General features: G+C 42.5%; 1 protein-coding gene across 3 annotated transcripts; it reads right to left on the bottom strand.

Annotated features, from left to right (window-relative positions):
* Positions 1–22,438: 22,438 nt before the first annotated feature.
* TCAIM (T cell activation inhibitor, mitochondrial) lies at positions 22,439–71,865 on the bottom strand. 3 transcript variants are annotated; one of them, XR_012638259.1, is made up of 12 exons: positions 71,107–71,307; positions 67,976–68,049; positions 58,979–59,114; positions 56,722–56,875; positions 55,106–55,346; positions 45,674–45,796; positions 39,043–39,140; positions 33,685–33,776; positions 30,548–30,780; positions 29,314–29,445; positions 27,660–27,769; positions 27,112–27,216 (listed from the first exon to the last, which is right to left on the bottom strand). XR_012638259.1 is itself a non-coding variant. In XM_074945607.1 (11 exons), the coding sequence occupies exons 2-11, from the start codon at positions 68,002–68,004 to the stop codon at positions 26,991–26,993; spliced, it is 1,464 nt and encodes a 487-aa protein (XP_074801708.1). In that variant the 5' UTR covers positions 68,005–68,049; positions 71,722–71,865; the 3' UTR covers positions 22,439–26,990. The 3 variants fall into 3 exon arrangements, 2 of the variants coding, with proteins under 2 accessions (XP_074801708.1, XP_074801707.1); XM_074945607.1 differs by lacking the exons at positions 27,660–27,769; positions 71,107–71,307 and adding an exon at positions 71,722–71,865 and having other exon boundaries at positions 22,439–27,216; XM_074945606.1 differs by lacking the exon at positions 27,660–27,769 and having other exon boundaries at positions 22,439–27,216; positions 71,107–71,308.
* Between the last annotated feature and the right edge of the window lie 224 nt (positions 71,866–72,089).

Below are 72,089 nucleotides of genomic sequence, written 5' to 3'. Positions count from 1 at the left end.
AAAAGCAGCTTCAAAAATATGTCTAAGGTCATGACACTTGACCTTTTCATTTCTTTTTCTCTTTGAAACCTGATTATCTCTATTTTTAGGCACATGGCTGGGGGAGGAGTGGTAAGAGAGGGTAACTGAACCTGGCACACTAGTGCTGCTCTCTGATTTTCTGTACCACTGTACCCCATGTTTGTGTGCAAATCTGAGCAATATTCCATGTATCTCTTTAGCGATACCAATTTGCTTTACCAAAAGTAAAATTCGGTATTGAAGCAACAGCCATTTTGTTGTTGCAATTATTTTTTTAGGAGTAGATGTATTATTGAGTGAGGTGGGGGTGACAGTTTTGGGACTCTGCAAAAATAAATGTCAGAACACTGATGGACTGATATAACCACTTGTTCTCTGTGATTATATGACGTGTTGGTGAGTGAAGTGTTGGTCAACTTTCTGATGAGGTACATATGTAAGATCATTTTGGGCTCAAAGTGGGGTGTTTCTTCAAGCCCAGAACTTTTATAGAAATATCTGAATACATTAACTTGGTGAGTAATATCCATAGCATCTGCAGCATCCACCACACACAGATGTAAAAAATATTTTGGGTACCAGAATTGTAGTAATCAAGAAATGTGTTCATATATGCTGATTCAGACTAGACAGAATGACAGATTGTGTCTGTGCTGACTGTATGCTTCTGTGTGAGTAGGGGTTTGTAGTGGGATAGTTTGATCTTCCCAAATTACGCCCATATTACAATCCTTCCCTCTCTCTCTCTTTTTTGTGAATGAGGAGTCAATGTATTGTAGCTGGTTCTTGCTTGGGATTGCTTATCAGTTACATTTATACAGGGCTAGCTTCTAAATTGAAGAAGCTTACAGAGCAATTCGGACTAAGGGAGGAATAATGGGTGTGTTTGGAAACTACTCTAGCTTATGGAAAATGACTCTGTACTTAGATCATTCAGTATAAATATAATAAGTGATGATACAAATAAGCTGCCAAAAGGAGGTGTGTGGATTCTAGACCAAGATGTCCATGGTGGAATACAGAGACTGACCAATTTAACAGTTTGATTGTTTCAAAACATTGATGTCCAAGTCCCTTATTTCCGTGTAAAATGGCAAACATATGAACTAAAACAACAAAAAGAGGTTTAGCACCCAGACAACATTCTCCATTAGATAATTCCATGATATCAATCTACATCCAAAATGTGACCTGATAAGGACCTTTGAAATACACACAAGCCATTCTATTTTACAATTTTAGTTTAACCTCACAATAACCTCTCCTCTCCCTGCCCAGAGATTTTGGCTGAATGCAAAGTGATTATTTAGAAAACAAACAAATATCAAATCCACCAGTTTTTTTTATACTGTAACTATCCGACTGGGGGGTGGGGAGGTAGGGGTAATACGGGGCGGCGTTAACCACATCGATTCCTTAGTCATTTTGGCTATTTACCAGTTTACTACAAATCAAAACTATACTGCAGTAATACTCCGAATGTAAGCACCTGAATCTGCCAACTCCTATTAGAATAATCCCATTGACTTCAGTTATTCTGTCAGCCTAGGTACTTGCCACGACCCCCATCACTAATAACGAGCACCTCACATCATTAACAGATTTATCTTCAGTCACCCCTGTGAGGCACTCAGCATGATAATGTAATGTGTACACATTATCGCATACCCTCCGAACACACACCACGGTATTTTTTTATTTAAAATGAGACTAGACTATGGACAACCAATTTCGCTGGCTGCTTAGCAACAGGCAATTGAGAATGCCTATCAATTCTCAGTTTATAATAACCCGAGGCAGACCTAGATTTTTGTTTTCCCTGGAGCTTATGTCTTCCCCTGCCTCGATAATAAATACCAGAAATCTATGGGCAGTGTGTGTCAGAAATCCCCTAGTGGAATATCTTTCATCACACTTGCTGGGTCTGCCTGCCCACTAGGACGAAACTCCTGCTCTAAAATGTGTTTTTATTTGTTAAAAGGATTTTGAGATTAATTCGGAACTGGCCCCCACAGCTAAGATAGGAGATATTTGAAACAAAAAACATTGGCATTTTGTATTTTTAAAAATGTAAAGAGAGCAGCTGGACAGCTAGACTAAATACAACATTGTTATCATCAATATCCAAAAGTAACAAAAATAATCCACACTTCCAATGTCCCATAAAAATTACAGAATATGGATCATTTTACAGGCGAATGGAGCCGTTTGTGTCTCCATAGCACTAATACCATAATCCCTAGGCTACAGTCTTGCACATTGAAGACCATGGCATGATCCTACGTGGTACTGAGTGCCCTCAAGTCCTATTAAGATCAATGGGAGTTGAGGGCACTCAGCACCTAGCAGGATCAGGCCTTAAAGCGGTAGGACAAACATCTTCAAGGATCAGAAAATGAGCCCTTCACTTCCCTGTTTCATTCAGGTCATCTTTACTACCAAGTGTCAGATTTTGTTAGAGCTGAAACATAGAAATTTACCACAAAGGGAGAGGCCAATGATCCATCTGGTTTAAGAGAGAGAATTGGTATAGTCCAGCAAATAAGGTACCGCAATAGGAATCAGGAGACCAGGGGCCTATTCTTGAGCCTACCACTGACCTGCTGTGTCACTTCACCTCCCTGTGTTTGTTTCCCACCCATACTTGGTCCTGTCTGTTTAGATTGTGAGTTCTTCAAGACAAGTCTCTTCAAGGTCGCTTATATTTTTATACAGCACCTAGCACAATGGGGCCCCAATGTTACTTGGGGTATCTAGGTGCCATTGTAATAAAAATAATAACAGTCTACCTCTACTAGTGTCTGCTGCTAGATGCTAATATCTTATTTGCTGTTCTCACTGTCACTAGATACCAGGCAGATGTCCTTGGTAATTTATATATGATGTATGTGAAGTCACAGTCAGTCAGTCGCAGAGATGAGCATAGAATGCAGTTCTCCTGACTCCCAGCCAGGTGCTTTATCCATTAGACACACAGCTTCCCCAGCAAGCATTCAGTTTTCCTATTTGCCTCAGTCTGATGCATTCCTAGCTTGCTGCCAGCAGCCTGCTGGTCTACAAACAAAGCCCTGTTAAGCCTTAGTCTAACCACCACTTCAGCGGCTGCAGTAGATTGACACAGGAGGGGGAGCTGTGGGAGGGAATGCTGTCTAACATGCCTAGGAGAGAGGGGGAGCTGCTAGCCTTGCTTAGTTTGTTTGCCGGCCTCTGTCTCACTGCGATCCTGTGGTTCTGCAGCGGTGTAAAGAACAGACATCAAAATATATATTTCTCCTCCCTCTGTGGCACCAACAGAAGCACACTGTTACCAAGCCCCCTATCTCAAGTTGTCACTGCAATTGCTGTGGTAGCCCTCCGTCCCCTGCAGCATCTAGCAGCGTGCACAACGTACCATGAGCTCAGAGGCAAGCGCCGTAGGCTCTAGGCTGTACCTTTCAGTAGGCTCCCCTTAACACTCACACGTTGTGAATAAGTAACCAAGGATTACCCTCCACTTGGGCTGCCAGAAAATAAAGGTGCAAAGACTTCAGCACAAATTGCTTTGAACACTTACTTTAAAAAAATCAACTCTGCAATTCCCAGCCCAGCCTCTAGGAGTCATCCAGAGCAGGATTATAAAGGTAACTCTGTGTCACTTTACCCCTTCACAACATCCTCCTGCCAGCAGCAGGCTGCCTACTGCCTGGCCTTCTCTGCACGCCGGGGCTGCCTCTGGTCTCATGCAGCTTTTAGCTCTTTTGAGCCTCATCCCCTCTGACCTCAGAACATTGCTGCCTTTTCCTGTATGAGGGGGATTATGGAGCCCTCCACTGGCTGGCTGGATGTTAAACTGGGAAACACAGTGCCCTCCACTGGCTAGACGTTCACCTGAGCGGAGGAGCTGGTAGCCACCAGGTTCATTCTAATCATAGAATATCAGGGTTGGAAGGGACCTCAGGAGGTCATCTAGTCCAACCCCCTGCTCAAAGCAGGACCAATCCCCAATTTTTTGCCCCACATCCCTAAATGGCCCCCTGAAGGGTTGAACTCACAACCCTAGTTTAGCAGGCCAATGCTCAAACCACTGTCATTACAGATTCACCAGAGTCTGGGGTTTCACACTCCCTGTGCAGGTTGTTCAATGCCTTGATGATCCTCAGGAGCAATAAAGTGCAACACATGCTTTATGACTGCACATATCCTGCTGTTAAGCCTAATAGTAGAATCTAAAGTACAGGACTGTTAAGCACGTTGGCCATAAGCAGAAACTCTTCTGAAACATCAAAGGGCTTTGTTATGAATTCATTTCCTTGGGCAAGCTTAGCCAAACGATCTTGAAAGATGGAATCAGAGCCCATGGTTAAAGGAGCCCCCAAAGGAGAGAATTTCCCTTCTGTCAGAACAGGCTTCAACTGAAAAGTTTTTTAGTAAGTTGGAATCTGTTGCTCCCCCTTTGGCATGATGATAGTGGGCCAAATTCAGTACTGTTGTACAGAACAGCTCCAGGGACTTCAGTGGGGCTGCAGCCACTTCTGTCAGAGCTGAATTTGGGCCAGAATCCTTATTAAGAATATATTCAAGTCTATAAAAGGGCTCAAATGAATAAACTAGAATAGACATACAGCTCAAACCTTGAGGAAGAGGCGCTGCTGAGGAAGAAGGGTCGGAATGAAACCCATTAATCTTAACACTTCCAAACTTCCTTAGGGGATATTGCAGAATTAAAATGTTCATTGGCATCTGAATATTGCATTTGGTCCCTGAACCAAAAACCCCAGAGCTCTTTATCCCCAGACTTCGGGGTGTTCAAAATGGATCCATAACCACATTGCTGCTGTGACAGCTGGAACGTTATCCTCCTTTCCTTCTGGTATCTCCAGAGGCTGCTGGTCCCCAATAACATACGGTTGCTACTGAGCATTGAGGGACCAGCCAGCTGGAGCTCACTGTACTCACTGCCTAACTCCTGGCTCAGAAACAGCTGGCAAAACCCCTCCTTTTCTTGATCATCCTGTGTGGGCCAGTGGCCGCTTTGATACAGAGGAAGGCAGAGATCCATGAATGAGACCCTGACAGATAAGTGTGGGGACTTCCACATCACCTGAGCACGGAAAGAACCTGAAGGAACTGAACACCAGCAACACAAGGCCCAGTCCCCTGTAATGGAACAGAGGAAACCTAAACCACATAAGGAAACAAATTATACAGAGGAGGCATGCAGTGTGCAAATGGCATATAACATGCAAGCAACAGACTAGAGAAAGTTCCCGTCAAATTGATGCACGTATGTGACAACTGTTCCTTCTCTCAAACACACATGTGCTCATGGTTGCTGTGCCAGAACAACTGCCATAGTGGAAGTCACAGGAGGAAACGCTGCCTGGGGATTAGCGCAGGGGATTAGGAATCAAGAGATTTGGGTTCTAGTCTTGTTTCCGTTGCTGACTGTCTGTGTCACTTTAAACAAGCCACTTAGCTTTTCGATGCCTCAGCTTCCTCATCTATGCAATGGGAATATTAAGTTTTGCAAACCATGTTGAGCTTCTTGGATCAAAGGTGCTCTGGCAAATATAGTTATTTACTGTGTACATGATCCTCAGAGTTTTCCCTGTGTTTTAATGCCCCTTCCATGCAGTTTTGCATGTCCACGGACACATAATAGTCAGTTTGATATGCCATAGACACATAACATCATAGCTTTGTTTCACTTTGCGAGGAACCTACTCACTTTGAGATGAGGATCAATATGCCAAGCTCTGAAGGTCAGGAACCCAGTTATCTGAGAAATCATCAGTGGTCCTTCAGGAGGGTTACAATTTGGTGGGTTGTTCTTAGCTCTCAGGATTTAAAAGTTCTCAGGACAGCTGCAGGGCATATGCCTTAGGGATCTGCTACCTCCAGCACTCTTCCAGAGCCTGGGTTTTGTGAGCTTTGGGCCAAAGACACAATTTAGTTGTTTGATGCTGCTGTTGATGGACCTTTAAGATTAGTGTAATAAGAAGAGGGATTTTTTTGTGCGTTACTGAGCAAGAGGTTCTGATTTTGTTCCCTTAGGTTGAAAGGCTCATATTTTGTTACCTCATTAATGTTTATTCATCCCAGGTGCTTAGGCAATGGACACTGATCAAAATCTCTATATAGATAAATAAAATGTTAAACATGTCCCCTCCATACTACCCTCTAGTGGCTTGATAGGTCCCAGATGCTTGAGGCTCTAGAGTAAATTGTGTACATTCCTATTGATTCTTTGGATCTGTTTTCTGTCTAATGAAGACAGCAGTTGATCTACTCCCCTCAGGCCTGTCATAAAATGTCACTAGTCGATCACCTTTCAAGTCGTGCATATGCTACTGGGAATGAAGCAGGCATTGACAAGCATCAGTAGGGCTTTAGTTAATCTGGTTTTGTACATATTATCTATCCACTAATCAGCAAACAAATGTCCAGGATGGACATAAAAGGCAGATTGCTACATTTCTAATGCACTAAATAGAACATGCTGAGTTTCTTTCACAAGTGCATAATCTTACCGGTAATATGAATGGAAAGTGCTTTCTTGTTTTATTTCTAATGGTAATACTGCAGGGGAAACCATATTTTTGTGGAATTTCTAGTGACGAAAGGGCAGGGTTAAATGACAGCAAATGTTTCTAGAGACAAGAGCACTTTTAGTGGGAATGCACACCATTAACGTGAAGCTTTTGGTAGGAGACGCTCTATCAAAACTTGTTGCATTAAAAACAATGTTCACATTCAGTGCAGTAAGAAAATCACTAATAATTTGAAAGGCTCCAATTAAAATAGCCCAGACCCATCTGGCTGTGAGAAGCAGAGCGAGAGATGAGGATCTGAGAAGCAGATTTCTGCTATGGAGAAGCAATTTACATCCAAATGGTAGATCCTAGATTTGGGGTTTTTTAAAATCTGTTTAAAAGCTCAAGAAAATTTTTGAACCGCCACCAAAATAAATAATTCTGTTGCCCTGACTGCCTATAATATCCTCTTACACTTCAGCCCAAAGGATCACAGAGCATCACCAAAATGGGGCCATTTCTAGGGAGAAGGGCAGCCATGAATATATAGTGTCCAAGGCTCACTAGCTCATTACCCATCCACACTGGGAAGGCACGTAGAGCACTCTGACTCTGCGGCTACAGCGCTGCTGGTACTCCACCTTGGCAAGTGGAATAATGTTTGCTGCGCCCCCTGCTGGAGCGCCGCAGCACCAGTGTGGACGAGGTGTTGCATTACTGCGCTCTGATCAGCCTCCGGAAATGTCCCATAATCCCTTTAAGTCAAGTGGCCACTCTTGTCATTGTTTTTGAATCACTGTAGGAATACGGATATACCCTTTGAAAGCTCCGTTTCTGACAGCTGGCTGCTTATCTGCTCCGAGACAAAGCAACCATTAGTGTGGAATGCTGTGTGAGAGAGAGAGAGGCGGGTGGTGAGGGGAGTCTGCTGCTGTCTGAACTTACAAGACAGCATGTTGACAGGCTGTCAGTCCCCCACAAACCCACTCTCTCTCCCACCACATACACACAACACACTCCCTGTCACACCCCACTCCCCACATTTGAAAAGCACGTTGCAACCACTTGCATGCTGGGATAGCTGCCCATAATGCACCCCTCCCAATGCCGCTGCAAGGGCCACAAATGTGGCCACGCCAGGGCACTTGAAGCTGTCAGTGTGGACAGACTGCAGCGCTTTCCCTACTGCACTCTCCGAAGGCTGGTTTAACTCAAAGCGCTCTACATCTGCAAGTGTAGCCATGCCCTCATTCTGTAAGTGCAACTTTTTTCAGATTAGTTTGGGAAGAGATTTAAGCTAAAAAAAAAAAAAAGTCAATCTTATTCCAGAATAAGAATATCCAGATGGGTAGTTATACTGGTATAACTGGTGACACGTTTTCATGCAGACAAGCCCTGAGTTATACTAGTGTAAATATGGTACAAGTGAGAGCAGAATGAGACATTTTTTCTAAAACAAAATCCATGAAGGAGCAGTAGTGAGCCCGTAGTTAAACTTAAACAGATTCTTTGAGAAAGTGGCTCTGATTTTTAAACAAAACGTATCAGAGGATACCAGTAGCTTGTTTGAGTTTGCAGAGAGCCAGAGACATAGGTCTGACAGGAGCAAAATTATTCACAGCATTTACTTGCAAGCAATTTGTGTTTAAAACCATTTTGATTACATCACACACACACAGTGCACAAGATAATGCATATGAATTCCTGCTGGCAAGAAGGCCATTTACAATTAATGTATGCCTCCTCTCTCCCTCCACCTCGCTTCCCTCCCAAGTAACATTTGTAGGAAACATTTATATGCTTATTACCATGAGTTTAGTTAGGAAGTACTAACGGGTTCACAAATCCTTGCCATGTGAATATCAGAAATGAAACAATCATTACAACAGTGAGCTTTTGTTTAAGGGCACATTGTACAGGAATAGATTAATCAGCTCTATCGAATGTTAATCTTAAAAATATTGTGCAGGTCTGGGTTTTTTCCCCCCATGGTGAACGCACTTTTCGTGAGGATTGAATAAAAGCGAGATATTTAGGTATTTGGGTATTTGTCCTCTGTCTATTTTGCAGAGTATGTAATTGCTGTGTGTATTTTTCCAGAAATACAACCTCTTTTTCTTTTTTGGAACCATTCCTCTATGGTTGGACTATTTTTCTTCTTCCAACCAGGGGTTCTCTGTAGCTGAGCAGCTACTAACAGATGAGAGACAAATCCTTCATTTCCTTGTGTGTCTAGGAAGCCCCAGGAGGATTACCAAAGAATCATTCTGTAATAAATATCCAACAATTTGTGATATTTGGTTATGGATTGCATTGCAACACTCTCTAATGACTGGCCATGTCCACAATATATGCATACAATTGCAGCAAACTTTATTAAATGCAATAAAATATTACAAACAGAAAACTTGAAGAGGGTAATCATGTCCTTTTCTGTTAAACTAAATAGCATAGCCCTGTTGCTAGCATGAGTATAATGGCTTTGAGCTTAGCTAGAAATACATTTCACAAATCCCCACAGTCCAGAATGAATAATTGAAGACAATATATACCAAGATGCTTGTTTGCTACCTGCAGAGTCCGCTCCTAGAGGACCACTAAATTCATTTTTAATAATGCAGGCTATGGTTAAAGCGATAGGACACAAAATTTGACTCTAAATAAGATCATAACTAAAGAGCCAATCCTAGGGTTATGACCTGGGCACTAGGTTTACAATAACAAATACATCAAAAAGGAAACAAGATGATCTTGCATTTATTCCAGTTTGCCTTTCACATTTCAAGTGTTCAGGCTTCCAGATTTAAAGCCACATACCAGATCCCTATACAGTGCTATTGAAGTTAATACTCAAAGGTTGCAGAAAATGCCCAAGTGTTTTTTGGTTTGTACTCTCATTTGTATTTTTGAATCTGCCATAGGAAAGTGGCAATTTCTTTTGACTGAACAGTGTATATGCAACTTTTCTTCAGTATTAGTTACTTGTGACTCTGTCACTGGGGGTACAACCTATATAAATGCCCAATAAATTGACATAAAACAAAAGTGGGAGTCCTAGCCCATTTATGATTATTGATAAGCAAACCTAACATTCCATTAGTTGGGCTGAATGCAAGTATTTGACCTAGGCAGCGTTAGCATAATACTCTATCATCAAGAGACTGCAGAGAGTAATCTTTCCAGTATACCTCCATCTGCTCCTCAGTTAAACTCTTTAATCTTCTTTGCAGTAAAGGGGCTCAACCTTCATCCCATAACTCAGAACGCTCTTCGACTTGTTCTGCCAGGTATTGAGGCAGAGAGGGTAAGTGACTTGCCCATGGCCATAAAGAGCACCAGTTATCAGAGCTAAGGTTAGAACTCAGGGATTCCTAGCTCCCTCATGAATACATGTATGCACGTGGAGGTTAAAAGGACAGCGTGGCCAGGATTTGTAAGGAGTCCTAACCTGTCCTCCTTCTGCAGAAAAGGTGTTGGCTGCAGCTTGAAACTCTGTGGGAATCCTTTGGCTCTCCTTGGGCACATGGAGCTCCTCCATGATGTGTCTTTGCAAGAGGAGCATCGTGTAGACTTGGACACAGGATTGGGAGCTAGGAACTCCTGAGTTCTAGTACCACCTCCGTTACCCACTTTCACTGTGACCTTAGACAAGTCACTTGTCTTCTCTGCTCAGGCTCCTCTTTCGTAAGTCAGGAATACTACCTCACTGAAGTGAGGCAAAAATTAGGGTTTGTAAAACTCTTTGAAAATCAAGTGTTAAATAGTTTTATTCAAGGATGAATGCAGCCGATGAAGTGAACTGTAGCTCACGAAAGCTTATGCTCAGATAAATTGGTTAGTCTCTAAGGTGCCACAAGTCCTCCTTTTCTTTTTGCGTACACAGACTAACATGGCTGCTACTCTGAAACCTAGTTTTATTCAGAAACCCTTTCTTGCTGAGTAGTTCCCGTAGCTGTGGAAATATATACAGCAGACCATTACAAACCACTCTTTACTAGTCCTGGGAACATATTAGAGAAGGCCCTGTGATAGTGTACAATATTGATTTGTTTTATTACAATATACTGCCTTTCTAGCAAGCATGTCCAGATGATCTTTTGCTTTATGGAGTTTGCTACATCTAGATTTTTTTTAAAAAAATCATGAAAAAAAAATTCAGAGATTACTCTAGAATATTTGCTACTGAGCAATTCACTATCTAGAATGGAGTTTCACTTCTCCATAAAACGGTAAAAGGCAGTAAAGGAAGTCTCATAAAAAGGTGCAGTTATTAATTTAAAAGTCTTCTCATCACCTTGTTCCTCTATAGCGGAGGATGGAAGGAGTGATTTAACAATACTCTGAACTAGGAGTAGGTATACTGTGATGCCAGGTTTCTAACTGATTACATGAGGATCCTTCTCCTGCAGGAGGCTTATATGTTTGGAGTGAAGGTGCTTGGATTAACATTTTGTAATGGTCCTTTTAGAATTAGGCAACTATAATGAAGACACAAGATGAATTCCTCGTAGTGAAACCTCTCATTAACAGATCTTATTGCTCGGATTTTTGAAAGGTGATCTTCAGTGGTTCCTTAATAAGGCTTGCTAATACTGAAAAATACGATTACTAACCTTTCCGTATCTGTTGCTCTTTGAGATCCGTTGCTCATGTCCATTCCATGATATGAGCATGCTGCGTGCACAGTTGCCAGAGAATTTTTTTCCTCGGGGGGGGGGGGGGGGGAGAGGAGACGCCCGTGAGGGGGGGATGGGGCAAAGAGGTGCAAGCAGCAGGAGTTCTTGGGAAGGGGGTCAAGCTGGGGGTGGAGCATGGGCAGGGCCTTGTGGGGGGAGGCTGAGCAGAGGCAGGAATGGACATGAGCAAGCATTCAAAGAAGAACATACATTCCAGTGATAACCTCTCTTTTATAAACTTTAACATTTAAATTAAAGGACATTTGAGGCTCACAAAAACCAGAAAGGTTCATCTTTGCATCAGGAAAGAGCAGAGAGGTGGATCTATTTAGTAAAGATGCCTCCTCTAACCTTAGCTCACCCAGCTTGATTATGAAAGTATCAGAATTTTCATAAAGCACAGCTATGTTGAAAAACTGCTAGGCCACATTTAAATGCACATCTATTGTGCATTAGGTCCAAGGGCAAGCGAGGTGTAAAGATATTGTAATGAAACAGATGGAGTTTTATTATACTGGGAGGATGGAATTTTAAAAAATGCTCAATATTGGCCTAACTCAGCTCCCACAGAAGTTTTGACTTCAGTGGGAGCAGAGTAAACGGGATTCTCAGCACTTCTGAAAATCCACTCTCAGAGTTGCTGAGTGCACACCCATCTTTGTTACTGTCGTATTTATCAGTTTGGGAGAGCGGGGATCTTTCCATGGCCATTTCAGATCAAGGAGCCTGTGACAACCCCAGGTGGCGCCCCCTCCTTGCCGTTCTAGGAATTAGCTCTCCATGGCCAACACCCCTTCCTGCGGTTGCACTCTGTCTCTTTCTGCCTCTGTGGCCTCTCCCTCCTCCCATGAACTACAGTCTTCTCTTCGTGATTCAGCCCTCTGGCCAGGTCACCCTGGGGATTTGTATCAGTCTCTGCTCACCAGCTGCCTCAGGCAGCCCTCCCATTCACTGCCTCAGGGGAACCCAGGCCAATCCTCTATTCCAGGTTTCAGCTCAGGGACCCTCTAAACAGTAGCCAAGGTCTGTTCCCTCCTACACCTTGCTGCTTTTTCTTCAGCCTCTTCCTTACCTTTTGGCCCTCCCTACTTCTTTGGATTTGCCAGCCTCTCAGCTCCCTCCTCCTAGGGAATAACAATGGGCTACTTGTCTTTATAGCACCCCTTCTTCCCAGAGAGTAACTGCAGATTGCTGCCTCTGCTTCTAATTTCCTTTCTTTCTATAAGCCCCGCCTGTTCCCACAGGTGAGCCTCCCCTAATTAGGGCTTTCCTCAGAGGTTTCATTCTCCCAGATTGCAGCCTATTTGGCTCAATTCAGCTCTTGCAGGGCTGTGGGAGTACACCCCATCACAGAGCCAAAGAGAACTAGCACCTGAGACAGCAAAGGGATGAGAGAAAAGGAGGATGATGAGCGGAGAGAGTTGCTTAGCGTATGATCTTTCCCTTTTCTTCTCAAGGGACTCCTCCTCTTTTCTCTTCCTTTATCCAACACAGAGAGACATTTAGACTAAGTTATGTCAGTAGCAAATTCCAAACCATGCTCTACTCTAGGAGTGTAGGCTAACGTACCATTTTGGAACTTGCTCATAAAATTCATCCCCATCCATACTAGCCATGCCAAATGGCACAGAATACAGTTGGGTAAAAAACCAAAACACAGCACCCCCAAATTCTGTTTTTATTTTTTTAGACGAGAGCAAAGCCCATAGTTTAAAGATGGTTCTTGCCAGAAGAATGCTAACATGGTTTCCATGGCCACTGTAGATGGCATGCACCATAAAATAAAACAGTTTTAAAACCTGCTATCCAGAAAAGTGGAGAGACAGCGGCTGTAACATGGTACTGCTGAGACCCGGGCTAAATAAATAAAGAACAGGAAAAACTTCACACATGGGTTAACATTGTTTACATTTTTTCTTTTTATTTATGCAAAACTGATACAATTTTAGAAGCAAAGCTCACTAGTGGACAGAACAGGAAAACTATTACAATACTGACAGGTATAAAATTAGATGGGAAAAAAATGCGTAAGAATGCAAACATTAATGTGAAAGAGGACTGCACCATTTTAATTGTAAGCACAGAAATCTATGATTTATTAGCTCTTTTTGATAATAAAAAGGCAGAGCACCTGTTAGCTGACAACTTAAATGGCAATATTTGCTCCTAGACATGCAATAGATTTATGGTATCCTAAATATAAATGAAAGCACCTGGATAACACATTGATTGGATTATGACTACACAAAGGTGCACCACGGGGCACATTCATCTTCACCAATTTATGACCCTGTTGATGTTCTGCATTACTGCTCCAGATCTCATTTATTTTCACCGGAGGTCCCTCAATTTTTCTATGTGGTTGCATCTTTAACTCAGAGGGCAGAGTACCGCTTAGTATTAAATCTTACAGCACCTAGGTTTTCCTTGAATGTTCCTTCCGTATATTTATTACGCCTAAACTTGCTTAGTTTATGAGATGAAGAGAAAGCAGGCCAAGTTGGTATAGTTTGCAGGGTATTGATCAGATATCATTCAGGGAGAAAATACAGAAATAAGTGATTCAGATCTCAGGCCTCAAAGAGAACACATCTTACTCTGTACATAAGTAACCTTTATCCTAGGGGTGGGCAAACTTTTTCACCACATTTGGCTGGGGAAATTGTATGCAGGGCCATGAATGTAGGGCTGGAGTTGCGGTGCAGGACGGGGTGCGGTGTGCAGGAAGGGACTCAGGGCAAGGGGTTGGGGTGCAGGAAGGGTGAGGCAGGGGGCTCAAGGCAGGGGGTTATGGGGCTCAGGGCAGGGGGTTGGGGTGCGGGGGGTGCAGGTTCTGGCCTGGCGCCGCTTACCTTGAGGTGGCAGCAGCACTTACCTCCGGGGTGGCAGTAGCACGCACGGGGCTAAGGCAGACTCCTTGCCTGCCCTGACCCCACACCGCTCCCAGAAGTGGCCAGCATGTCCGGCAGTGGCTCCTGGAGGTGGGGTGGGATGGGGAGGGGCAGGTGGCTCTGCTGTATGCTCCTTTTGCCTATGGGTACCACCCCCAAAGCTCCCATTGGCCACAGTTCCCCATTCCCGGCCAATGGGAACTGCAGGGGTGGTGCCTGCAGGTGAGGGCCATGCACTGAGCCCTCTGCCCCCTCTCCCCCAAGGGCTGCAGGGATGTGGTGCCGGCCGCTTCCAGGAGTGGTGTGGGGCCAGGGCACTGTAGTTTGTCTCCCCAGCTTTATCCTAATCTTAGATTACTGCAGCTATTACCCCGAATTTCTGAAATAATGTCCCCCAACCCTCTTGAAGATATAGAATTTTTGTAGTAGAAGAATCCCAGAGACGGGAAAGTGTTGACAGAGAAGCACCATAAAAGAAAACTGGAGAGAGTACCAACAACTTCAGTTTTTATTCCTGAAGATTAATAGGTGCCAAAGCCATGGTAACTGAGAGGAGCTGAAGTTTTTGATAGTGAATGTGTCCGTGGCAATAGCATATTAACCAGCACACAAAGTGATAGTCAGGGAAAAAGAACTACAACCAAGCTAAACATCTGCTTGAGAGGCAAAGTGGGATCACAAGGCATCTTTTAAGTTGTGTGACAGACACTGTTGACTCATCTTCAGGTCTTTTAAGGACACTGAGTGCCTACACTGAATGCAATTTAAACCCATTTTGTTTGGGTTGCTCCAAGTTTGACTAGTTAAATTAATTATCAATACATTGAATAGTTAAATTACAGTTCTTCATGACATTGCCACCACAGAGCCACACATATAGAGGTTACATGCCTATTCATACTGTCACAAACTTTTTGAACTATAGTTTGCATGGCTGGGCACATGGATACGTCTCTTGACGTTTCCCGGTCCACCAGCTGGAGGGTCCATGAAGCTATCCTCATCCCTCTTTCTGTCACATACAAAGATACAGCTATGTTCAAACTAACAGATTTATAGTTAGCTTCCATTTCCTCTCTCCCCACCCCTCCAAATACTGAGGAAGATTCAACAGGACTGACCCAGTAGACCAAATTCTCAGAATTTCTGTCCTATAGTCATACTGGGGAGGCAAGGTTACGCACCCTGAATGGCAAAGGGCCACTAACTACTACTTAGGCTTTCTAATTATTTATTATTTGAATTACCACAGAGCCTAGGAGCACTAGCCTGGACCAGGATTCCATTATGATAGGCAGTCCCTACCCCAAAGAGCTTTTTAAACTACTTAGTCATGCTTGGTCTAAGACTTTGTGACCTTTGGAGAAAGTTCTAGAGTTCAAAGACTAAGTGGGTAGTACTATGCATTCAGTCATATTATGAACTGATGTCCCTGTGCATGAACATCTAAGGGCCTGCTCAATTAGGAAGATGGCAATTTTAATGACATGTATCCACAATGCACCCTTATTTGAAATCTGTAGGGCTGCAATGCAGAGTTGGTGCATAACTTCATGAATCATTATGGTCTCAATTCTTCTGGTTTCAGGAAGGGAATTCTTCAGTTACTGCTTAATTAGCAAGGTTCCTCAGCCCACCTCTTCAGGGAGGTCACTGGTATCTCATCTCAGTGGGGCTCTATAATCAGTCATCATGAAGAACGAACATTAACTTACCAGTAGTAAGTCTGGTTCACTGTACGTATGTTGCTTTCACAGATACAAATTGACCGAAATGGGCCCTGAATACACAGCGTATCCTGAAGGATTTACAATCCAACACAGGAACAGACTTAAAAGTCATTGTTTTAGAAGAGATGTGGTGTTTATACCTTCAGTCTACAGAATGCTGGGACTTAGGGGGTATGCATATGTACACCCCTTAACGGCCAACTACTGCTCAAAGAATCTGTGACTGTGGCTAGAAACGTAACTCCTACAGTTGAGCTCTTGAATGTCAATATATTCAGAGAAAAAAAGTAAACCATATTCTTGGTACATATCATTAATTGGGCTCAAACATTCAATATGCACCTGTTTATAAAAACACACAATTAGAAAAATGTATCCCTGGAGCATGGAATTTGATGGGGAGAATAACGTGTAGCAGGTAGATGCGGTATCAAGGAAGTGTCTTGATAATGAACTATATTTATGTTTAGCTAGTAAATGGGTGCCAGATCACAGAACATGGGTCTACAATAGCAGACTTGAAGGAGGATACCAGGTAACCATTACTGGTTCTAGTAATGAATCCCAGAATGTTTCATTATGTGCTGAAGATACACATGCCTCTAATGTTCACTAGCCTGCTGTTGCATGCTGCAAGAAAAACGAATATGTATAAAAATGAGTCGGACAGAACAGATGTTTAAAAACAAAACATTACCCAGAAATAATTAAAAAGAAATCAAAATGTGGCCAAGTTAAATCTAACTGCCTTTTGATCTCCAAATCAGCTGTAAATACAGGAGAGGGTGAAGACAAGGTGGTACTAAATCTAAAAAAGAGGGATTATTTTCTTATCAAACCTTGTGTCAACTTAAATTTGAGGTTGTGGTTGAAACCACTCACTTTTGCTCAAGCTATAAAAGGAAATACCTACCACTACTGTTGATCATCAATGCCATTCACTCCACCTGTTTAAACCCAAGGTCCGTGTCCTTGGTAGTAGTCTGATAGAAACAGGGTTGTGGCAACCCAAGCCACTTGTAACCTACAGTGTATTAGAGGCCTGGAGTCAGGCAGGTGGTCAGTACAGTTCACAGCATGGGCTGAGCTATCCCAGGAGGAGGCAGGGCCAGATGTATATAATTTAAAATGGCTCTCTCATGGCAAAACATTCTGGGAAGGGCTAGGGTAGTACAATCATGCTTTGGGAATGAATCTCCCTTACAACACAGCTGTTTCAGCCAACTTAAAAAGTTAGAACAAGAATCTTGTTCTAATAGGTCACTGGAGTTTAGCTTAATGAAATGTAGGCCTTCCTCTAGCCTATAAACTCTGTTGAAGTTTTATAAATATAGAAAAAATAAACCTACCATTAACGATTTGCTATCCTTTTTAAGACACGTCATCAGTAAGAACTCAAACTCTTATACAAACTCTTGATTAACTCAGAGAACTATTATATAGATTTTTAAATGTCTGATATTGTGAATTTTTAAAACTATGTATGAGTCCAAAGCATCAGATAGGCACTTATTTCTAATCTTACAAATCAAAATACATGGATAAACTCTTTAACTCTACCTTAAAAATGCACATGCTTGAGATCTGAATATAGTGTAGATTATATAGTTCTAATTTCATAAAAAGGTGGAAAGAGTCCAGAGAATAGTCAAATGAACTCAGGGAAATGAAAGAACATTACAAGAAAATTTGTGGAACGTGAAAGAGAAAGATGAAAAAACCCCAGAAATCAATCAAAACATTTAAGTTCCACTAAATAAAACAATTTAAAAAGATTATTTTATTGAAGTAAGGAGCTGGTAATGCAACCAAACCTGACTATTCAGCAATTTAGTACCCCATTAGAGTCTTTGCTAAAATTGAGCACTAAATTATTTGTTATTTAAACAATCACATCAGGAATAAACATCTGTAAAAACAAACTGCATGACAAGAGCATTTCTCTGTTAGTCCAGGAAAGGATATATTCTTTACAACTGTCTTTTTAGTGAAAAAAACACAAAAAAAGCTTTCAGTAGAAAACTTTTGAGTGCCATAGGGATCAGTTCTTGGCCCTATGCTATTTAACATTTTTATTAAGAAGAAAACAAAATAATCACTGACAAAGCTTGCGGAGGACACAAAAATTGGGGGGAAATGGTAAATAATGAAGACGACAGGTCACTGATACAGAGCGCGGTAAGGTAGGCACAAAGAAACAGAATGCATATAATATGGCTAAATGCAAATGTATACATTTAGGAACAAAGAATATAGGCCATACTTCTAGGATGGGGACTTCGTCCTGGGAAACAATGACTCAAAAAGATTTTGGGGTTGTCATAAAGGGAAGGGTAACCACCTTTCTGTATACAGTGCTATAAAATCCCTCCTGGCCAGAGGCAAAATCCTTTCACCTGTAAAGGGTTAAGAAGCTAAGGTAGCCTCACTGGCACCTGACCCAAAATGACCAATGAGGGGACAAGATACTTTCAAATCTGGAGGGAGGGAAAGGCTTTTGTCTGTCTGTGTGATACCTTTGCCGGGAACAGATCAAGGATACAAGCCCTCCAACTCCTATAAAGTTAGTAAGTAATCTAGCTAGAAAATGCATTAGGTTTTCTTTAAAAAGAAAAGGAGTACTTGTGGCACCTTAGAGACTAACAAATTTATTTGAGCATAAGCTGAGCTGTAGCTCATGAAAGCTTATGCTCAAATAAATTTGTTAGTCTCCAAGCGGTCCTTTCCCTGTTCTTTGTCTAAATCACTTGGTGGTGGCAGCATACTGTTCAAGGACAAGGCAAAGTTTGTGCCTTGGGAAATTTTTTAACCTAAGCTGGTAAAAATAAGCTTAGGGGGTCTTTCATGGGGGTCCCCATATCTGTACCCCAGAGTTCAGAGTGGGGAAGGAACCCTGATAGGGGTTTTGGTGGATTCAGCTGAATAGGACTTCTCAGTGTGATGGTATGGCGAAGAGGGCTAATGCAATACTTAGATGCATAAACATGGGAATCTTGAGTAGCAGTAGAGAGATTATTTTACCTTTGTATTTGGCATTTGTGCAACTGCTGCTGGAATACTGTGACCAGTTCTGGTGTCCATTAATAAATTGGAGGGAGTTCAGAGAAGAGCCACGAGAATGATTAGTACTGTCATGGATGGATATAAACTGTTCAGGAAGGACAGGCAGGGCAGAAAAGGTGGGGGAGTTGCATTGTATGTAAGGGAGCAGTAAGACTGCTCAGAACTCAAGTATGAAACTGCAGAAAAACCTGAGAGTCTCTAGATTAAGTTTAGAAGTGTGAGCAACAAGGGTGATGTCATGGTGGGAGTCTGCTATAGCCCACCGGACCAGGGGGATGAGGTGGACAAGGCTTTCTTCCGGCAACTCACGAAAGTTACTAGATTGAAGTCTCCCATGAGAACCAGGGCCTGCGATCACCTTGATATCTGCTGGGAGAGCAATATGGTGGGGCACAGTCAATCCAGGAAGTTTTTGGAAAGTGTAGGGGACAATTTCCTGGTGCAAGTGCTGGAAGAACCAACTAGGGGCAGAGCTCTTCTTGACCTGCTGCTCACAAACCGGAAAGAATTAGTAGGGGAAGCAAAAGTGGATGGGAACCTGGGAGGCAGTGACCATGAGATGGTCGAGTTCAGGATCCTGACACAGGGAAGAAAGGAGAGCAGCAGAATACGGACCCTGGACTTCAGAAAAGCAGACTTTAACTCCCTCAGGGAACTGATGGGCAGGATCCCCTGGGAGAATAACATGAGGGGGAAAAGGAGTCCAGGAGAACTGGCTGTATTTTAAAGAATCCTTATTGAGGTTACAGGGACAAACCATCCCGATGTGTAGAAAGAATAGTAAATATGGCAGGCGACCAGCTTGGCTTAACAGTGAAATCCTTGCTGATCTTAAACACAAAAAAGAAGCTTACAAAAAGTGGAAGATTGGACAAATGACCAGGGAAGAGTATAAAAATATTGCTCGGGCATGCAGGAGTGAAATCAGAAAGGCCAAATCACACCTGGAGTTGCAGCGAGCAAGAGACATGAAGAGTAACAAGAAGGGTTTCTTCAGGTATGTTAGCAACAAGAAGAAAGTCAAGGAAAGTGTGGGCCCCTTTCTGAATGAGGGAGGCAACCTAATGACAGAGGATGTGGAAAAAGCTAATGTACTCAATGCTTTTTTTGCCTCTGTCTTCACGAACAAGGTCAGCTCCCAGACTACTGCACTGGGCAGCACAGCATCGGGCAGAGGTGACCAGCCCTCTGTGGAGAAAGAAGTGGTTCGGGACTATTTAGAAAAGCTGGACGAGCACAAGTCCATGGGGCCGGATGTGCTGCATCCGAGAGTGCTAAAGGAGTTGGCGGATGTGATTGCAGAGCCATTGGCCATTATCTTTGAAAACTCATGGCGATCGGGGGAAGCCCCGGACGACTGGAAAAAGGCTAATGTAGTGCCCATCTTTAAAAAAGGGAAGGAGGAGGATCCTGGGAACTACAGGCCAGTCAGCCTCACCTCAGTCCCTGGAAAAATCATGGAGCAGGTCCTCAAGGAATCAATTCTGAAGCACTTAGAGGAGAGGAAAGTGATCAGGAACAGTCAGCATGGATTCACCGAGGGCAAGTCATGCCTGACTAATCTAATTGCCTTCTATGACCAGATAACTGGCTCTGTGGATGAGGGGAAAGCAGTGGACATGTTGTTCCTTGACTTGAGCAAAGCTTTTGACACGATCTCCCACAGTATTCTTGCCAGCAAGTTAAAGTAGTATGGGCTGGATGAATGGACTATAAGGTGGATAGAAAGTTGGCCAGATTGTCGGGCTCAACGGATAGTGATCAATGGCTCCATGTCTAGTTGGCAGCCGATATCAAGTGGAGTGCCCCAAGGGTCGGTCCTCGGGCCGGTTTTGTTCAATATCTTCATAAATGATCTGGAGGATGGTGTGGATTGCACCCTCAGCAAGTTTGCAGGTGACACTAAACTGGGAGGAGAGGTAGATACGCTGAAGGGTAGGGATAGGATACAGAGGGAGCTAGACAAATTAGAGGATTGGGCCAAAAGAAATCTGATGAGGTTCAACAAGGACAAGTGCAGAGTCCTGCACTTAGGACAGAAGAATCCCATGCACCGCTACAGACTAGGGACCGAATGGCTCGGCAGCAGTTCTGCAGAAAAGGACCTAGAGGTTACAGCAGACGAGAAGCTGGATATGAGTCAACAGTGTGCCGTTGCTGCCAAGAAGGCCAATGGCATTTTGGGATGTATAAGTAGGGGCATTGCCAGCAGATCGAGGGACTTGATCGTTCCCCTCTATTCGACATTGGTGTGTCCAGTTTTGGGCCCCACACTACAAGAAAGATGTGGAAAAATTGGAAAACGTCCAGCGGAGGGCAACAAAAATGATTAGGGGACTGGAACACATGACTTATGAGGAGAGGCTGAGGGAACTGGGATTGTTTAGTCTGCGGAAGAGAAGAACGAGGGGGGATTTGATAGCTGCTTTCAACTACCTGAAAGGGAGTTCCAAAGAGGATGGATCTAGACAGTTCTCAGTGGTAGGAGATGACAGAACAAGGAGTAATGGTCTCAAGTTGCAGTGGGGGAGGTTTAGGTTGGATATTAGGAAAAACTTTTTCACTAGGAGGGTGGTGAAATACTGGAATGCATTACCTAGGGAGGTGGTGGAATCTCCTTCCTTAGAAGTTTTTAAGGTCAGGCTTGATTTAGTTGGGGATTGGTCCTGCTTTGAGCAGGGGGTTGGACAAGATGACCTCCTGAGGTCCCTTCCAACGCTGATATTCTATGATTAAAGGATTAGAAAGCATGCCTTATAGAGTGATAGACTAAAGGAGCTCAAGCTATTTAGTTTACCCAAGAGAAGGTTAAAGGATGACTTGATTACAGTCTGTCTGCACCCAAATGGGGAACAGATATTTGATAATAGGCTCTTCAATCTAGTAGACAAAAGGTATAACATGATCCAATGGCTGGGAGCTGAAGATAGACAAATTCAGATGGGAAATCAGGGGCACCGGAATGGGAGGGCCAAGGGGCTATGGCCCTCAAACTTTTGAAAGTGGATGGGCCTGTCCTGTCCACTTTTCACCATGGGCCCGGCCCCCTGCTCCTTCTCTTCCCCCTGAGGCCCCATCCCCTGGCCAGGTTGGAAGCTGGAGCTCAGCTCAGGTAAGAGTGGCTTGGGGAGCCTGGGCAGCTGTGCGGAGCTGCAGCTCCTCCACCAGGTGGGAGGGGGGCCTGAGAGCAGTCCCTGGCCCATGTCCCTGCTCTCCGGGCCCCCTACCCAGGGCAGGTGGAAGGTCCATGGCTCCCCATGGCAGCCAAGGTGGCTCTTACCATAGCCCAGCTGCAGCTCTTTGGCCCCTGAGGCCCCATCCCCAGGCCAAGCCAGCAGTCAGAGCTGGGTTGGGGTAAGAGCCATGCGGGCAGCTGTGGGGAGCTGCAGACCCTCCACCTGCCCTGGGTGGGGAGCTGGGACAAGAGCCGGGGACTGCTCTCGCGCTCCCCCATCCCAGGTAGGTGGAGGGGCCTGGGATCCCTGGCCCGGCTTCACTGGGGCGGAACCCTCCCCAACTTTTAGGAAGAATCTGTCACTCCTGCTGGAAATAAGACAGATTTTTAACAGTAACTTAATAGTAATTAACCATTGGAACAATTTCCTCGGGGTGTTCTCCATCACTTTCTCCATCACTAGCCATTTTAAAATCAAGAATGGATATTTTTCTAAAAGATCTGCTCTAGGAATTATTTTGGAGAAGTTCTATGGCCTGTGTTCTGTGGCCTACAGGAGGTCAGACTAGATGATCACAAAGGGTCCTTCTGTTCTTGGAATCTATGAGAAGACTGAGATTCCCAGTTTTTCATCTCAATCTTGGAAGAACTAAACCAAGTCGTCTCTGTAATATTCAACTATTCAGCTTATGCAGGGAAAGACTGAATCTATATCTTTCTAAATTTATATTAAACTTTTTGCCATAATTAAACTTTATCCTTGCCAACTGAGTCAGATATGACTTGGCCTACAGCATCACCAGAAGTGCACATTTATAAAGAAAAAATTTGAGACAAATTCACTACTACATACATTTACGAGTCACACAATGTATAAATATACATATACCCATGAAATCATACAAATATCCTCTTTGTGGACAAATGCTGCATATTAGGAGAATGACAAAGTTTTAATTAACAGGCTTTAGTTTCACCTTTTCCTCATAAGAGGAACAGTTTATTTCAGCTACAGTGAACACAATTTAGGTTATATACCTAATTTACTTTCTGCAAGAAAAATGATGAATTATTAATCCCCTAACAATGTAAATCAGCCACCTGTCCTCTATAGGAGAATTTTCCTTTTCTATCCCATCCACACATATTGAATATAGGCTTGTCCACACAGCAGCAAGCCAGGGTGCCGACTGCAGAGCGCACTAGCCTGCTACGCATTAACTGGCTGTGTGGATTGTTACTGTGCATTAAAAGTATGGAACTTTTAGTGTGCGGAAGCAAGGTCCACAAGGCCAATTAGTGCACAGGCTAGCGTGCTGTACATTCACACCCCAACTATCTAGTAGCCATGTAGACAAGCCCCGAGATTCAAAATTCAAACTTCAACACCTTCTAAATCGTAAGTGGATACAAAAAACTGTTAGTCCATGAGAGTACTTCATAGTAGGTAAAAGCCAAAAGTACAATGACAAGATGGGCAATGGTTTCACAGTTTTCATATACAGCACTAGGAGTGAAAGAGGCATAGTGAGTAAATATGGTGGGAGAATGTTTTGGACACTGGGGAAATGTCTTAGCATTTCACACCACCAGAATAATGGTTTCAAGTACTTTAAAATGCTAGCCATATAATTACCAAAATTAATGCTCCTGTTTGCCAAAGCATGAATATCAAAGCCATAGTTGTACACAGGATTGGAATTATTGTTGGAATTAGTCTTTAAAAAATTAAATGTTTATCAGTTTGTAAAGATTAACAATCTCTTCTGTTTAAGCACCATGTCTTTTCAATTTCCCTTCTGTAGCAATGGTGTGGAAGAAAAAAAACTACGAAGGCCCTTTGACCTAAATCTCCCTATTGCAGAATACCTGTATGTGCTAAGGAAGGATGAGAAAAGGTCATATAAGTACACAAGTGGGTGGCCAAGGGACGCTATGACAGCAGGGGGGTTTCTAAAAGCCCCTGACTATCCAGCCAGTTCTGCTTAAAAAACCCCTGACCGCAATATTGCAATATACAACCCATGGTCTTCAGTCAATGGCACTTGACCTATTGTTTAATTTCAAAGCTTGCTCAAACTAGAAAGGTTGCTTATTGATGCAATATGTATGATATTGTCCTTATAAGGTATAATTGGTAGGGTATGTTGGAAAAGTACCCAGGTGGAAGCGTATTGTTCAAAATGCCACTGAAAACCCTATATAAGTTTGTTGAAGTGTATGGAAAGCAGAGCAGCTTGCCGCCTTGCACGGGGCGATGCTGACTCTCCTTGCACATATGCTTGTATAAAATAAAAGAGCCTCAGGCGATTCTGATTCCTAAAACAATGAGTGGTTAATTTTCTACAACAATGGTAAAGACTAAACTACTTCTTGAAGTCTGAATGACATGATCTAAAATGTGCTGGTTTGATAATGGATGGTCCACCTCTCTTAAATCTTTGATCACGAGTTGAGATTCAAGAATTGTTACCCACCTTTCCTTCAAGTATTTGGTTTTAAGTAGTCAAAATTTCTAAACAAGAGAAAAGAAAAAGTCTCAAGTCTCAGCCAATATGATTATTAAACATTAAATCAGTGAATACTCAAAAATAAAACTGGCTTTGGATTTTTATTATTAGTTATTGATCACCACCCTTTTTTCTCATTCCACACAAAAAATAGATGTAAAGAATAGTGAGGGTTGAGTTACGCAATCTACATTCTGGTATTTCCTAACTTTTGAGTGCTTAATTTTGCAACCTTAATACTGTATTTTCAACATAGTTTGTGTATTATTTCCTAGTTTTTTTTTTTTAAAGAAACTGAAAAAACAAATTCCACAATGTGACATCATATTGACAACCTCATGGGTCACCAACAGGATTGAAACCTTTAGATTCACCACACAGACCTCTCCAATAGTGCCAATAGAGTAACTGATAGCAGGAGTAGGTTGTCATCCTCTACGTGGACCAGTACTAGTGGGAGATGGGACACACACTACGACAAGGGTTGCACAGATGTTTGCAGACAGCAAAGGAATGGTGAGACTCTGCAATCTTGGGTTCTATCGTAGACACTGAATGGGGAGTCTAGAATAGAACCCGTGCTCCAGTGGGCACAGACTCTCCTTCCCATTTCCCCCAAGCCTGACCCCTTCTGTCCCCTCCAACTTGTCCCAGTCCTGTCTCTTCCCTAGTCCTGATTCCTTGTGTCAGTCCCATTCTCCTCACCTGGTCACTCCCAGCCTCCATTCCTCAGTTTTCGCATCTCAGTTGGTTGGAGCATACTCAGTGAGGATGGAATTTTTAGACGTTTTAGCAGTTAAGCTCTAGCAAGGCTCTACTGTGCATGTGAAAAATGCAATTCTTCAAAGACTTAAAACTTGGCCAAATTCAAGTGGATTTTCATGGGTAAGACAAGAGTCACATCCCTGACACAAAAATCAACCCTCTTGCTCCAAAGCACAGGGGTGCTAAGGCAGTTCAAAGAAGAGCAAGAAATATTTAACATGGGCTAAATAATATTTTTTCCTTTGCTTCATTCTCAGAAATGGTGAACCATTTCAGCTGAAGTTTTCCAAAAAATCCAGCCGAAGGCAGACACCTAGTATTGAAAATCTGGGCCCAAACTGTTAAAGTACAGCAAAGTTATAAGCAAGTGAAAACATGATCTTATAATGGGAGGTGGTGGGCAATCTTAACACCACAAACAATATACATAATTTATACACATTTATTTTACAGTATTTTTGCCAGTTCTGAAAGATGAATCCAAGTCCAAAAAATGTTAACTGGCTAGTTCCTTTCAGACGATTTCGCAAGATGTAGAACTCAAACATGGTGTGTATTTTAGTGTGAAATACAGTGAAACAGCAGCTTTTTAACGGGTCTAACATTTACTCAGAAAATAAGCTCTCAATCAGCTATTGGAGTTATCAAGTATAAATAAAACTCATTATGCCTGATCCTCAGGGTTGATTGTGAACCTCATACTTACATTAGTGAGCACTTACTGTTATGAGTAGTCACACTGACTTCTATCATCCCTAGATTTCATTGGGACTAGTCATGCAAATCAGCGCTCACCAGTGTGAGTAAGAGTTTCATAGTCATGTCCGTAGCTACAGTGTACTTAAAAACAATTGATGCATTTTATACTCCAGTAACAAATGATAGTAACAATAATGTAGATTGGAGATATATTTACAAAGAAGATGTCAAATATTTAAGTGTGAACACCTACTCCAATGGGCAGATATTGGATTGATATTTAAAATAAACTCCTCTTAAACAAATGTTCAAAGTACTTTTCCTGTCTGCATATAAAAACACTGAAGGATTTTTCATTCTTCTGTATTTCTTATATAGTAAGATATACAGCAATATGTAACTACAATATTGGCACCAGATAATTAATGATATATAAAGGACTCTAGAATTACTTCTACAGCTTTTGCTGCCCCTAAAACTACTTTGACAAGATATTTCTTAATTTTTGAATCGAATTAGTCACCTACTTTAGTTAGTACATAGTGCTTGGCTTTAAAGGTACAATTTCTATGAACTTTACAAAATCCATCCTGGAATATTCATGTACATTACAAACAAACCAAAACCCTTTTTGTAACCTTCAAATCCAATTCAAAAGTTTTGTTTAACTATCAAAAATGCCCTTTCATTACCCCTTCCCTATGATGGGACTTCAAGAGGAGTATGGAAACCGTACAGAATTTTATGCATGAACTAGCTATACTGTACATTATTCAGTAAGCTGTCAAGAACTGAAGTTCTACTTTCTGAGCAGCAATTAAAAGGAAAATTCTTGGCTTAGTGACTGATATCAAAATACATGTTTAAATAATTTACTCTAAAAGAAAATAATTCATGTTTATAGCCTCTTAGTGAAAGCAGACAGTTCCTCTGCCTATTAGACAGGCCTCAGCTTTTCCAGTTCCAAGGGATACAGAGGTCTCCATCTTGCAACACTGAATAAAAGTGTGAAATGCAGAGGTGCATGCCTTGCAGGTATGGGAGTGATTCTTCCAGCAGTCGCTTACAACAATCTATCATCTGTGCATGTGAAATACTTGGCTCCTTATACAGCTGTTTCAGAGAAAATTTTTCAGTGGAAGCACTGATTAGCTCTTTTTCCATCACTGTCAACCTAGTATATTTTAAAAAGTTAGAAATTAGTGCTAAATATGAGGACCAAATACAATGATAAAATTAGTGCTTGGGCCTCTCCCCCCCCCCCAATGTCCTTGAAAGACAAATATTTCTATACAGTGTGCATTTAGTTTCAATTTTTTCAAGTGTAGGTATAGTGTGACAGTTTTGAACATGTAAAAATCTAACGTTTTTGTGTACAAATATGCAAACTGTGTGCGCGCAAGTGACTATGCCAAATTGAATACTTACAAAAGGAGACCACATTTTAAAAACATTCCTGACTCACTTATTTGAAGAGCACTTTGTCGTTAAAAAAAGTCATGAGACTTCATTTTCAAGGCATCTTAAAGATAAAAACGTTTGTTCCTTTTTGAGATATTTAGTCAGCATTAAGAAATTAGGCTTGAAAATATAAAAATAATTTCCTCGTGTACCCACCTATCAAATCCTATATTCAGTATTCTGCAGGTGACTGAAAACACTGTATGACATCAAACAAAGGGGAGTGTAGCCACCTGCTCTATTTTAGGTGTTTGTAATATAGTTTACTGTTGCAAGAGAAATACAGAATTCTTAACTCAGGACTTAGCAAATTAAATTATTTTTCAGTTCACTGTAGACAAAAAGGAATAAGAATAAACCAACTGACAAATCCAGTTTCTTTAAAGAAAAAGCTAGTATGTATGTACATTTGAGAACTGCAGTTTGTTTTAAAAAGCTATCATGTAATACAAATCTGACAGTGTTGATACAGATAAATGATAGACAAATTGAGCCATTCTAAATCCTGTATTGCTAAAACACTTTTACATATCCTATATGGGAGGATATACAGTTCCTTTATTTAATACAATCCTAAGGAGAATGCAAACAAACAGCCGAAAGTTTCACATGTACTGTGCTTAAGATCCAGATAATAAACAGGATACATGTGCAGACTTAGGATGTGTCTACATTATGGAGACTATACCAACATAACTTTGTTACTGTAGCTATGCCAGCGTGATCCCATATATTGCAAGTGCAGCCTACACCAAGAGAGGGTGTTTTCCCAAAAACACCACCTCCCCAAATGATAATAGCTGTATTGACAGAAGTACTTTTCCATTGACATAGATGCGTCTACACTTCAGGGTAGGTCGGCAGAGCTATGTTGGTAAGGGGTGTACATATTGACTCTTGAGCAGCGTAGCTATGTCTGTCTATTTTTAAATGTAAGGCAGGCCTTAAAAATTACACCTTTACACCATGATCCTGCAACTGGATTAGTGCAGGCATCCCCTTGCACCTGCCTGGAACTCTGCATGAGCATCAGGGGCAGCCTCTTGCATTGTTCCAGCTGCAAGTTTGGGTCCTTAAAGATCAGTTTTAATTGGTTAGATTGGTATTCAAAAATTCTGGGTTCTTATTTTCTCCTGAAGTACTGATTATATGGTAAGCTCTCCAACAGTGAAGGGAGCTGCATCATCATTCTGCATTACGTGTTTGTGATTTCACTAACTCTGAATTCAGGTCTTGCCAAATAAGTAAAAAAAGAGGAAAATTTTCAGCTGTTTTAAAACATATTTATTTCTAATTTGAGTCCATATTAAGGATTCAGGACCTTAAAGGAAGATTTTAAAAACCTTTACTTGTATGTATCATAAAATATTTCCATATTCAATAAAGAATGCTCAATTGTGGAAATTATTGAGTCTCTGCATACTTTTGATGATTTTTCAATAATCTTTTAGAGAAAGTTTCATTATATCTTATAAACAAAAAAAATTAATTTTGTAATGAAATACAGCTGCTATGTAAACTGATAAGGAAGTAGTCAGCTGAACAGCAGTTCATAACAAATGACAGTTGGATGAGGTAATATATTTTATTGGACCAACTACTGGTGAGAGACAAGCTTTCAAGTTGGGTAAAACAGCAGACAGAACAGTGGCGGGAAAGGTGAGAACCTTTTTTGTAGGAAAAAGTTAACTCCCTTTTATATATCCTCAAATTTCTCTTATTGTTATAGATGTAAAACAAATAATTCAGTAATACAAGAAGTCGAAGAGAAACACAAGAGCTAGTGTACAAACTTGTTGAGAATACTTACTCTTCCTTTCTTTTCAGATTCTCTCTTGCTTGCTGTGCTTTGGTAATAATAAACCACTGAAGGGTTGCTGGATCACACATTGTTGGGATGTTAAAATGACCAAGTTCATGCAAGCTTGGAGCATACCTATCACTGTAATGAAACGTGATGCAAGTCAAAATATCTTATCACTTCTTGTACGAAAATATTGGTCATGGACAACAGAATGAGGAATTATGGATAAGAAAATCCCACCTGATCAATAAATTCTAAATAATTCTTTGGTAAAGGTTTGAGGCATGAGTACAGAATGTTATTTTAGGTGTTCTGATTTTTTTTTTTTTTTTAATTTCAGGAGTGTGGATCAGCAGAAGCAACTCAAAAGATACATATTAGTTTCCTGCTGCAGACAAACTATTGACTATCAGGAAAAAAAGTGAGTTTTGTGAATTTCTCAGAGATTTAAACAAAGATTTAGATTTCAAAGGACTTTCTCCATTAGTTTAGCAATTTTAAGATATGTTAAAATTTTACATTTAGCAGTCTTGTCAGAACCCTAACAAAACAATTGCAACTGAATTTCTTGAATCCTGTGTTCAACCAGTCCAATGATCTTATTAGCACCATACGTGGATGAAAAGCTTGCTCTGAAATGAATTCAAGCCAAGTACTCTCTTAGCAATAGCACATTATCTTAGTCACATAAACAAAGCCTAAATACATATGCCCTGGGCAGGGACTTCTACCCCCATTGAACTACAGTGGCTTATTAGATGCACATACTTGTGTGTCAGTGTAACAGCTGTTCATATGCTTGACAGATTGAACAATCTATTCAATGCTATATTCCGTGCAGATGAGTTTAGACCGACAAAAATGCTATCCTCACTGGATGTGCATGATTTCCTTCTAGCTAACCTATCTCCAACTCAAGAAAAACAGTTTGACACAGTTACATCATTTAGAAACAGATCATACTGATTCCATAACTACAAACAGGATTGATACTGCCTAGTAAGTTGTAATGTGTGCATATTGTTTACAGGTTGTGTAGTCTTAATTAACTTGATGCAGGCAGTTAATATTTCCTGACGCTACTTTAAAAATGTATTACAAACAGGGGATGTGAAAATGCCAAAGGAACAATATTTCAGCAAATGAGACTTTATGTATTGCTCTTAGTAATATTACAATCAGCATAGAGTGTAAAATGACCAAAAAGCTTTATAGAAACAGCTATCCTGCAGACACATACCTTTCTAGAATCATTTGCAAGCCACGCAGACTACGAGGGTGAAACGATAGCCTACTGTTTAGCAATCTATTATAGAAAGCATCAAGAGTGGTGTAATACTCTTCAAGAGTTAGCAGTGGTTGCAGTTCTTCAATGTATGTTATTTGTATGCCTCCTAGAAGATGACTTATACGGTCCTCCAAAAGCAGCATCTTCTTTTGAAGTTTATAATAGCTAGGCAATCTCTCAAAAATCTGCACACACAAAAATACATTTCCTATAATTACACACAACACATGATAAAACTCTCTCCAAGAAATTAAACGCTTATTAATTCACAACAGAATGAACCCTGAAGAAAATGAAGTATCTAACGATTCAAACAGAGAATTTAAGTGTTACAACTGAAATTTTTACGCACTGTGAACACAAACTTGATTGGTAGGGCTGGGTGAACAGACAATGTTGTTTTGGGGGGCCAGTGGAGGAGAGAGAGAGGGTTACACAGAATCTCTATGAGAAGTTATGCTTTTTTGCTGGATTTTGTCCTATAAAGTAGCATTCATGTGCAGCCACTGACATGAGGGCTCATACACAACTGCTGACAGATTAAAAAGTGTTCTCTCACTGCATTTCTAGCCCCATGTGTATGGTCCATAGTGTACAGTAGAAGTGGTAACAGTAAGCTGTGTGCTTGTGAATGAAGAATGAGAGGGCATGACTGTTAGGCAGCTAAACTTATTTCCTTGTTTGTGTGTGTGTGTGTGTGTGAGAGTCACATTGTATATGTAGCAACCCTGTTTCAGAATGACTTTTGTGTATTTATATATAAAAACTTATGACCGCTTGTGTCCCATTATTATACACATTACCTTGATATACTAAATAAGATGACTAGTATGACATGGCCTATGAATTATTTGTTGTATATGTGCTAGTTTATCTAAAGTACATTAATTATACACATTGAATTTTTAAGTGTGCATATGGACATAAATGAGAAAGAAAACGTTTTAGCTGTAGATGTACCGACGCCAACATATACTAGAATTGCACACAGGCATCAGCGTACCATGCTGCAGTGTGAACTGAAGGATCTTTCTCTTCCTTCTGTGCAAAAAGTATGAGCTATCAGCTTGACTGAATAGAGAATAGTTTCAAAAGAAAAGACCGTGACAAACACTCAGCGGTACTAAAGTGGAAGTACAACTTGTCTACATACAGATTTGCTCTGGTTTAATTAAAGGTGTGTTTTTAAACCAATTTAGTTAAACCAGTGCAAGACTGTGTGTACTTTTATTTTGGTTTAGGATTGGTTTAATCCTATAAAAATGAGAGATTCAGTTCAACTGGTGAAGTTTGGCTGTAGACAAGACCTTCCAAACAGCAAACACTGATCAGATAAGAATGAAAGCAGATATTGCCAACAGTGATTATACCCCAGAATGGACAGCTAATTTAGCAATATTCATCAATGTTGCATTATTTCCATCATGAAGAAGTCAAAGCGAAAGCTGCAATTTCCAATGATAATTTGCAGCAGGAGGTCCAATCTGGTTATACAGGTAATGCAGTTGTTACCTTTTGCATACGATGACAAAGCAGGTGACTTCAAAGTTATTTTAAGTTGTTTTAATTATGCTGGTCAATTTCTCATTAGTTTTAACTACAATATTTCAAAAAAGGAAGTGAATTTACCTTTCAAGAGCTTAAAGACTTTAAATCACACATTATCCTATACTAGTCTCAAAACATCAGCTTCCGACTCAATGTTTAAAAATACATTTAGACACTAAATCATTAGAAGTTGTAATTTCTCTTTTTAATTAGACAAGGTGGTAGTTTAGAATCTTAACATGCAGCTTCTATTAAAAAGTGTGAACATTCAAAGCACCTTCTCTCATTTAATTCCAGTTTCTCAATTTACCAAAGATATAATTCATTCATCTTAACAAAACAGGAAAGAGAGTTAACAGAAACCTCTCACTCTACTGAGCTTACATAGACAAGGAACTAATCATCTGCTATAGAATTTTGTGTTGAGGAGCTGACTGCAATGTTAACTGCAGGATGTAAGATAGGAATTTTATGGTCCTGCACTGCAACATTGTACATTTCCAAACAAGATAACTCACTCACCCACCTCCCCTTCTTTCTTTTTGAATTTTATCCACATTTGTCTCCTTTTATGCAAGTCCTTTAAAAGCAGTAACTTCTCAGGTGACCAAATGCTTCTTACTTATGTGGGCCAAGACCTGACAATACTGAACCAAACTCATTGGTGCGAAGAGTGATAATTCTGCATATGCCCTATGTAAATCTCCTCTTCAATGCCTACAATTCATATAACTGAACTGTACATTGCTAAATTTAAATTCACTGGAACTATGAAATATATGAAAATCACGTTTGAATGAAGTGACAAATATTTTCAGACATTTTGTTAAGTGATATTCTGGTGGTATCTGTGTATTATGTTAAAAGATTACTCCCTATAGTTCTTTGGAAACTATATATTATTATTAAAAAATGCCATACAGTTTGCCACAGCCTGTTTGCAACAACAAACATTGAAATACCTATAGAAGTGTGTAAATAAAGGAGACACAAAAAGGGATTCTTTCAGTATAAGATGGCTAGTTAATGAACAAGATGGAGTGTTGGGTACAGAAAGAGTAGTTTAGTAGATGTTGCAAAAAGAATTTGTGATCAACACAGCTCCCACTGAAATAAAGAGCAAAAAATTCCCATTGAGTTCCCAGTGGTAGTGGGTTTTTTTTGGTTCGTTGAGACATTTTAGGGATGAAGAAATATTTCACCAGTGTGTGATCATGTTGCATTCTAGTTATGAAAAAAGCCAATTTTGTTCACCCTTAACATTAGACAAGAAGTTGATTTACTAGCAGAAACTGCGATAAAAACCCAACCATAAAGATTATGGTTATTTGTTAACATCTACGGCAAAGGATTCGGTTTATAACGCAAGTATTAAGTTACGCTGAACATAGTAACTACATGCATTACCTTAAGTTACTTACCAGTTACCTGTAGCAATTCATGTTTTGGTTATACACCTTTTAAAAATAAGTCATTTATACAAGGTGCCATTAACTAAATTAAGAAAAATATTAACTATCCTTTATCTGAAATTCTCTTACTTCGATCCAGTGGTGGTGAACATCCATTGTGCCTAGCATGACATGGCCTGTTGCACTCATACCTGAACAGTCCGTGAATACTACTGTGTGTCCTAATAATGAAACACAGTTTTTAGTCACTTTCCACAACTATGTAAGCCTTAACAATACTATTGCGTTTCACCAACAGTAAATCTTCACAGCACAGACAAAAATAAGTAGAAGCTTTTGCTACTCCCATCAATTGGAAACTCTCGTTCTGAAAGCTTAAATTCAAGGATTTTTCTACACGAAACTTGACCTAGTATTTTCCTTCCCTCCCCCTGTGTAGTTTCACTACTTAGAATCTTATCTTATAGAGAGACTATTTTTGGACAACTATCAATATTGGGACAATACCATATTTAAACAACCCACAGAACACTGTATGCACTCAAGAAACAAATCATTAGATCACTATTATTTGTATTAAATAAAGTAACTTTAAGCTGAATATGGTAAATATTGCCCAGATCACCACTATAACATTTCCTGGGGGGCACCCAGGGTTGTGAGGCACCTCTCTACCACTTGCCCTTAGAGTGAAGAAGCCTTGTCTGTGCCTGCCATGGATCAGCTCCCCAACCTCATCAGCCCCTGGCAAAATAAGCACTCCCCTCTAGGCCTCTGTCACTCTGTAGGTTAGTGATAGGCATGCTCCAGCCCTCCAAGTATCATCTTGGAGTGTCCAGCCCCCGTCTACTGGCCACTTGCAGTATTCACTGATTTGCTGCTTCCAAAGAAACAGTACATCCCAGCTTACCAGTTGCACCTCAAATCACCACTCCACTTAACTCACAGTGTTTAGGTTTGTTTACAGTGACATCAAATACAAGTTTAACTAAAGCATAGAGATTCAAATAGTAACAAGGAGAAATATTGTAAACCAAAGGTTACATATTAAATAAAATCATAACACACAATCTAGAGCCAGACTTAATTAACAAGATACTCTCATGTCTAGTACAGTATTGCTCACCCAAAATCCTTGCAGCGCTTTACAGCTAGGTTGGCTTTGACCCTTTTTTCATGAGACATGCATGCTTCCAGTTTGCGTCCTAGATGAAGGATTTTGCACTCCAAAATATACCAGAGCAGTCCTTTGTCTTTATTCATAAAGAGGACACCCCCCCGTTGTTAGTTTCTTCCTGCAGATTTCCTCTCTTGTAGATTTTCCAATCTCTCAATTTGCACCCAGCTCAGTATGCAAATAAGCATACAATACACAAATGGCCAGACAAGGAGACAGGTATCTGTTACCGCCTTCCTGAAAGGAACATCTCCATAATACATCACCTCCTGGTGACCTGCCTTAAGTTCAAGACCTTAAGAGCATAATTTTCAGTACAGATACATAACTTCTTAAATATTGTATGTACATACATTTCACAATGGATTATGACAAGCAGTGGATAACTGGCTCTCGGTAGAGACCTCACATGCCACCCTTTGGTGAACTTTTATCCAGATATCTGACCCCAGGTATCCCTATACAATCCTACACACCCTCTGTGCTGTTTGACAGCCTTCTCTCTCGCCGACATAGTGCTGTGCACACGAGTGCTTACACCGGCAAAACTTATGTCGCTTGGGGTGTGTGCTTTTTTCACACCCCTGAGTGACAAATGTTTTGCCCTCAGAAGTGTTCGTGCAGACATGGCATTAGTTTTCCATGAGAAAGACAGAGTTGAAAGGAACACTCCCAAGGAGTCATCTCAAAAACAGGGATAAAAGGAAATAAAAGTATTCTCATAATGACCTCTACCTACCTGTAAGACAGTAATTATTCCTGGGGGTGGGAGAGAAGGCTGAGACTGCGGAAACAGTTAATCATCCGAGTATTCATCTAGGGCAGAGGCCAAATTTGCAGGGTCCAAGGAATAATTATATATACAATCGTATATTAGCATATTGATACTTCTCATTGATAAACATTACCTTTCCAAGGTTCTTTATAAGGTTGAACGATGTGGCACAATCTCACCTGTCTTTTAATTTAATAAGTGAGTTCTCAAGTGAACAAATAATTATTCAAAACTGAGAATCTTGAGAAAGACTAAGTGTGATGCCATGTGTGCTGGCCAACAGTTATTGCCACAGATCAAGCTGCTGTATCAGAGGAGTCACATGGTAACCTGAAAGTGTTCAGAGATGCTCAATCCTTCTTGGACAAGGGATTTGATTTCAAAATATAGCTCTTCTGGAATATGATCTACAAGAGAAGATTACTTGACCCAAGTAAAAAAAGTTCTTAGAAGCCCTACTGGCCAGGTAACTGGGTATTCTGAGAGTTAGTGATCCATCTTTTTGTCTCCTTGTCCCTAAGGAAAGATTATAATTACTACACCAACTTACTCATTTCCAGGGCAGCAGAGACCATAAGTGAACCCAGTATCTGGTTCTGGTTCTAAAGGCCTGTGATGGGATGTTAGATGGGGTGGGATCTGAGATACCCAGGAAAGAATGTTCTGTAGTATCTGGCTGGTGAATCTTGCCCATATGCTCAGGGTTTAGCTGATCGCCATATTTGGGGTCGGGAAGGAATTTTCCTCCAGGGCAGATTGGAAGAGGCCCTGGAGCTTTTTCGCCTTCCTCTGTAGCATGGGTCACGGGTCACTTGCTGGAGGATTCTCTGCTCCTTGAAGTCTTTAAACCACCATTTGAGGTCTTCAATAGCTCAGACATAGGTGAGGTTTTTCGCAGGAGTGGGTGGGTGAGATTCTGTGGCCTGCGTTGTGCAGGAGGTCAGACTAGATGATCATAATGGTCCCTTCTGACCTTAGTATCTATGAATCTATGAACTTTTGTCCTGCCTGGGGCACCTGTTAGAGTTTATCATTCTTCTTGGACACTGGTGGCATGGATGAAGCAGAGAGCCACAGATCTCAGGTAGTTCCAGAAGTCCCTCTGACAGAAAAAGCTATCTTAGAGTCATTTGTCTGGACTGTGTAACTATTTGTGGGATTTCTCCTCCATAGTGCAAACAGGCAAATGTAGTTCTTTCACCTGTCTATCCAATAAACCTTAAATAACTTGTATTCATCAAGAGGTAAGACAGAAGCTGAGTCTAGTGTCATCTAGGTCAGGAGAGCTAGAGATGGAGGAAGGAGCTTCTAATCCTTTACTGCAGGGGTAGCCAACATGTGGCTCTGGAGCCACATGCAACTCTTCAGAAGTTAATATGTGACTCCTTGTATAGGCACCGACTCTGGGGCTAGAGCTAAAGGCTCCAACTTTCCCATGTGTTGGGGGCTGATCACGCTCAACCCCTGGCTCTGCCACAGGCCCTGCCCCCACTCCACCCCTTTCCACACCCTCCCCTGAGCCTGCCATGCCCTCGCTCCTCCACCCCAGAGCCTCCTGCACGCCACGAAACAGCTGATCAGGAGGTGCATGGAGGTACGGGGAGGCGCTGATCGGTGGGGCTTCTGGTGGGTGGGAGGTGCTGGGAGGAGCTGATGGGGGGCTAGTGGTGTATTACTGTGGCTCTTTGGCAATGTACGTTGGTAAATTCTGGCTCCTTCTCAGGCTCAGGTTGGCCACCCCTGCTTTACTGAAAATAACTTCCCAATGATTCACCCATTTCTAACCCGAAGGATCCTCTTGAAGAGCAGCCATCGCTACCCTTGTGAGTTGATCTGGGACGCTCTGATGACAATACATCTTGATTCCTACATGTATACTTCTCTGAAGGAATGCAAAGAGACGGGGCATTAAGCCCAGGTTCACATGGGCCATAAGAATAACGGGGTTGTGTACAGGAATCTCAGGTTCTAAAGCAGGGGTGGACAAACTATGGCCTGCGGGCTGGATCTGGCCTGTCAGCCATTTTAATTTGGCCCTTGAACTTCTGCAGGGAGCAGGGTCTGTGGCTTGCCCTGCTCCAGCCGGGGAGCAGGGTTAGGGGCCACTCTGCACGGCTCCCAGAAGCAGCAGCATGTCCCCCCTCCGACTCGTACGTGTTGGGACAGCCAGGGGGCTCTACTCCGCACACTAACCCCGCAGCTCCCATTGGCCAGGAACCGCAGCCAATGGGAGCTGCAGGGGCGGCGCCTGTGGATGGGACAGCACAAAGCAGAGCTGCCTCGCCGCACCGGTGCGTAGGAGCCAGAGGGGGGACATGCAGCTGCTTCCAGGAGCTGCTTGAGGTAAGTGCTGCCTGGAGCCTGCACCCCTGAGCCACCCTCCCATGCCCCAACCTCTTGCCCCAGCCCTGATCCCCCTCCGTCCTAGCTCAGAGCACCCTCCTACACCCCAACCCCACCCCAGAGCCTGCAGCCCCACCCCATGTCCCAACCCTGATCCCCCTCCCACACTCCAAATCCCTCTGTCCCAGCCCGGAGCCCCCTCCTACACCTCAAACCCCTCATCCCCAGCCCCACCCCAGAGCCCTCACCCCCACCCCACCTGCCCCAGCCTGGAGCCCCCTCCCACACCCTGAACTCCTCATTTCTGGCCCCACCCCAGAGCCCACACCCCCATCCACAGCCCTCACCCCCTCCCGCACCCCAACCCCAATTTTGTGAGCATTCATGGCCCGCCATACAATTTCTATACCCAGATGTGGTTCTCGGGCCAAAAAGTTTGCCCAGTCCTGTTCTAAAGTGTCTGTGCCTTCATACCTAAATGTTACTCTGGCAAATAAAGTACAACTCAGTATCTGGAAGCATGGAGTTGACTCGTGTGAAGACTAAAAATACTGGATCTTAAAGCAAGGGTTAACACTTAGTGTACAAATCAGCATGCCAATAAAAAAATAAATAAATCAAATATACTGCATCTATGGCTGCTTTATTTACAAGGAGTGTACTTTCAGATATTCAAATACTCAAACCTCTTTTGAGGTATTCATTAAGCATTTGTGTTTAATATGGCTAATATGAATGAATGTCAACTATATAATGTGACAGTAACAAGAAATGCTAAGAATCATATTTATAATTATATTTTGTGATCACTTTGATATGTTGTGACTATTTTTCACCTGTCATTATTAAACATGTATAAACATATATATATTTACTGTAAGATTGATAGTATGAATACCTTAAATTGTGAGTTTCTGAATATCTGAAAATACAGTCTTTAAATGAGTCAAGATGAAGATTTCAAGCTGAAATAAGCAAGTACTTTTAAATCCTAATATTGTAGTCAGTTACTAGACAATCGTCAGTATTGAAATAAAATAACTTGAATTTTAAACTATGTATCACTGCTAATTTCTTAAGTAACTCAGGCAGGTTGTTCTATGCTTTCATGAGGAACACCATAAGACTCATGCTTATCTTTACATGATTACTACATCATGACAACAAAAGAGAAAAGTAATAGGAAATATACCTTTAACGTTCCTTAGTACTTCTGGGCTCTGCTGAGCTAAACGACCTAGACTGTGTAGCTGGCTACAACGATGCGCAATACCCCAGCTTCTTTGCCACCTAAAGAAAAATTACTTGAGAATATATCACTCAGTCTTTTAAAAGTATTTTTTTTGCCGAAAGTGTGCTAAGATCTTTACAATAAAACAGTAATTCATAGCAACAAAAATCAGTCACTAGAGAGGAATAAATAGCAAATAACCCAACTGGGAATGTGTATAAAGTGATCTGAGTCATACACTACTCAAATTTTATATATAAACCAATAATTAAGGTAATTAAAATGGAAAATTTCTTTTGCAGTGAGTGCCATATTGAAGATGGTGCAGGTGAAATGGGGAAAAACAAACTGAAAAAAGCTAAAAACTATAACTTGGATATGCAAAAAGCAGATATTTGTTTCTCTGGATACTTTCTTTGTATTTTTTCTATGCACAGAAGGGAGTTCAGTATAAAAGTTTTATTCATAAAACCTTACTGATTTCTTAGAAGAGGGCAAAAGCTGAGGACTGTGAAGTCTATTGCAGCCTCAGCCCTGTTCCTAAAAAGACTTACACATGTACTTTATGCAGTGAGTATATTGGCGCCAACTTCATGCATGCTCCAGGGCTAGAGTACCCCTGGAAAAAAGTTAGTGGGTGCTTAGCACTCTCCAGCAGCCAGTGCCCGCCTTCCTCCCCAGAGCCTCCAGTCCACTGGTGGCTCCGCCAGTAAGTGCCTCTCGCCTGATGCGATCAGCTGTTTCATGGCATGCAGGAGGCGCTTGAGGGGAGGAGCAGGGACGAGGCGCACTCAGCGGAAGGGGCGGAACTGGGTGGGACGAGGCAGGGTGGAGGCAGGGCCGGAGCAGGGGATTGAGCGCCCCTGGGGCCTGGAGGAAGCCAGCGCCTATGAGTATGTCCATTGATTTCAATTGGGTTACTCACACAGCATAAAGTTAAGTAGGTGTACTTACTAGTAACTAGCCCTTAATTACTCAGTTATACAGGTGCTTTACAGCCAAGCAAGGGGGAAAGATTCCTTTCCCCCTTGAATCGTGGAGAGTTTAGTCCAGTATTTAGATCACATACTGGATGGGTTGATTTGGCTTGCTATTAGGGGAACTATTGTACTGGAATTGAAAGTTTTATGTGCATGTACTATAAGTAAGGAGGAAAAACATCTCTAAAAAATTTCCTGCATCATATCGTGCAGAAAGTAGTGTCTTTGTTTTTTTTGAATGTCCAGCCAGAGTAAGTTATCCATTCATAAGAACGGCCATACTGGGTCAGACCAAAGGTCCATCTAGCCCAGTATCCTGTCTTCCGACAGTGGCCAATGCCAGGTGTCCCAGAGAGAATGAACAGAACAGGTAATCATCAAGTGATCCATTCCCTGTCGCCCATTCCCAGCTTCTGGCAAACAGAGGCTAGGGACACCGTCCCTGACCATCCTGGCTAATAGCCATTGATGGACTTATCCTCCATTAATTTTTCTACTTCTTCTTTGAAATCTGTTATAGTCTTGGCCTTCACAACATCCTCTGGCAAGGAGTTCCACAGGTTGACTGTGCGTTGTGTGAAAAAAATACTTCCTTTTGTTTGTTTAAAGCCTGCTGCCTATTAATTTCATTTAGTGGCCCCTAGTTCTTGTGTTATAAGAAGGAGTAAATAACACTTCCTTATTCACTTTCTCCACACCAGTCATGATTTTTATAGACCTCTATCATATTCCCCCTTAGTTGTCTCCTTTCCAAGCTGAAAAGTCCCATTCTTATTAATCTCTCCTCATACGGCAGCCGTTCCATACCCCTAATCATTTTTGTTGCCCTTTTCATAGCTGGATTCATACAGATGTTTATGATTTACAATATTTAATTGAGACATTAGGATAACTTTTGCTGCTATCAAAATGTGCCTATATTAAAACCACAAAAATACATGAACTTTAATTCACCTTCTGTTCAGGTATTACAGCATGTGTATATTAAAAAAAAACAACATCATTCACCATTTTGAGATCCCCTCAACACTGACACAGAACAGGCAAGTTAAGGATAATGTTTCAGATAGTGATTAAACTCTGAGGTTTCTTGGTCACTATACCCTCAACATTATGTTAACACAGTTTACAATTATGGGCCAGATCTTCAGCTTGCCCAGGTCCCTTTTCAGTGTATGTAAAACTGCCTCAAACATAAAACTGACTGTTACCACAGAATAGGAGAATCCTCAGTTAGCATAAAGCCAGCGTAGCAATTCAGCATCAGGGGCGCAGAGGGATGGTACCAGGCAAGGGCCCTTATGGGACAACTACAGCAAGGCATAACTCAGATCAGCCTAAGAGCTACTCCATGTCACACTTTCAGGCTTCTTTGACCCTCAGTAGCTCCAGGATTGGGGACTCAAAAAAGGTGGCTTAGAGCCTGCACCCTCTGCTAAAATGTCCCAAGCATAAGCTTGAAATGGCTGAGGATCAAGCCCTTTATTTACTTTTAAAACCTCCAACCATGTTAGTATTGACCTGTAAGAGGTAGAAGTAGCAGTTTCCCATTAAGATACAATTACTTCTCAGTTCGAAAAATTTCTGAACAGGAAGCTGCATTTTTTTGTAATTTTTTTCATTATAATGTGAACTTTCCATAAAATCTAACAATGTAGTATTACAGTATTTTGATAACGGACTATGAAAGAAAAATTAAAAACCACAAACAAGCAAATTTCATTCTATGTTCAGAAAGATTCTATCAACTTGTTTTGATTTGGTTTTACTATGCAGTGAGGACTTCATAGAAGAGCTAGTCTTAGGAAATAACCTTGGATCGAGCGATCATGAGCTAATTAAGTTTAAATTAAATGGAAGGATAATCAAAATCAGCTCGTCAACTATGACCTTTTATTTCAAAAGTGCAGACTTTGGGAAATTAAGGGAATTAGTTAAAGAAGTCAACTGAAAAGCTCAAGGACTTATATGCGGAGGAGGCTTGGAATTTCTTCAAAATCAACTTCTAGCAGGGCATTTTGAGTCATGAGTTGACTCAGCACCCCGTCACTCAAATCCTCACCAGTATACATTAATTGGGACCGGACTGAAACACAGCTAGTTGGCACAGCGTGCCAATTAACTGAGTAAAGATATAGCTCACGGCTAATTGGGTGGAAGAAACCCCTGAAGCTGGGACTATATAAGTAGACAGGAAGGAAGTGCTAGGGAGGAGAGTAGGGAGTTGGAAGGAAAGCAGTAGTAGACAGGACGGGCTGCTGCTAATACTCCACCCTTTCCCCAGAAGCAAGTGAGGAAGCTGGCTACTGACTGTAAGCAGTATGTAAATAACGCTCCAGGCTGTGGCCTTCTGAAGGAACATAAAGCACAGTGGTGTTTAAGACAACTTGGAGTTGTTGTGGTTAGTCACTGAGGCTGGAAATGACTCTCAGGGGATCACCCTATGACACAACTATACAAAAGTTATCTGAAATTTGCATCCCAAGCAAAGGAAAAAAGCTTGTAGGGAAAGGCTCCACACCAGCTGGATGAACAGCCACCTCAAAAAGATTATTAAGAGTAAGCTGAGAGTTTGTAAGGAATGGAAAAAAGGGTTGATCAATAAAGAAAGCTACACCTGGAGGTTATAAAAATATAAGAATAGTTAGAATTGTAAAAAATCAAGATGAATTAACTCTTGCAAAGGAAATTAAAATCTTTTTAGTTTACATAAAAATAGAATAAGGAAGGGTGGAATTGGGCTGCTATGCAGTGAGAATGGGAAGGAAATTAAAGATAATCTAGATATGACTCAGAAACTAAATGAATTCATTGCCGGGTTTCAATAAGGATGATCATATGGAACATGTGCATGAAGGCAGTATAGTTGATGAAAGAGCCTGTGTAGAAATGGAAATTACTACATCTGAGATGGAAGAAAAACAGATCTTAACGTGCTCGGATCAGGGGCCTGGAAAATTTCAATTCCAAAATATGAAAGAACTGGAACATGAGACTGCTAGTCCAGTAGCAAGGATTTTTAATAAAGTCAGGGCTAATCCCATATGACTGGAGAATAGCTAATGTCAGACCTATATTTAAGAAAGGTAAAAGAAGTTATCCAGGCAGTCAGAATAACAGGTCAGTAACTAGTATGCAAGGCTTTAGAACAATTTGTGAAGGAAAGAGCAAGTTCATGGGAGATAAAATGCTAAAAGGACATAATGCAACATGGATTTACCAAAAGTAGATCACATCAGACTAACGTGATCTTCTTTCAGAAAATCTCTTATTTTAGATGAGAGAAATGGAATAGATCTTATATACCTTGACTTCAGTAAAGCATTTAATATGGTACCACATGAAAAATTATTAGTTAAATTAGGGAAGATGGGGATCAGTACAAGATCTGTAAGATGGATAAGGAACTGGCTAAATGGGGAGAAGGCCATGGGTTGTGCTGAAAGGTGAACTATTGGACTGGAGGGAGGTTACCAGTGGAGTTCCTCAAGGATTGGTCTTGGAAACAATCTTTTTCAATATTTTTATTAATGACCATGGCACAAAAAGTATGTGTGAGCTAATGAAATCTGCTGAGGATACTAAGTTGGCAGGCATCGTCAATACAGAGGAAGACTGGAACATTTTACAGGAAAATCTGGATTACCTTGAGGACTGGAGTGACAGAAACGGGATGAAATTCAGTAAGACAAAGCTAATAAGAATTTTTGCAACAAGCTAGCAGCTCGTCAGTTGGAAGCAACAGAGGAGAAGAGAGACCTGGGTGTGTGGGTTGGATCACAGGATGACTATGAGCCACCAGTACGATGCGGCTGTGAAAAAGGTAAATGAGATCCAAGAATGCATCAGGCAAGGCATTTCCAGTAGAGATAGAGACATATTAATGCCATGTACAAGGCACTGATAAGACCTCATATGGAATATTGCATACAATTTTGGTCACCCACGCTCAAGACAGATGAATTCAAACCAGAAAAGGTGCAGAGAAGAGTCAATAGGGTGATCAGGGGAATAGAGGGCCTAATCTTATGAGAGGAGACTGGAAGAGCTTGACTTGTTAACTCCAGCAAAAAGAAGGCTGCTCTCTAAAAATGTATTAAGGCAGTAAATTACCAGGGAGGGTGAAGAGCTATTTAAGATAAAGAGCAGTGTTGGCACAAGAACAAATGGATATAAACTGACCACGAACAAATTCAGGCTGGAAATTAGAAGGAAGTTCCTAACCATGAGATGGGCGAGGTTGTGGAAAAGCCTCCTATTGGGAGTTGCGGAGGCAAACAACTTAGTTTCAAGAGGGAGCTGTACAAATGTATGAGTGAGATTGTATGATGGGGTTGCTTGTGACAGTAAGGGGCAGCTCAGTCCAGTTTGTCTGATGTTCCTAAAAGATCATGCTTCAGGTTTTTAGCCAGCCACCTGCAGGGGTCAGGTAGGGATATTTCCCCAAGCCCCTACTTCCCCCCAGTGGATTCCGGGTTTTCTTAATATCACTCCTGTGAAGCATCAAGGACAGCCATGGCTGGAGAGGGCCATTTGACAGGGAGGACCAGGACTCTGAGGTGGCACCAAGCATTCTCTCTCTCAAATGCCTGGCTGGTTGGTTCTCGCTCCTATGCTTAGGGTCTAACTAATCGCCATATGTGGAGTTGGGAAGGACCTTGGGGGTTTTTCACCTTCCCCTGCAATGTGTGGGTGTGAGTCACTTGCAAGGATTATCTGGGTATTTCTCATTCATTTCACTGTCATAGGTGCACCTTGGTCCCTCCTATTTTCTGCCTGTGGCACATAATAGTCTAGTCTTCTGTGGGCTGAAATACTTGAGTTTAATTTCAGTTGTTGGGTTACTGTGTGGCTGTTGGGCGGTGGCGGCTTGTGATAGATAGGTCAGACTAGATGATCTGGTGGGCCCTTCTAGCTTTAAACTCTATGTTACTGCACTAAACAAACCTAAAAGCTATTTAACTCAAAACTTTCACAATATACCCTGAAGAGATGCATTTTTGTTCTCAAATATTAACGACTTGTATTTTCTAAGAAATATTTTGGAGTAAAGACACCCAAGTACAGAACCCCGCCTGGTTTTTAAAGCTATTACAATATTCCCTCCGTGCACTCTTGTTTCTGATATTTTGGACAACAATACCTTTACTAAGTATTCACAGGGTGTTAATAAGTACCATATGTAGCATCAGAAGAAAAGCGAAGTTGTTTAAGCTAAGTTGTTTAAGCTAAGTTAGTTATATAAGAAAGCTCAAGCCCCAATTCAGGAAAGCAATTTTATCCAGCAAAGTACATAAACACATGATTAGGTCCCATTGACTACAACAGAACCGAACCACATGCTTAAGTGTTTTCCTGAACTGGTGACCATTCTACTAGGTAGTACAATCTCCTGACTTATAAATGCAAATTTTTAGTCCCATACAAGTCTGATGAAAATATAATCTTATTCAGTGGAGTTCTGCCTTTATGACTACATATAAAATAGACATTTTGCTGGAATACACTTTTTTAAAGCTTAACTGCATTACTTTGTTTTTAGTCTGTGGCCTTACAAAATTGTAAATGATGCTAGTTTTGACACTTAAGTTAGATCTTCTGTACTTCATTACCTGATATCAGAGAGCTGTAGCTGATGAGTGAGGTCATCTTTTAAACGGTTTAGTTCTTCCCTAAGTGGTAAGCTGTTTCTCAGCTTCTTTACTGCACTTTTTTCACTATTATCTAACCAGGAGCTGTAAAAAAGAAAATATATGGCTATTCAAGACCATATTTCTCAGGCACATTGTACTGCTATGTAAAAACATTAATGTCTACTTTAAGAATTATGTCAAGTTACCAGATCAGGTAATGTTTTAAAAGAATGTTTTTTTGAATAGAGTAAATCTATTTTTAGGGTAACATTTCTATTATAGTATAACCAACAGATAACTGTAGATCAGTCACTGAATCATGTTCCCACGAGTCTAGAACACTTTGAAAGCAGCATCTTAAGAGATTTAATGGATAAAACATTTTGAAATGATCTAGTTTATTATCATCAACATGTTCCCATTACGCCTCTGGTGTTTAGGGCAGTGACGAAGCTCCTCCACTCCTGTCTGTTTTCTGGCAAGTCTTTCAATGGCTCCCAAATGTGTCCCACTTTTTTTCAACTCAGCTTCCACAGCTCTTCTCCATGTTTTTGCATGGCCTTATTTTCGCTTGCCTTCAGGTGTCCATTTTAATGCTATTCTGGTAATGGAATCAGTTTCCATCTGAAGCACATGGCCAATCTACCTCCAGTGCCTCCTCATAATGATGGTGCTCATATCTTCTTGGCTGCACTGTGTGAATAGATCTTGGTTTGAGATTGTACGGAAATGACTCATAGGAGGGTCATGAAAGGTCAAGTGCCCTCCCAGCAGCAAGTCTGGGCGGGGAGAAGGGGCAGGGCCAGAGTCTCTTTTAGCCACATTTCCTGGGATGCTACCAGTGAAGCGCAGTGTCTCGGCTGACGGGGAGAGCACGTGGCTGTGGCAGCAGTAGGCTGCCCCCCACCACAGCTCAGCTTCTGGCATGCTCAGAGTCGGCTCCTGTCCCAGAAGCTGAGCCTGGGCATGGAGCGGGCTGCTGCTGCTGCCACTCCCTCCCCTGGCTCCACTTCTGGGGACAGGAGCTGACCAAGCATGCTGGGTGGGGAGAGGGCACCGATTTGCTCAGCTGCTATCCTGGAAGCTAAGCCTGGGCAGGAGGCAGCCTGCTGCTGCCACAGCCAGGCATTCTCCCAGGCAGCAGCTGCACCAGGCGGCAGCCAAGAGTGGCTCTGCCCCGCTCCCTGCCTGGCTCTACCTGCCAGGAAGAGCAGCCAAATGTGCCGGAGGAGGAGCCAGCACAGCGAGAGCACAGAAACCCCCTCACAGGTAATGTGGGATAGGGAGAGCATGGGGGCCCTGGGCTAGGGTGGAGAGACATGGGGAGGTCACGTATCCTCCCCTTTAGCTGGTGCCCCTGCTCCCCCAATAGTGGGGGGGGCACCAGTAGTCATAAGGATTTTTCTGAGGCAGGTTGTATGGAATGAAGACAGTCTGGACATGTCATACTTTCTTATTCCCCAGCATTCTGCACTATAAAGTAGTGTTGAAAGTACACAGCTCAGATAAATCTTGAGTTTGGTTTTGGTGTTGTATATTGATGATTTCTAGAGACTGTATTTGAGCTCCTAAAGGTGTTCCTGGCTTTACTGATTCTGTTCTGGATGTCCTGGCTTGTTCCACTGTTCTGGCTGATGGTACTGCCCAAGCATGTAAATGTTCCTACATTGGTGAGAGCATGATCCTCTATCCGTACTGGTGACGGTGAGCCAATATTAAAGGTCATGATACGTCTTGCTGCGGTTGATTTTCAATTTGCTGGATGAATGTGTTGAGTCGAGTTGTTTTTTCTTGTATACAGTGTTGGGTATGTGATAGGAGAGAGATCATCTGCGAAGTCAAGGGATGAGAAGGGTGAAGGGTGTTAATGCCTCGATAGGTCTTCTGTTGTACGCCGCATTACCCAGTCGATGGCAATATTGATGAGGATTGCAGACATGATGCACCCCTGATATACTCCTATTCTGACTTCAAAACTGAGCTCACTGTGATCAACACTACATGTAAAGTTGGAAAATTAGCTTTTGATGATGTTGATTATACAGAGAGGGATTCCATATGCCCGCAGAATGCGCCATAGGCTGGTCCTGTGAATTCTATCAAAAGCCTTCTCAAAGTCTATGAAGTTTATCTAGAGTTGCCATAGCCATTCTAAGCATTGTTCTATTATGTTTCGTAGAGTGAAGATCTGGTCTGCGTATCCAGGCCCTTTTCGAAAACCGGCTTGCTCTTTTCTAAGAACGCTATCAACTGCCTCTAATATACACTGGACTATGATCTTACACAATACCTTTGCCTGGCACAGATAAAAAGTGTGATACCACGCCAGTTATTACAATCACTGAGTTCCTTTCTTTGGTATCTTCACTATAACCCCATTGGTTCACTCATCTGGCACTTTTTCCCTTTCCCAGACAGATGTAAATAGAGGGGCCAGTATAGATGCTGATAACTCAGGTTTTACCTTGAACAATTCTGCAAGTTATCCTTGCCAGGAGCTTTCCCATTTTTTAAGGATTTGATGACTTGAATGATCTCTTTCGGAGCTGGGGTGTCTGTGTTGATATCAAGATCTTCTTCTCCCTCCTGAATGTTTGCTTCCTCTATAGGTGGCTCCCTGCTCAGCAATTCTTTGAAATACTCTGTCCAGAGCATTTCTTGTTCTTTTTCTGACGTCAATAAGTCGCCTTGTTTGTCCCTGATGAGAATGTTTGTTGGTGTCTCCTGTTTGCCACTGATAAGCCATGTCATTTGATAGACTGTTCCTTGTTCAACATGAGCAGTTGCATCCTCTCCTTGTGTTGCCAGATTATCAATATAATGTCGTTTGTCCGCTCTCACAAGGCGTTTAACCTCCTGGTGTGCCTTGCTCTACTACTTGTGGTATTTGTCCTTTAGCTTCTGGGACTGTGTGTCTAAAACTTTTTTCTTCAGGGCTCGTCTGGTTTATATGGCGTTTCATGTGCTGGGTGTAATCCACTCCTTTCTTCTCTTCTGCCGGTAGCCTAGACAGGCTTCACTGCTTTGTTTATAGATTGTCCCACTTCTTGTTGATCTCCTCATTTGCATCCCCCCCCCCCCCTTCATCAAGGGCTGCAAGTTCCTGAAACCTGTTCTTTAACTGCAGAACGAAAGCTTTCTGTATTTCAGGGGATTTTAGCTTGTCAATATCATAAGGATATTCTATGTCCCTTGTTTGGTGGACCCACACTTCTCAGTTTTAGTTTGATGGAGGCTGTCACAAGGTGGTGGTCGCAGCCAACATCTGCTCCCCTTCTCACTTTCACATCTGTCAGCAAGTGTCGTCATTTGCCATTGATCATCGTATGGTCAATCTGGTTCTTATTTCTGCCATTTGGAGAACCTCATGTCAGCTTGTGAATTTCACAATGTTGAAATAGGGTTCCGCTGATGCCTAAATCGTTCAATATTGTAGAAATCAACAAGCCTCTCCATTTTCATTCATGGTGCCACACTCATGTCTTCCCATTGCTCTGTCGTTGTTTGTGTTGTCCTTATTCACCTTGGCATTCAGGTCTCCCATGATGATAGTTAGGTTGTAGTGTGGTACTCTCTCTAACTATGCCTATAGTGCAAGGTAGAATTTGTCCTTTGCTTCTTCATTACTGTCATTTGTTGGAGCATAGCACTGGATTGGGGTGATTACTCTGTTTCCCTTTCAGTCTGGCTCTCATAAGACTGCTGCTGATTGACTTCCACTCAAGCAGGGACCGCTCCACTCCCTTCTCCAAAAAGATGGACACAACCTCAGAATGTTGTCCATCAATACAGCAAAGTTTCTCCCAAGGCTGTTGTTAATCTTTTGTCTGGCCCCTCCCCTACAGACCAGTCCGGCATGGTTGAACCTGCCAGGAGCAAAAGTCCTTGCTGAGCCAGACTCTGGGGATTGTTACAGCATGCGAGCTGTCTCGCCATGACAGGGCACGGACACCAGAGGGCAGTTAGCTGATACAGAAATACTAAATGTGACCACTCTTGTGGTAATGAAATGTGTTCGAGCTCTTTCCCAAGTCTTTGTACCAACTATGGCATGACAAAACAACAGTCTGACACTTTAGTGCCACAAAAGCTCCATCTGTGTATGTTATCACAGCTCTCAGTGCACCCAGAGAATGCATCAATTTATTGAGTTACTTTAAAACCACAGCTATACCTCACTGGCAAAGTCAGCTACAAGTTGAAAGTCTTTTGAGCCCTATTGGTACCGAATGAGTTTAAGCACTATGGGAGTATTATCATGCCTCATTTAACCACAGAAGTCAGCTTCAAGAACCACATACTGAAGTCATGCTCATTGCACTACAGCAATATTGATACTGTACATCTAGCTGACTGCTCTGAAAGGATGGAAGTAGAATGATGAGATCTATCCCATCAGACCTACACCACCATAGAAAATGCCAACTCAGTCTTGCTGTGAAGTAGAACCAGCCTTAGGGAAAATAGCGCCCTGGGTGAACTTGTATTTTGGTGCCCCTGGCCCCCACTGCCTCCCTGGGGTCCCCACCCATCCCCATTGCTCTGGCCCTCACTGCCTCCCTGGGCTCTCTACAACGGGTCAGCAGCCTAAGGGGAGGTACAGCGACAGGAAGGCACCAGAGAGCTGTGGTGGCAGGGAAGCATGGTGACCAGAGAGCTCCAGAAAGGGGAGAGGGAACCAGAGGAGTACAGATAGTTTGCTTGTGTGGGAAGGCAGGGGAGGGGTAGTGACACGTAGTGAGGGGTAGGGGGCTCCAAAAGGGCAGATCTCTCCCCACGCCCCAATACTGAGCATCCCCAATATTAAACTGCCCCTTCCAGTCCCATAGAAGGGGGGCTATTGGGGGGCAGGGAAGGTTAAAATGCACTCCAGCGCACTGGAGATAGCTAGGATGGGTGGTGATGGTGGAAGGGTCGCTCCTGAAATATCTCCAACCCCTTGCAGTGACAACTCCCTTTGGGATGAGCAAGAGAAAGGTGGAGCCCCTGAGAACTGGGGAACTGGGTGGTCAATGTGTGGAATGGGGGAGGGGAGAACCTCAAAGACCTGGGGGATACCCTGAGAACTGGGGAGAATGGGCGGGCCCTGAGAACTGGGAGGCTGGCACCTGGGGGGCAGAGAGAAGGGCTTCCTGGGAGCTGGGGGTATAGGGAGGGTCCCCCTGGAACCTGGGGGGTGGGGAAGAGAAGAGCTGGAAGCCCTGGGAGGCCCTCTGAGAGCTGGGACATGGGGTCAGGAAACCCCCTCTCCGTACTCTCTCTTGCAGTTTCAGAGAGAAAGAGAAATTTCAGAGAAGAGGCCAGAAATTTCTAGTTCCCACTGTCCGGCTGAGATTCCACTTTCATCTTCTATTGGGAAGCACTGCTTTCATTCAGGCCACCCATGGAAGGAGGAATGGCTCAGGCTGGGACAGTCCCAGAGGGTGAGGGGAAGAACTCATTGGCTTGCAGAGTGCAGAGGTGGGACTGGGAAGTGGGCTGGGAAACCAGTTGTGGTGGCAAGCAGGGGGCATCTGCTCTGGAGCAAGGAGGTGGGCGCTCCTGTCATGCCAGGCTGCACCCTGCAGGCAGCAAGGGGGAGCCTGAGACCCTTGCTTCTTCACCATGGTACCCTCTTGACTACAGCACCTTGGGTGGTTGCCCAGGTTGCCAACCCCTAACGCCTGCCCTGATGTGAAGCAAGAGGTATCAGTTCTGACTCATTTGAGGCCAAATTCTCTCCAGACTTATCAGAAGCACTGGAATGTATAAGGAGGAACTCCCACTGGGACCTAATGGCTCACACTGACATCTCTGATCGTCTCACAGCCTAGTCAATCGTGATCCTCACTGAAGCAGGACACAGCAGTCATGCCTACTTGTGAGGGATATAGTATGACCACATCCACCTTTTTTAAAGCTGCGGGGGCCCTTCTCAATCTGAAAGAGAAAGGGAAGCAGACAGAAAACACAACACCTGATCCAGAAAACGTGCTGAGAAGTATGCCACTGGTGCTTCAAAGATAAAGCGCAGCAGTGATATACACTCTTTTCACACTCGGAGGAGCAAGACCTTAAGGGCACTGAAGATGCCCTTGCATTAAGGTCAGTCTATGAAGCTCAGTGATGTTCCAATGGGAATGAGACATAAGTGACTGAAGCTGCTGAATGCCTCTGATGTACCTATAAGTGAGAACTTGAGCTCCACAAAAGCTGTGCACCAACTGCCACACAAGTTGCTCTGAAACCTCTGGTATTATTAGAGATGCACTCTATTACCTCTAGCTGTTCTGAGGGGAGTGAAAGGTAGAGACCTGAAGACTGGTGTGGTTTACACGAGCAGCTCTAAAACAACTCTGTCAGATGTCAGTGCCTCTGAAGACTAACACAAAAAGTGGTGGTGTGTTTTGGGTTTAAATTTAAGGAAACTGACACCAGAGCCAAAGGATATAATAGAGCGCGGGGAGAGATATGAGGGATGAAATACTTTGATACCTCACATGAGATAGGATGAACACTGATGAGTAGAGGTCACAGTTCTAGGGTTCCTTCGTCACTGATAACCATCAGAAATGAATTGACTTCTGGAGCATACAGGTATGGCTGTGGGGCAGGGGAGGGAAACAGGGCAATCTAAATATCTAAGCAAGGACAATGTGAAGTACGTACAACAGCACTTAATTTTAAAACCGTGGGTGCTTTTACCATGCCCACTCAACCAAAAGAGAGGGATCTATTGCGTGCAAAATCTCAGGTCTTAGCAGTTGTGTGCAGTGCACATAAATACAATTAAGGCCACATCTACAGAATTAAAAATAGCCCATTACTTTTGTGCTGCACAAATGTGAACAGCAAAATGCAATTACACTAGTAATACTAGAGCATTATTTTACAATCCTAAAGTAACAAGAGAAAAATTATTCCACTATCACATTCCATATTTTAGTGACATTTCAGATATGAACTTTTTCAGATACCACACCTTTTATGAACTTGTTTTCTGAGCTGAATCCATACCATTAGCCAATATTTTGCCCTGATTGTGATGTGTGTGTCAAAATCATAGCATTAGTGTTCATGGTAATTGTGAATTTGAATAAAGTCCACACTGAGGCCACCCTGCAGTCGCAGCTCCTGTCCCCACTACGAGCATTGTGACAGCACCACTCAGGTTTGGCCCATCCATCCCTCCACAGACGGAGACAGAAGAGCAGCCATGCCAAACCTGAGGGGAACTATGACCACTCAGAGCCCCTGCAGGCTACCTGTCTTTGCACGCCATTCAGCCCTCTGGCTGAGAAGCTGCTAGTCCAAATCCCTTTCAGTTTAACAAAACGTCCAAGTGTAATCCAAACTACCAAAAAATCAATCTATCCTCTGGGCCCCTGTGCTTAAACACTTTCCTTGGGTTTCACTGCCTTTCCTCAGTTCTGGTATCAAGCACTGTCTCATTGAGTCTAAATCTTCCTGAGGCCTCTAGCCTCCACTATTATCTGGCACTTTGGCTCTTGGCAGGAACAGCCACAGGAAGCAAGTGGGTCTTCTCCCCAACGCTGAACTCCCTCAGCCTATTTATAAGGCCCAGGTGTCTGCTGAGTTATCCCCAGATTTTTTTGGTCCCCTCTCTCTGGCTGATAATGATCTAATTTCCACCCATGTGGAGTGAATATGCCCAACTGGCCTTTAACCCTTTCTTGTCAGTGATGGGGATTTCAGTTGATTACAGGAAGGTATTTTGACTGAACTATAATTTCGATGTAACTTCAAGCAGCAGATGGACTTCTCAGGGCTTGCCCACATGGAGACCACTGTGTGGCAAGCCAGGGTGTGACTCTACAGTACACTAGCTTGCCATGCAGTAACTGGCCATGTGGACCCTGCTAATGCACAATAAAAGATCTGTAGTTCTGTGCAGTTCATCAAAGCACACTCTGGAATTATTCATGCACAGTAGCAGTCCACATAGCCAGTCAGTGAGCAGCCAGCTAACGTGCTGTAGATTCCTATATGGCAAGCCAGAGTGTGAAGTCTCAGTGTAGACATGCCCTAAGTCAACAGTGTATATTGTTTTCTAGTCAGAATATAGATTGATAGGAAATGTTATCTTTACTACACACACACAAAAGCCCCCTCAAAACAAAACAGTAAATGATGCTTGTAATATTGGTCAGAAACCTGGTAGTAGAGCTTTTGCTATAACTGGAAAAATATTTGAGACACTCAGAGAAAGATTAAAATCAATTATTTCTACGAGATATTTAATGATCTCCTTTACTCTATTTACCCTTTTCAACCATTTCAGCTATCCAAATGCCCACTATACACAACTGATTGATTGCAGTTTCTTGTTTTTACAAGAGCAATATTATACTCCACCGCTAAGAAAAAGTACTAAACTCAAGCATGAATATAAAACAGATACAAGAAAAAGGTCCATCTCCAAATGACAATTTATACAAATCATGAAGTAATCATAACAGGCTCATGATATAGAAGAAAAGGATGTACAATTATACACAGAAAGAAAACAAAACTCATGTACAACTTAGATCTGTTATGTGTTTTACAGTAGTACAATGACCTTATGTGCTAGGTATCATGCTCTCTGCCTTGAAGAGCTTACACTCCAATTAGTCTGGCACTTCACATAAACACCACACATTTTGCATTATATTATATTCAAGGGAATAAAAATTAAATTGTATAATGCTGTTTATTTTAATTCAGTCATTTTTAAAAAGTGTCTCATGATCAGCATTTATTTCTTCAGAAATTAGTAGTAAGCTTATTCAAGATTTATAAACAATTAAGAGTACTAAGCAATTTTCAGCAGTTGATTTCTAAATCACAATATAATGCATTTAGTGTAAGTTAACTGCATATATTAAATTGCCAAAACTTTGGATATTTAAGATGGTGCCCGAAAGCTGAAACAGATGTTAGGCACCGCAAAAACCACACAATACAGATATAAAGCATTTTTATAGGGCTCTATAACATGGTGCCCAATTGATGTCTTGACTTGCATAGATTTAAATGTATTATTTTGTGTTCTGAAAGCTCTAAGTATATTACAAGTGATGTAGAATACTGACTGAGTTTTAACACCTGAAATCTGTTGACTCCCCTGATGAATCTACAGCGGTATTCCACAGCAAACTAATGAAAAACTAGGACTAAACATCCACATTTGAAACAATCATTGACTATGAGCCATGACATTCTTTGCCTCTTTGCCCATCGAGTTGATGATTAACTGCAGTTGCTCATCTGAGCACCCTTCAATTACATCACTATAGGGTAAGGAACAATACTTGGGGTGATAAACATTTTGCAGTTTGTCAAAAATTCTTATCCTATTTTACCACTATTAAAAGCAGACTAATGTATATTACAAAACAGTAGTTTAGTTAAATAAAAACCTTTACCTACATTAGAGTAATTTCCACCCTCTGGGCTTGTTCTAGTTCTTCCTCAGGATCCTTGAATCCAGTAAATGAGTAATAAGTCTTGTCCCATTTGATAGGCCTATAAAACGTCCCTTTTACTTCTTTGTGAGGTTGAGAGTTCACGCACTGGACATGCTCAGTAGATAAGCTGCAGGAGTTGAGAATGTCTAATACTGTGCTTAGTAAGTCCCTGGTGTGCAAAGTAAAACTGACGGCTCGAAAACCTATAAAAAACGCAACCCTCAAAACAATTAATATTGCATTCAACTGAATAGCTGAGCTTTTAGATGCATTCACATTGTTTCATTCTTGCCTTAAAGTTGAAACAAACCATACATGTATTATATGATAAGTTTCACAGTGAAATTATAAAATTTATTTAACAAGTACTATAGACTTCAAACTATTAGCATGGCAGAAGGCATCAGAATATAGTTTAATATTTACAATTGTACAAGTCCAGAGCTATAACTACTAGGATATTTCAACTATTTGGCTCAGTGGGTAAGTCTGAAGCTTATCTGCAATTGTGACAAATAGAAAATAAATATGAAGGAGGCGCAAACATTTCTATTGCTTTAACTCCAACAGTTTTGTTCAAGAGCCCTTTATGTAAGATTTATTAACAAAAAAAATACTACTTTGGATTAAATATACTGTAGACAGGCAAGGATCTAAGACTACTTCACAAACAGTAAGCCTCAGCACCTATGAAATTCAAGAGACAAGCATTACACTTGTTATACACAGAGGTGTAAACTAAGGCACAGAGATGTTAACTGACTCGCACAGTGTCACAGCAAGTCAGTGGCAAAAGCAGGAACAGAACCACATAGATCCAGTCCCTCCTGTTCTAACTACTAAACAACCCCCCCTTTATTCTTATATCTAAGTGGCTCAAATATACCACTATTTTTCTCTGCAGGCTAGTATGATTTTCTTCTTCTAGCAGAATGATCACTCAAAATTCATTTATGTGAGAATTTTCTGACCACTAGAAAAACAGAACATGAATTAAAATACAGCCTAACATTTCATTAGACAAAATTGTAAAAAAAAATCTGAGGAAAATTCAGAGACAAGCATACCAAACTTGCCAGTGAATCATCCTACGTTCTCTTAAGCGAATATTAACTGAAATTTACAAATTGCACTTTAAAATGTACCTCTGCTGCTCTAGGTCATTCAGCACTTCTATAACATACTGAGAGTCTACATGTTACAGCTAGACCAAATAATGAGAAAATAAAAGTAACACCCTAAACTATAACTATCTTCAAGTTATACACAGATAGTTGAATTAAAAGCATTGATAGCTGGCAAGTATGTCAGGGTATTATTTCAATTTCATTGTAAGATTATCGACTGGACTCCTACTTACATTTAAACCCATTATAATCACTCGCTCTTAAAAAAGATTTTCCATTAGAAGAATGTGTAATTACCTGGGATGGCCTTTAAGGGCCTGATACAATGCCAATTGACATCAATGGGTAGTAGATAAGACACTATAAAAAAGGGGTGAATAGTACAAAACTATGGAATGGATTTTCAGTATTTAATTTTGCAAGAGAAATTATCAGATTAAAAAAAAAGCACCTGCAGCACTGAAGGATTCTTGGACATCAGAAGAGTTTTGTTCTCTCTCTCTCACGTAAAAAGTGAGTTGAGTTGGCTTAAAAGACTTAAATCCTGGTTTCTGGAGATTCTCCAAATAGCCATTTAACCTCTTAAGAGAGTTTTCATTGATTTCCTGTAGAAAACAAAATAAGAGCCACTGTAAATACTTAATTTTGTCTGCTTTCTCAACATGGCATATTTATTTAAAAGTAGGCTAACAGTGTTAGTTTAATAAGATACAACTAAATTCAACGTATTAAACGTAGTTCACAATTCCATGAAAACACATCAATGTATTCCACGTAGAAAGGTGACTGAGTAATTTCATTAAAAATTTATCTTCATTGCATGAATAGCTCACTTGATGGTAGATAAGAGTAAAACAGAAGTTAAAGCATATATAATGTTCAAGATAGCTTCCAAAAACAGGTAAAAAATTAGGTTTGATTAAAAGTAAAAAGGTCATTCTTTGTAAGGGCTGTCACAGGTTTAAAAAAAATAAAATGGAGTGTTGCATTAGTTCTATGTTTTGTATGGTTCAAGACTCCAGAGTGTCAGAAAAAAGAAAAAAGAAAAGGAGTACTTGTGGCACCTTAGAGACTAACCAGTTTATTTGAGCATGAGCTTTCGTGAGCTACAGCTCACTTCATCGGATGCATATTCCCTGAATAGATATGTGGGCACAGTTGGCAACGGGCTTTGTTGCAAGGATAGGTTCCTGGGTTAGTGGTTCTGTTGTGTGGTATGTGGTTGTTGGTGAGTATTCGCTTCAGGTTGGGGGGCTGTCTGTAGGCAAGGACTGGCCTTTCTCCCAAGATTTGTGAGAGTGTTGGGTCATCCTTCAGGATAGGTTGTAGATCCTTAATAATGCGTTGGAGGGGTTTTAGTTGGGGGCTGAAGGTGACGGCTAGTGGCGTTCTGTTATTTTCTTTGTTAGGCCTGTCCTGTAGTAGGTGACTTCTGGGAACTCTTCTGGCTCTATCAATCTGTTTCTTCACTGCCCACATATCTATTCAGGGAACACCATCACAGGGCCTAACAACATCAGCCACACTATCAGAGGCTCGTTCACCTGCACATCCACCAATGTGATATATGCCATCATGTGCCAGCAATGCCCCTCTGCCATGTACATTGGTCAAACTGGACAGTCTCTACGTAAAAGAATAAATGGACACAAATCAGATGTTAAGAATTATAACATTCATAAACCAGTCGGAGAACACTTCAATCTCTCTGGTCACGCAATCACAGACATGAGGGTCGCTATCTTAAAGCAAAAAAACTTCAAATCCAGACTCCAGCGAGAAACTGCTGAATTGGAATTCATTTGCAAATTGGATACTATTAATTTGGGCTTGAATAGAGACTGGGAGTGGCTAAGTCATTATGCAAGGTAGCCTATCTCCCCTTGTTTTTTTCCTACAACCCCCCCCCCAAGACGTTCTGGTTAAACTTGGATTATTGCTGTGCACATTGTAAGATGAGCTATTGCCAGCAGGAGAGTGAGTTTGTGTGTGTGGTTTTTGGAGGGGGGTGTGTGTGTGGGGGGGTGGGGTGGTGGTGAGAAAACCTGGATTAGTGCTGGAAATGACCCACCTTGATTATCATGCGCATTATAAAGAGAGGTTTCAAAGAGGGATGGGCTATTACCAGCAGGAGAGTGAGTTTGTATGTGTGTCTGTGGGGGGGGGAAGGGTGGAAGGGTGAGAAAACCTGGATTTGTGCTGGAAATGGCCCTCCTTGATGATCACTTTAGATAAGCTGTTACGAGCAGGACAGTGGGGTGGGAGGAAGTTTTGTTTCATGGTCTCTGTGTGTATATAATGTCTTCTGCAGTTTCCACAATATGCTATGCATCCGATGAAGTGAGCTGTAGCTCACGAAAGCTCATGCTCAAATAAACTGGTTAGTCTCTAAGGTGCCACAAGTACTCCTTTTCTTTTTTCTTTTTAAGAATACAGACTAACACGGCTGTTACTCTGAAACCTGTCAGAGTGTCAGAGAAAGCAATGCATAGTGAAAGGCTGATTAGTGAGTTTGGGGATATACTTTGTCCAAAATATAAGAATTTGCTGGACATTATCTTGTTAAAGTTGTATTTCCTGATCACCATGTTAGTTCTACAAATGGTAGATCAAACTTTGACAGTGCAAAATCTAAACTAATAAAATATTTCCTTTCTTCATATACCATATACATGAAAACACCTTTAGAAACAAAAATAAATTTTTACCCTCTCTCTGGGATGCTGGCCAAAGAAATCTGGATGCACAGCAAAATAGAAAGGTCTGAGAGCATTGAAGACTTCAGCCCCTGACAAAGGTCTTGCCTGAAGAACCCACTGTAGCAATATTTTCTCCAGACACAACCTAACAAGAAATAAAAGCCTTATGTATTAAAGTAACCTCCAAATGGTGAAGTAATATAAACTACATAAAAGAAATGTTACCAAAATGGTGCAAACACTCATATGAAATACAATCACTTAAAAATAAGCCGTACTAGAAGGCTGGATTTTGTCTCATGGGATCAACAAAATTCTATTTAACCATAACAGGCCTATTGTGTTACAAAGATGGTTGATGCTAACAGTTCTGATTAGTGGCATTCAAAAAGTGGTATTTGGAGAAGGTAAGGGATGAATCTTACAAGTTCATATATGAAATTCTCCACAGAAATACCTCTTTTAAATACTGGTGATTGGAATAGTCAGAGGTACTGAGGGCTGCCATCTTGGAATTGGTGTTTCTCAAGTCAATGCCCATAACTTGAAGGTTCGAAAGTAGCTAAGAAGTTTAATACTTGTAAAGCACTTTGCTATTCTTGGATTAAAAGTGCTATAAAAACAAAGCATTAGTTCTGGGCTAAAAAAAAATCCGAGTTACTTACCTCTTGTAACTGTTGTTCTTTGAGATGTGTTGTTCATGTCAGTTCCAATTAGGTGTGTGCGCACTGCGGGCATGGCAGCTGGAAGGTTTTTCTCCTAGTGGCCTCTGTCGGGTTGGCCAGGGCGGCCCCTGGGGTCACACCTTTGTGGCAATCAATATAGGGTCCTGCCGACCCGCGACTCCCTCAGTTCCTTCTTGCCGGCTGCTCTCACAGATGGGTAGGAGGATTGGAATTGGAATAGACATGAACACCACATCTCGAACAACAGTAACGAGAAGGTGAATAACTGTTTTTTCTTCTTTGAGTGCTTGTTCATGTCAATTCCAATTAGGTGATTACCAAGCCCAAGTTTTGGAGGTGGGGTCAGAGCTCAAAGGTTTGCTGACTGTAGCACTGCTCTACCAAAGGCTGCATCATCTCTGGCCTGCTGGGTAATAGCGTAATGCGAGGCAAAAATGTGCATTGATGACAACATGCACCAGGAAATATGCCGCTGAGGAAGCTTGTGCCCTCATGGAATGTGCAGTGAGCGGAGGAGCAGGACATAGAGTTGGAAGATAGAGTTTGCAACATCCGGGCGCAAGGACCACTCATGGCCGTGGAACAACCTGGTGAGATAGTCTGCCAACTCGTTCTGTACTCCAGGGAGGATCGAGTGAGCTATGCAAAAGTCCCACAGTCTAAGGGCTTCCTGGCACAGGGGAGAGGAGCATGCACCCCGTCTGTTTATATAAAACATCACTGTTGTGTTGTCTGTCATGACCAATACACATTTCCCCTCCAGATGAACTCGGAAGGTCTGGCATGCTAGGCGGACTGCTTTCAACTCTCTGACGTTGATGTGAAGGGAACTTCACCTGAGACCAGAGACCTTGTGTCCTGAGGTCTCCTAGGTGTACCCCCCCCCACCCCAATGCTGACACATCCATCACCAGCAAGGAGGATGGGTGAGGTCTGGTGAAGGGGACCCCGGCACACCCTATCTGTGGGTCGAGCACCACAGGAGGGAGTTGAGGACTGGATGAGGTAGAGTGACAATCTTGTCCAGACCGTCCTGAACCGGGCGATACACTGAGGCTAGCCACACCTGACGAGTCTGGAGTCTGAGTCTGGCGTGCTGTACTAAATAGGTACAAGCGGCCATGCGTCCCAGAAGCTTCAGGCAATTCCTTGCTGTGGTTGTAGGGAACTGTCTGAGGTTTTGAATGACGTCACCCAGGGACCAGAACCACGATTCCGGGAGGTACACAATGTCCTGTGTGGAGTCTAGTACCACTTATAAACTCTATCTGCTAAATGGGAGAGAGTTGACTTCTACACACTGAGAAGGCCCAGTTCGTCAAAAGTTGCTCTTATGAAGCCAAGTTGTGCCTCCACTTGCGTCGTGGAGTGGCCCTTGATTAGCCAGTTGTTGAGGTATGGAAATACCCGTACCTATTGCTTGTGCAGGAACGCAGCCACAACTGTGATGCACTTGGTAAACACTTTCCACAGTATGCATCCGATGAAGTGAGCTGTAGCTCACGAAAGCTTATGCTCAAATAAACTGGTTAGTCTCTAAGGTGCCACAAGTACTACTTTTCTTTTTGCGAATACAGACTAACACGGCTGTTACTCTGAAACTCGAGGAGCTGCTGACAGGTCAAAAATGGGAGGACCGTGAACTAGTAGTGATTGTGGATCACCATGAACCTGAGGTACCTTCTGTGGGATGGCTTAATCGAAATGTGAAAGTAAACATCCTTCAAGTCGAGGGTGGCATACCAGTCCCCTGGATCCAAGGAAGGGATAATGGAGGCCAAAGAGACCATAGGGAACTTCAGTTTCTTCATGAACTTGTTGAGATCTCGCAGGTCTAGGATGGGCCTGAGGCCGCCTTTGGCTTCCGGTATTGGGAAATACCAGGAATAGAAGCCCTAGCCCTTCAACTCGAGGAACCTCTTCCACTGCCTCAAGTGACAAGACCGAGTGCACCTCCTGTATGAGGAGCTTCTCGTGAGAAGGGTCTCTGAAGAGGGACGGGGAAGGGGGGTGGAAGGGCAGAGAATTGGTGGGACTATCCCCTTTCTACCGTGTAGAGTATCCAGAGATCCAATATAATTCAGGCCCACCCGGGGTAGAAAGGGGACTGTTGGCACGAGAAGGTAAGGTGATATGGATCCAGTGTCCAGACTGGTGGGTCGCGCCCAGGCGCATCTTCACAAGGTCTGCTTCTGGCCAGCAGACTGCTTCCCCTGACCAGAGCCCTGGCCTCTTTCTGTTGTTTCTACCCCACCCGTGGGAGAAGTCCTGCCTATTTTGAGGCTGGTATGAACAAGGCGGGAGTCTGCAGCTTAAAATGTTTCTGTGGTTTGCCGGAGTGCGGAGGCTCAGAGACTTGAGGGTGGCCCTTGAGTCTTTCAGGCGATGAAGCTGGGAGTCTGTTTTCTCCGAAAACAGGGCTGAACCCTCAAAAGGGGAGATCTTGAATTGTATGCTGGACTTCTTAAGGAAGCCCAGACACCTGTAGCCAGGTGGTCCGTTTAATGGCTATCCCCAAGGCCATGGTATGGGACACTGAGAATGCCACTTCAAGGGCTGCCTGAAGTGAGACTCAGGAAACCAGCTTTCCTTCCTCCACTAGAGAGAATTCTGCCCTGGAGTCCTCCGGCAACAACTCTGAATTTGGCCATCACTCCGCAGGAGTTGTAATTGTACCTGCCGAGGACAGCCTGGTGGTTAGAGATCCAGAGTTGTAGCTCCCTGGTGGCATAAATTTTCCTCCCAGAGGTCCATCTTTTTTGCCTCCTGATTTTTGGGGAGGGGCCCTGGCAGCTTTGGCACTCCCTAGTGGTAGCCATGGCAAATGAGCGGGAGTCTGGTGGAGGGTGGGTATACAGGTGCTCAAACCCTTTAAAGGGAACGAAACACCTCCACTCATTCCTCTTTGCCGTTGATGGCAAGGAGGCTGGAGTCTGCCACAATGTCTTAGTGATCTCTTGTATAGTCCGTATTAGAGGCAGGGCGATATGGGAGGGACCAGAAGGGGCAAGGATGTCCACCATCAGGTCAGAGGACTCGACGACCTCCTCAGTCTGGATGCTCAGGTTTTGTGCCACCCTCCACATCAGTTGTTGGAGCACCCTACTGTCCTCTAAGGCTGGGGCCATTGATGTGCACGCCACTGCCTTGTCATGCGAGGAGGACGACGAGGCCCTAGTTGGGAGTGAGTCCTACTCGCTACCCCCGGAACTGAGGGGATCTTGTGGCGCAGCTGGTGCCATTGTGGCCAGGGCTGGTGCCGCTGTCGGCACCCCAGTGAGTACGGCCAACATCAACGATGACGGAGGTACAGTGACCATCTGGGAGGCTGAGGGCACATATGTCGCTGACCTAGAATAGGACCAGTGGCCGTGGCCCGGGTGGAAGGCCCAGGGGTCCAAAACGGCCACTGGGCAGGGGGCTGCCAATGACCCGGTCATGGTCTCAGTTGGAGATGGTATTCTTGTCTGCGGGACCTCAAACTCCTGCTCCTCCTGGAGCAGTAGGACTCTGCTTCTGACTCCGAGGATTCTGTATAAGACGACCAGGGAGGAGCGGAGCCCGTCTGTGCTGGAGAGTGGCGTTTGGGGCTAGGACTGTTGTGGCTCCGCTACCCGCAAGTTCGTTGATAGCACTGGTGACCGGTGCTGAGGGGATGGCAATTGGCATGGCATTATCGCCGGTTTGCCCCTGGATGGCGCTGGGGTCTCATGGGTGCTTTTAGACTGCTGCGGGCATCCTGTCCTGTTTCAGGGGGTGGGGAAAGGCAGTGCTGTGAGGGTGATCAGGTCTTCAACCGCCTCGAATGCCTCCGGCGTGGACAGTATCTGCAAGTCACAGCTCTCCCAGACAAGGGAGGGGAGGGCGTCCAGACTCAAAAGGTCCTAGGGGGAGTCAGGAGTCAACACGACCCTCAATGTGGATGCTGAGCTTGTGTGGCCTGACGCAGGTCTCACAGTGGTGGGCTCCTTAAGCGCTGCTCTGGGCGTGGTGGAGCGTCCCCTCTTGGGTCTTCTTTTCTTGTGGGGGCCTGGAGAATGAGAGTGCACGGAGCTCCTGTGAGGAGACGCCTGCCAGTGCCGAGAATCTCTACTGGAGTCCTTTCTTGGTGCTGACTCATGCTCTGACGGTTCTGTGGCACTGCGCCCCGGTGCTGAGGTGCTCAGCGTTGGCTCCGCTGAGCTGGGGTCCGAATGGGCATGCAAAGCAACTTCCATTAGCAGTATCTTGAGGTGCTGCTCCCTCTCTTTTTGGGTCCTCAGCCAAAAACCTCTACAGATTTTGCAGCGCTCTTTGAGGTGGCCTTTACCCAGACACTTCAGGCAGGAAGCATGAGGATCACTTTTTGGCATACGCTTGCCACAGTCTATGCAGGGTTTTAACCCTGGGGACAGAGGCATACCCCAGTACCAGGGAAAAAAAGGGGGGGGCCCAAAGGGTGCACCCCCAAGTAAACCTTATCTAAAACTAACACTAATTACTCTCTATATACAAACTATTTACACAAAGAAGTTAAAGAAACTAGGGGAATTGCACTTGCAGAGCAAGAGCCACGAGCGTTCAGGCTAACTGTCACAGGCAGTAAGAATGAACTGAGGGGGTGGCAGGTTGGCAGGGCCTATATTGAGCATAATGAAGGCGTGACCCCAGGGGGCGCGCGCAGGCCAACCCAACGGAGGCTGCTAGGGGAAAAACCTTCTGACTGCCGTGCATGCAGTACATGCACACCTAATTGCAATGGACATGAACAAGCACTTGAAAAAGAAATAATCATACTTCAACACAGAGAAGGCATCCCTTGTTCACTTCTGAGACCCACATGCCCATGGCTATTTTTAAACCTGAGCAAACTTACTTCATTTCCCAAGCATATTCTTGTATAGAAGACAAAATGATGTAAGGCGGTAGACTGGAGTAAAAGAAAATAAGCTTATTTGAAAATGAGGAAAGATGCAAGAACAGAGGGAAGAAGAGGGATGTTGACAGATTTAATATCCATCATAGATAAAGAAGATTGTTTACAGTAAGATTTGAAGAGAGGGAGTGTTTGGATAGAGAGATCAGAAAGCACAAGTTAAAGGGTGACCTTCAATTGTGGACAGTTAAAGGAGAGAGTTCAAGGTTGTAAGAGCAAGTAGTGGGCAAATGGGAGGTAGTGTGTCTTTGGCTTTAGAAATTTGTAAATACCAGGATTACAATTCTGAACTAATGTGAAAACTAACAAGATGCAATGAATATGATATGGTTCCATTTCCTCGAGTGGCAGAGTTATATGACCACAGCACTCTTGATCGCCCCAGAAGGATCTCAGGAGGCAGAACTGAAGTAAGGGCAAGTTCTGGCAACATTCTGGAAATGACAAAGAGCAGACTTGCATGGCAGATTAGAGAAATGAGAGGAAAAGGCAAATTCTGGGTAAAAGATCACTAAGGTTTCTGACCATAGTACAAAGTTGTCTGAGTTATTGTGTTAAATGAACAGGACAGCACACTTATAAATATCAAGGTCAGCATGTAAATGGTAAATATTTAACAATGGAATTTTTCCTTCGCAACTGATCTCCTGGTAAATTAATTAGTATACTATGTGAGAAGTAATTTTTCTTTCCATCAGCATTCACATTCAGTTTGAAACTAAGATGACGAAGAGCACTTCAGTTCTGTTCAGCAGTAAAACACTTACATTTATGCAGTGTCTTTCATTTAAACTATAGACCAAAAAAAAAAAAAAAAAAAATCCACACTTCACAAAATTAAATACAAGACAGACAAAAATCACAGTATGATCAGAAGTTGATAAACTCAAGACAGGCAAATAAATGAAAGATAAGAGGCACAGTTGCATATCCTTCACATAGAAATGATGACCATATAAAAATAATAAGACAGCCTTATAAAAGTCCATTCACCTGATTTCCTGGGGTGAGTAATTTTACTGGAGAATAAATTGTGATGAACATTTCTTTGTGTCTACCCCTACCCTATAAAAAGTTGGCTAACAGATTTTTTTTGTGGCAGGGAGAGGGAGGAGAGGAGTTGGGTAGAGGAGTATGTACCTGGACTGTTAAAATTATCTTGATAATTTTGCAAGGCTGAAATAAGATGACCAAAATGGAGATCAATCAATCAAGTTTTATTGCACTAGTCAAATGCCTTTGCAAACAAACATCGTAGCCAAATCACAGTTAGTTCAAATTTTATGAGATCTAGTAAAATCATCATCAAGAAACCCAAGAAAGGCAATCAAAGAATGTTTTAAAAGCCAAGATCTGTGCAAATATGGATATTCTGAAAATCAAATACTTAACTTCACATTGCACTTTCTCTTAACAACCCGATGGTTTGGTCTTTGGGAAAAATCTTTTCTTTTCCAAAATCATTAAATAGTGAGTCAAATTAAAATAGAATTTACTTAGATCCATAACATTTTAGGGTCATCTCCAAATATCTTTTACAGCACTTGGGCAGCAGATTCATTCATGTGAATACCTTTCCATCCAGCAATTAAAACAAGGTCAGATATCAGAGTCTCATGTGCATGTCTAAATTTTATTTTTAACAATTTTTTAAAACAAGTGTTGAGTTCTCAAGTTGAGATAAGGACCCTGATCTTGTTTGTCAGTATCTCTAACACTTTGTCAGGTCTTAAATTCTTCCCAAGTATTTTTTGGGGCTTGGTGCCAGGGCTCCCACAGGTTTGAAAATATTTACCAGCACTCTGTTCTGGATGGCTCTGGCTGAATTTAAGCCCTGCCTTTAGTTAACAACAGAACAACTGATGAGGCTAATAAAAAAGGGTAGGTGAATATTTAAGATTCAAATAAACTTGCAGGGCTTGAAGAATCTGACCGTGACAAGCACAAAGCTTTCTCTGGCAAAGATGGGGAGCCCTTACAGTTATAAAAATAACCTTTGAAATGTGAACCAAATGTACACCAAAGCAACACAGTCTTGTATGGGCAGAGAGACAACTCTACCACCTCTTCTGTTACTCCTAGTTTTGTCAAGAAGCAGAGTGAAATTACCAAGACTGGTCAGCTTCACCACTGTTATTCAGGAAAGGACAGTAGTAAAATTTATCCCCTCCCATATACACCATCTTTACAGTAATCAGGAGGCTCTGAGACAGTAAGAGAAAGATTTTCCCTTCCAGACACTCTTAAGTACTTTACATTTAATCAGACACCCACTAGCTAGAAGCTCATAAAAAAAAAAAAAAAAAAAGGTAGAGTCTGAAAAAAGATCCATGGACAACACCCATACAAGAATGCCAGCACCCTACCCCTTCATAGTTGCTTGGCAAAGGGCCTAGGCGTCCTGTACCTTACCTGTTCCCATCTTTAAAAGTTACCTCTGGCTAACATAAAAAAAAAGTTATGAGGAAAAACTTGTAACTGAATGTTTGTCTTGAGACATACAAATCACATTTGTCCAAGATCTTAATGAGAAAAATGGTGATACATGGAAACAAAATAAATAAAACTATTATATGTAACATTACCATGGTAGAAGATAGGCTGAGGATCCTAGCAAAAAACTATTTTGAATTTACTCAAAGGAGGAACACTCACAGACAATAATTAACCTAACAGAATGAAGAATATACACAGAAAATATGGAAGACAGACCTTTGAGGCATCCCATAGCTGTAGCGCCAAATTAAGAAATTAAAATGAATTTAGAGAAAAAAATGCAAAGAAGGTGTCCTTGACTTTTTGCTCAAGGAATGATAATTTCCCCCCAAAACCGCATTCAGATTAAGGAGGATAAGAAGAGACAGGGATTCATGTTCAAAAGCAAAATCATTACCACCTAGAGTAGGGCAGTCTCACTATTGTGAAAGATATTATCAAACAAAATCTCTGCAACAAGATGTTATGCAATAGGATTGCAAGACAGAATTATTGATGAAATAATACCCCCTGTTGAAGATTGGTGTCAAAATCTATTAAACTTAACTTTTTCCTGTAGTTTTCACATTGAATATCTTTGGTAAAAGTAATTTACTTTATCCTTACAGTTCACTTTATCTGTAATACTGAACTTTAATAGCATAAGAATTCAGTTATATTTTGGATATTTAATTTTAGCTTTGTCATATCACCTTATTTCACAAAGCCATACTCAAACCTATGTTCTGTTTAGCCTGTGTCTGACAACTCATCCTCCATTGGATGACTGAATGTTTATTGCAGCTATTGTGGTAAAAACGGCACATGGATAACAAATGACCGATTAATATTTTTCAATTTTTCTCTGAAACACAAAACCTCTAGTTTTTAATTACAAAGTTAAAGGGTAGATTAATTTGGCTGTCTTACCTCCTCACAGACCCCAAATGGGAAAACATCTCACTGCTTATGCTCAAGTCAACTTTCAGACATCCGCTAGATCACTTAAAGAAGAATACAGAAGGAAAGTATATTTAATGATTGTGTCCATGTATATTTTCTCCTTTCAGTTCTCTAAAAAACTCTTTTACAATTGAAGTAACAGTGGTAATGAACAACTAAGAAGATCTACAATGTGGGATTTGGTTTTACACAAGGATGGTTTTAGATTTTTTCCCAAGCTAAAGGAAAAAAGTATCCTTTAGTAAATTATGTGATAAATTCTGTATTGACATAGGTGGATTTGAACTGATACTATTTGAAAATCTTAAACAGAATAATTTAAAGATACTCCAGTTTCTGAGTATGGCTTTTAAAAAAAATCCTTTGAGATATTTAAAATGTTTTTTAGTTTCCCTGTTGATATTTATAACTGTCTTTTCAGCACAAGAGAAATTGACTGGCTACACAGGGGAAAACAGCGACATTGACTATGCACAAAGTGCTATCAAATCCACAAAACAGAACAAAAACAAACAAAAAACAGAGCAAAACAGTTTTTCACTCAATCTTCTTCCAGTTATCTTAGGTGCTACATTTAACTTTATATTTGTTTTGAAAAATCTGATTTTCAAGTTGGTTGTGTCCCTTTAAAAACAGGTGGCAGATACTTTTTCATACAATGTATAATTCGATATGGAATCTATTCCCACAAGAGATCATTGAGGCAAAAAGCTTAGCAGATTTCAAAATGAAATTAGCAATTTTTTTGTATGGATAAATCTAGAATCACAGTAGTAAACACTAAATAAATGAACCAAGAAAAGCCACCAAACAGTTTTGGAAGGGCTTAAGCCAATTTCTAACTACTGAGGGTTAGGAGGGAGGATTTCTGGAGGCAGATTCTCTCATAACTGCCTGCTGCAGTTTTCTTGCGTCTTCCTCTGAAACATCTGGTGTTGGCTACTGTATTAATTATGTTATTAAACTGATCAACTGCACACACACACACAATTATTTCATCTGCACCCTAATCAAAAGACAGTTGTGTCTGAGCAAAACACAACTTTATTTCCTCAAACAAACTAGATTTATACTCCACTTCTAACACCAAAGTCTTTGAGAATAAAGCATCTTTTATACCTTATCACGTCAGAACTCAAAGTGAATATATCTGGTTTCATATTCCTATTGAGCCTTAGTTCTCAACCTTAACATGAAGGGAGAGTGACATGCAAAAAGTTACTGCATTTTAAAAAAAACAAATCTGAGTCTTTTCATTGTAATGTATTTTTTAATTTTTATTGAGTGTTAATCAAGTGATATCTAGGGCAGCTTGAAACAAATTGTGTTTTAATAGTCCATTCACCATATATTTTTAAAAACATTCCTAATAATTTTTGCTTTAATACTTTTGGAATTCTCCATAGATGTAGGGCCAAACACTTCCTTATGTCAAGTATAAGGGTATTTGCTAATATGTATGTAGGCCCTTTTTTCCTCTTGGAAAGACACGAAATAGTTCAGCATAATTGGCAGTCTCCTCAAGGGAAGCAGCATAGTGTGTGTATAAATAGTGTCTGCTGTCAGCTCCTCACATTTAACTGAGCACTTGATTGCTGTGAGCATTCCCAGCAGCATGCTGAACTGAATAACTGAACATTCCAGGTATACCAATGTTAGTAAGAATGACAGATGTCATGAACAGGCAAAAGCTGAAGAAGTTTAAATACAAAGGAAATATTCACTTTTCTCATACAGCACAAAATCTGCTATGGTTAACCAGTTAAGTCAACAATTTGATTACTTTTCTAAAACAATTAAAAAAACCCCAACACACTCTTTACAAACATCTTTCACCAAATCACACACTATTTTAGATTCTAATCTTATGCCTGCTGAAGCAACTACCCATTTCCCTAATTAGCCAGACTGCGGCATGGCTATTTCAACAACAATATACACGGAATTAACCAAACAAACATTCATATAAATATTTTAGCTACAATATTTCCATAGGTTAGGAGTACAACACTAGAGCTGGTTCTGTGGCTTTTTGCTACCTCAGGCAAATTCAGAGTGGTCATAAGCAGTGCAATGTAAATTACAAAAATTCAAAGACTTGAGTAAGTTCTTAAAATATTTCATGAAGCATCCAGCAAATTCTATCTCCAGACTGTAAAAAACGGCCTTAAAATTAAAATCTAAAATGCGAGTCTTTAGCTCCATGCAAGAGAGAATGAATCAGGGCTGATTTGTCAACAGGAAAATTTAAAAGACACCATGTTGAAACCCACACCATTAACACGTGACTAAACATTTTGCTGCCTCAGGCGGACACCTGTTGGGCCTATGTTGCATTATGTGAGAGATCTGAGATGCAGTCATGCAACTGCAGTTCCAAATCAAAGTCTCTTGTGAGAGGCAGGAAAGGAGGAGTTTTAGCCTGGTCTCCAGGGGAGCTGCGCAGGGTGCCAGAACCCACACGGCCTGGCGGCTTGCACGCTCAGCATACTACAGAAAAAGTTTACAAAACACAACACAAGCCAAGTGCCTTCCAACTCTTGACCATCCACAGCGTATAAGGCCAGAGGGCACCTTGACCTCTTGCATATCACAGGCCCCCAACATCATCTAAACCCAACCACCTAAACTAGCCCCAAGTATTACAGCCCAGGGGACATGAGTCTGCATCCAGCCCCTGAGCAGAGCCGCCCGACCCCGAGACCCCACGAAGGGCGCTCAGACACAGCCGCCCCGCCCGGCGGAGTGCGTTTCCACGGGGTGATTGGTCTAACATCCAGTCTCTCTGAGGGTGCGTCCGAGCCAAAGCGGTCGCGGGCAGCGCTCGTCAGCGGGCCCCGCACAACACCAGGGTTACAATCCGGGCACAAACAGGGCTGCAGGGGCCCCGTCCACCGCGTGACGGGAAAGCGCCGCCCCCGGCCTCGCTCCCCAGGACAGCGGGCCCGGCAGAGCAGCGGGATCCCGCGGGAAGTTTTAAACGAGTCACGTGGAAACCGATCACTGCCTGGACCCGTTAGCACGTTCAACGGGCCGCTCCCGAGGGGTCGTAGGCCTCGGAAGGGCCCGTGGGCGCAGAACCCCGCGCGCCTCCTTACCTCAGCGTCGTGACAGCGGCCCCCGCCTGCCGGGGCTCGGTCCCCATCGCGGGGCGCGGGCGCAGGGACCTGCCACTAGTGACCCGCCCCCCGCTCCCGACAGGGAGAAGGAGGAGCGGCCTGAGGGGCGGGGTCGCCGCCGTCACCTTCCCACCTCCCGGGCCGGTTCCTCCTCCGGCTCCGCCCACGCTCCGGGTCGCGCGCAGCCGCGTCACCTCGCGCGTTCCTCCAGCCTGCGACTAAGAGAGACAGCGAGTGTAGCCGCGCATGCGCGAGAGCTCGGCCGGGCCCCAGCGGTCCCGGGGGAGGCTGTTAACTTCTCGGAGGCAGAACGTAACGCTCCAGGTGCCGAGTGGCGGCGGAGCCCGGCCCCCAGCCCCGCAAACGCTGATGAACGGACTCTCCCCGCCCGCCCCTTGCCGCCGTTACCGGGCTCCTTGCAGCGGCAGGCCCCAGGCTCGCGACGCCGGCGCCCCGCACTCCCATCCCGGCGCCGGTGACTTCAGCCGAGCGGAACCGGCCGGAGTTTAGCGGGCCCCTCAGGCTTTCACCGCTCCAGCAAGGCAGCGCGGGCGTCACGTCGGGGGTTTCACCCTGTTACCTCGAAGGCCTTACCTGTAACCGCACACGCCGCAGCAGCTGTGCGGGGCCGCCGGCCGCGCGCCCCCGAGCTCCCGCTGCTCCGAGTTCCTCCCCGGGATTTTGGGAGTGGGGGCTTGGCAATGTCTCCACCCACGCACCGGGAGTAGCTAGCCTGGCTGGGGAGCCCCACGCTGCTCTGTCTCTGAGCTGGAAATCAATTTTCACTGCTTGTGAACGCAGCTACGCAGCAACAGGAGTCTGGTGGCACCTTAAAGACCCAACCCATTTATTTGGGCATACGCTTTCGTGGGTAAAAAACCCACATCAAGAAGTGGGATTTTTACCCACGAAGGCGTATGCCCAAATAAATCTGTTTATCTTTAAGGTGCCAGCAGATACCT

Source organism: Natator depressus, chromosome 2 (genome assembly GCF_965152275.1).
Source record: "Natator depressus isolate rNatDep1 chromosome 2, rNatDep2.hap1, whole genome shotgun sequence".
NCBI lineage: Eukaryota > Metazoa > Chordata > Testudines > Cheloniidae > Natator > Natator depressus.
This window is presented reverse-complemented; position numbering and strand designations above follow the sequence as displayed.

Coding starts and splice junctions, on each gene's coding strand:
- TCAIM (XM_074945607.1), bottom strand. CDS start 68,004: ATGTTTTCCCATTTGGGGTCTGTGAGGAG. Junction 56,876..58,978: donor GCCAGCATCCCAGAGAGAGG/GTAAAAATTTAT, acceptor TGTTTTCTACAG/GAAATCAATGAAAACTCTCT. Junction 27,217..29,313: donor AATCTGAAAAGAAAGGAAGA/GTAAGTATTCTC, acceptor AAAATATACTAG/GTTGACAGTGATGGAAAAAG.